The 72089-nt window shown below is 34.0% G+C and overlaps 2 protein-coding genes across 3 annotated transcripts in view; one reads left to right on the top strand and one right to left on the bottom strand.

Moving 5' to 3' along the window:
* Positions 1-6995, bottom strand: part of LOC123527829 (uncharacterized) — an 11596-nt gene extending 4601 nt beyond the window's left edge. The window contains exons 1-4 of the mRNA XM_045307518.2: positions 6882-6995; positions 5111-5767; positions 4264-4422; positions 2104-2518 (exon numbers count right to left, since the gene is read on the bottom strand). Of these exons, the coding sequence (XP_045163453.2) occupies positions 2104-2518; positions 4264-4422; positions 5111-5674 (1138 nt within the window). The 5' untranslated portion in view covers positions 5675-5767; positions 6882-6995. The remainder of the gene's footprint in view (positions 1-2103; positions 2519-4263; positions 4423-5110; positions 5768-6881) is intronic.
* Positions 6996-13484: 6489 nt separating this feature from the next.
* On the top strand, positions 13485-70277 carry LOC123527830 (tyrosine-protein phosphatase non-receptor type 11-like). 2 transcript variants are annotated; one of them, XM_045307520.2, is made up of 15 exons: positions 13485-13598; positions 37034-37156; positions 37881-38075; positions 44524-44686; positions 45635-45751; positions 46162-46290; positions 49818-49914; positions 51748-51827; positions 52530-52676; positions 53665-53823; positions 55190-55344; positions 56612-56679; positions 58967-59118; positions 60355-60509; positions 61590-70277. In XM_045307520.2, the coding sequence occupies exons 1-15, from the start codon at positions 13585-13587 to the stop codon at positions 61717-61719; spliced, it is 1884 nt and encodes a 627-aa protein (XP_045163455.1). In that variant the 5' UTR covers positions 13485-13584; the 3' UTR covers positions 61720-70277. The 2 variants fall into 2 exon arrangements, with proteins under 2 accessions (XP_045163455.1, XP_045163454.2); XM_045307519.2 differs by lacking the exon at positions 13485-13598 and adding an exon at positions 25481-26154.
* The last annotated feature ends 1812 nt before the right edge of the window (positions 70278-72089 follow it).

The following is a 72089-nucleotide window of genomic DNA, read 5'->3' as shown; positions in this document are numbered from 1 at the left end:
TTTAAATAATTTATGTTAATCTGTAGTGTAATCTATACATTATGATCAACAGATAAGTTAATGGACACACTATGTGTGAATGACTGAAGTATAGTGGTATGATTCGATGTATTTGATGTCAATATTTGATTATAGGGTATCCATTTGATATCATTCTTATATTTCACGATTCGTATTATGTAGTCTTTATTGTTAGCTGTGATTTACAGATTGCAACACGCATAGATATATTGTACTTTACAGACATTCAGAGATGCTTATTACAAAATCATCATTTGATATATGATATAGTATTGAAATCATAGAAACCCCAAAACAATAGTTTTGTCTCTACTAGAGCGATTTATGTTAAAAGCATGCCGCTGGAATGTTTAGAAATTGCAATTTCCACCATTATTGTGTATTAGGGGGTAATATAGATAATTCATAGAACTACTTAAACAACCCTTCTTATTCAGTTAATTAACTATATATTCTTTGTAGAAAAAACCAACAAAAATTTTTACTGCTTTTTCATATCGTATTGTCCTTAGAGGGCCAGTTTGACATTCAGGTCTAAGTTGTTTAAGATTTATATTTAACATCGGTTAGGCCAGAAAAAATCTGTGTTAACGGTTACCAAGCCGGCCTTAAAGTTTTGCCTGACCCAATGTTGATGTCTACCTAAATTCAAAAGGTCATATTGGAACGAAAATATTAAGTAAGAAACTGTTCGAGGATGTATTAAAAGAACGAACTTCCTGTTATAGCTGATAAAGAGATACTAACAACATGATAATGAAATCTATTAATAAAACAAATAAACTGAAGAAAAAAACTGTTTATTTTATCAAGCTCCCTGACAATATATAGATTTGCATTTCTAATTGTATATTTGACTGCTGTATCATGTCAAAGAAGTTTTTAAAACATTTGTTAAATCATTCTGAAAGGCTATTCATACGTGTTGCAATAATATATTGTACAAATAAATACTGGCAAAAGTTACATAATGACCGTTACCCCCAATTTTATGCAAAATTCAATCATAGTGATCAGATATTTAAAGAGTTCATTTGCCAAATATTAAAAGAGCATTCTAAGGGTAGAATTTGCTAGTAGTGGTCCGAAAATAAACATCCAGCTTTAATACAGTAATAACTATTTAATATGTACATTTAATATCTACATCCTTCACTTTGGAATTATTTCACTTAGTTGAAAACACTTTCCTATGAAACCAACTGTGTACTTTCGATTCAAATATATACACGAGATGTGAGATATGTATCTACTCTGTGTGAGCGAGATATGACAAGTAAGTATAATCTAATTTAAAGTGACTATTATAATTGTTAAATACTCCTTTCTATCTTTTTAACTGAACTTGAATATTAAATGGTCGATTATTATGATATTTTTCTTCGTGAAACAAAGTTAAAAAGCAAACAGAAATGAAAATAAATGCCTACCTATCTATCTTACTTATTGAAGAAGTTATATTAAACACATGAATTTTCGGCAGGCCTTAAAGCGAACGCTGGAATGACTCAATTATATTAAAATGTTGTACGTTAAGATTTTACTTAAGGATGTAAAATTGGAAATTTTCATGTGATGTAAATTTCGCGATTTTAGTCACGAAGTAATGAATTCGCGAGCAGACGACTGTAGAAACGGACATTGATTTCAGTATATTTCCGGTGACCCAAATTTCGTGATCTTGTAAAATCAAAATAAATTATCGGCAATAGTTCTTTTTTTGTAATTACTGTCAATATTTCTTTACAGCATTCAATAAATTAATCCGTTCCCTGCATTACATAAATTACATTCGATTTGTTTGTTACAAAAGCCCTAGACTAAGCCATACAACAGTATACAAATTCTTCTGTAACGTCGGGAAACATTTTAGATTGAAAAAGTATATTATTTCGGATAGACATACTTCCGGAAATGCGGGAAAGGCCGATTACGAAAAATGACGAAAGTTGAAGGTGAATATTAAAGATTTAAAGAATTTGCGTATTCAATGAATTTGCGAAAATGAGCGAAAATTAAAGCATCACGAATATTTTCCGCTTTACAGTCAGCTAACATAAATAACATTTAAGCAATATCTACCTCTCATTAATTCGTCGTGTCTTTCTTCTGTATTCTTTTTACCAATCAATTCGATCGATTCGCAAGTTTTGGCTTTAATCTTTTCTAATCCGTCCTCTACTCCTGATTCAATTTTTCTCGAAGCGGTTGTTTTCTGTTGTTCAGTTTCTGTTCTGATTATATCTACAGATTGTTGAGTTTTTCTTTCAATCTCATTAAGAGCATCCGACAGTGACTGTTTTAAATCAGAAACTGACATGTCTTCTTGACTTTTTATCGCATGTACTGAATCTGTAATTAATTTCAATTTTTCTTCTTCTGCTATTTTCTTGAGCTTATCCATTTCGTTTTTTATTTTGTCTTGTATGGCTTTTGCAACCTCTTCTAAAACACGTCGGACATCGTCTGATCTTATTACCAAAGTATTGTTCTGCAGCTTTAAGGAAAAACCAAAGTCATCATATAGAACATTCGGTGAAAGACAATATAATAATCAAAAGCATAACAGTCTCAAAGTTGAGCCCAACATTACATTAACTTACCATATCAAAATTATTTTTCATCAGTTATGGAGTTGTTTCAAACGCTGATCATGTGCCATTTCTGTAGTAATGTACTTGCTATTTAGCGCCCGCAAATAAAAATCGGGTATACTATGCATTTTTTTTAATTTAGGCAAATTTGTTTTCGTTATGAACAAAAATAATATATCTCTAAAATTGTCAGTAGATGTTAAACAGGCGCAAATCTGTGCGTAACGTACTAGTATATGATTAAAAGTACACTGAGCCCCTAAAGTATATTCGTATGTGTAATATACTGTGGAGCAGTAGTGTGTAATAGGAAATGTCGACTTAACTTGAAACAGAGTTGGTAAGTCGACATTTCAACTTACTAACTACCGTAGTATACGTAGATGTACAGGTCTTGGCCAAAATCAGGTTACTTAGGTAGCTACAGGGCCATATAAATGAGCAGTGTTCACTATTTTTACCATGTTTAAGTCTTAAACGTTTTTAACCCATTTTAAGACCCTGCTGAAAGGAGATGTAGACACCAGTTATCTGTCTTGGCTACCCCTTGAGACGTTTTTGACCTGGATTGACCGGAGCGTATATTCCTGTGCTATACATAAAAATATGGTTTAAATCCTGGCTATATTTTGAAATCTCGAGTAGCTCTAGTTTTGTATACATCTGGGGTGACACCGTGTGTGGTAGAATACTTTCAATTCCCTACGTGCTGCGTACCGTACATAGATGTGTAGGTAGATGTATCCACTTAACATGTTATCAAAGTCAATGAAATCTCTTTCTAGCTCTGATGTTTAGAGATAGCCTATTAGCATTTCTGACCTCAAATTTTGCGGATAAGGCAGTGAGATGCTACGTCGAAATATCGAGTTACTATGTCGAAATTTCGAGTCACCTAGCTCAAAGTTTCGAGTTACACAAGTCAAAATGTAGAGTTACTCAGTCAAAATGTCGAGTCAGCTTCTCGAATTTTCGAGTTAATAAATAACACACACCGGACACTTAGAAGGACTGACCTACAGATCGTAAGTCACAAAGAAAAAAGAAACTTTTAAGATATCTTTATTTCTTAAGAAAAGTCTGAAACTAAGTTACTAACAGATTATATGTCACGGAAACACAGGAGAATCAGTTATTTTTACTACAATGTAATTTGATTTCATTCAAAATTGAAAAGCGTTTGTCAAGCATTACCGAATGTAAGCTGGCTTACAGAGCCTAAATAATATATACAGTAAGTACCAGTTCCTCCGTGGTGTATTGGTGAAGCTGTTAGGAAGGTTTTTATTGCCGAGGCAAACCCGGGTGTTATTTCATGACTCAGGCAATCATGTCTTATGTCTTGATTTAGCACTTTTAAGATAGTTTAGAAAAACACAAAATCTTGTTCTAATGTTCATAATATGGCCAAACTTCATTTTTAAAGACAGAACATTTTTAGCCAAAATCTTGAGTCCAAACTGTTGTTATCAGTCACATGATATTGATCGGATTATAAAATAAGTGTCATGTTTTAAAGGATCCAGTTGAATAAATGTGAATGAATAAATTACATCTATCAAACAGTGTAAAAAGTAAACATGAACATTAGATACAGACAGATATGAAATTTGAGAAATTCGTAAAATACGAAAAAAACTGAACTAACCTGTGTTAACTTCTGTATAGCAGATTGTGCATATCTGTCAGAACCTAAATGTCCCGGATCAGAGAGAAGATCCTTAAGATATCTAAAGTACAGCTGTAGATCTGCATCATCTACTTCTAACTTTGGAGAATGCCGGACGGTCTTGCCAATCTGTCTTCCCTTAAAAGCGAAAGCAAAGTTACGGTAGTGTTCAAAACCAGGAAAAGATTTACTTACGAAATGAGAAGAAAAATATCATGATCCATTAAAGACTTTCAAAGGAAAACGATTAATTTGTTAAGTAACTTTTATATTGATATAAAAAAATGACAAGGATAGTTGTTTATTTATTTTTTTTATTGTTAAATTCTTAACAATTCTTATACTAGATCATAGATTATTACTACGTATTTCCTTAATAACTCATATTTATTGTCCGAAACATTAAAGCTATAAGAAACCTGAATCATTTAAGAGTGTTGAACACTTCTATAAAGATATGCAACAATAGCAAATTCCCATCTACTCTATGAAGGAGATGTTATGGAGTTATCAGCACGGTGTATTAAATAATAAATGCTGTCATGACTAGGTAAAGGCTAATTTACAAACATGTACATGTATATGATACTGCAAATGATTTTTGTTAATATCAACAACCAGTCAATTGTATCTAATAACACTTCTCCTTATCAATAAAATATCATATATTGGGTTATTTATTCTGATAAATCGGCATACGAGGTCATTTTCAAAAATACTTTGTATGTTTGCTCTGACCGACCCAACGAAATAATTTTGAAATATTGTATAAACTAAAGCCATATGTTATAAGGAGTGAATTTGTAATGAATTAATGTTTACTTACATGTTCAAAAATGTTGTTCTTGTCATCTAAGTTAGCCTGTGTCTTCTTCTGAAAGCCTTTGTGGTTGGCTATAACACTGATGATTCCATTAAAGTCAGTGTCAGCGGCACTTGCAACATCCTTGTAGCCGTCAGGAGGCATGAAACATTTGGCTACTTCCCAGGGATTGCTGTTCCATTGTGTAGCGTCGGTATTACGATAAGACGGACCATTGTAACGATGGGCGTTCTGAATTTCTGTTTTAAAGTTATTACAAACTATATTTGGACAGCCAACAGGGTTGTACCTTGTGGCAGCATTTCTATGGAAACTACATTTCCCACGCCCTGCATTGCAGATTCTATTTGTAGGACAGACAATAATATTTTCTGTATAGCAACTAGAACACGTGGTGCCCACTGGTAGTCCGTTATTGCTGCAAATGTCAGTCAAACATTTTTGCTGAAACTGTTCTATTTCATCATGAACAAACGGCTGAATTCCCTCTTTGGTAAACAAAACAGCTAAACTAGCTTTAACCCAGTTATGGTATTTAGATTCTGTCAGTTTACGAGAATACGCCATCGATGCTATTTTAATGTTCGTTCATACCACGGACACATAATGCTAGTTCAAACAAAAGCAGAGGTAATTCAGCAACTCACAAAGTTTCTTTTCCTGAAAAAAGGAAAAACAAAGAATAAAAAAATGTCAGCTGTACCGGTATTATTGATTGCATTGTAAATTATAAAAATAATTCAGAATTAAAAACTAACCTCTTATTTATAAATGATACCAAACTTTAGATAAACTTTATACAACTTGTATATACATTGTATACATTGTATATCTATCTCTCGCTTATCATTTTAACATGTTTTGTCTGAACTTGTTCACGTGAAATATCACCCAAACGGGCCGTATCATATATCCAAAGAGATAACAGCTTGATTTGTCGTCTCTTTGTAGCCAAACGAAGATCAAATATATTTAAGTATATTAATCAATATAAGTAAGACCATAATGAACGCTGATTGGAACAAAAATTATTACTCAAAAGTGTACTGAGTTCAATATATTTTATATGGTGGGTTAGCAGTTTATTGAGTAGTTAAGGGTGATGAAAGAGAACTGAAACACTCGTTATGAAAAACAACTTGGCGATTCGGAATACACCATATTTAATTATTTATGTTTTACATAAACATTTTTCTTATCGCGAATATCTCAAAATTTATATACTTGTAATGTGATGGGTATATTATGTACTTCATATCCATGTATTATTTAAGCGTTTGCATCTCAGAATTTAGCTGTTTCTTTCAAGAAATGAGGTCAATTTACGAATATCGTATACTCACTTGAGAGGCAAACCACCACGGGTGTTAAATGTCCACAAATAGTTAAAGTTTACAAAAATAACTATTTTCTAATTTGTTGTCATCTCGAGTAACGCGAATTTTAGACTGATCCGGAATACACTGAACTGTAGTTTGTGGTTTACGATATAGTTTCTAGTGTAATTTGTCTTCTCGCGATCCCATAGAGAAACTGAATAGATTAAAACCAATAGTTTAAGCCTAACGTACGATTAATAACACTTGCAGCAAAACTTCGATGTAACAAAACATGTTCAAACTGGACCTGAATACGTGCATTGTTTGTTTGTTTGATCACATTGTCGCGTTAAGCTTTAAACGTAAAAAAAAAGTATCCAGCGTTTAAGTTATATATATATATCATCACTACCTAGGTATATATTTTATTTCAATCACATGTAAAATTTACGTACCTATTAAAAGATCTGTCTATCCGTGTTAGCATTTTTGATTTACATAACTAAGACCATAGCTCAATCATGTTCGTAGTTCATTCGAGATATCCGCATTCATGAACATGATCGATAACAGACAAACGTTTATGGCTGATTGAATTGCCATGAAGCGTATTGAACAGTCAATGAGACTGAACAGCGGATGTTGAAACAAAAGAAAGTTCATTATCTCATGAGAGAATAATTTCAACCAAACTTTACAATTTGGAAAATATAATAACATTTGGAATCAACAAAATTTAGAGACTCTTTAAATAAATCTGATTTTTCTGAAAATAAGCATGTCCATGATATATGACAAACGTGCATAAAATTCAATAATTATGTCAAGGGTAAACAACCAATTTGTGATAAACGCATATTTGATCTCAGGAGTTCCCTGTATATGAGATGGGCGAAAATTTTCCCAATAATAAAATCTCTTCAACCTTTGTATATCGAAGGACAATCATCTAAAAAAACAAAAATGTGATGCTGAAAAAGAGTTATCTGCCCTTGAAACTTCATTTTTTGGGGAAATGTCGTTTTCAAGGGCAGATAACTCTTTTTCAATACCGATGACCTATGATTTTCATTGCATATTTTTGTTTCTTAGATGATTGTCCTTCAATATCCAAAGTTTGAAGAAATCCTGTCACTGGGAAAATTTCCGCCCAAAATTCTAGCATACGTCCTTAATTTAAAAAAAAAAAATAGACATCATTTGGCCATCAGCTTGTCTTTCGAATAATAAAAGTTACAATTTAAATTTGTGATGTTGCTATTTGTAAGTGAAACGTTAAATAACATATTTATTAAACACATCGCTGGTCCATTTAGAATGTGCTCTGTGAAGTTGTTTACCTATTCAAGAGCTGCATTGTTTATCAGATAACCACTTACCAATTTACGTGTGTCAAAATTAATACGCGCATCACTAAATATGATATCTGATTTAAATGTAGATGAACAAAAAAAAAAGATTTAATCCTAACCTTCTTTAATTAAATTCATCTTATTATATTAATATGCAAACCTGATATTCAAATAAATGGCAAAAACATAAAAAAAATATAAGGCAAGAACGATATCCCAAAGCAGCACTAAACAAAATAGTGCAAACAACAGTTTTACCATTTCCCTAACGTAAGCATATAAGTATATATTAAATGAACTAATTTAATCAATGTGGGCTTAGCTTTAAACGTGATCAAATTTCTATAGAATTCTGCAGAACACTCATCTTTCTAAGAATATGAGGATGTATACATTTTGATGTACCTGTGCATGCATTCCAGTCCTCATATTAATGTTAATGTATATAGTTAGTTGTCCTTTGGTTTAGAGAATAAAAACAAACGAGAAGAAGAAATGTGTTCAAGAAGCTATTTCATGGTGTATACCCATATCGGATCCCTCTCTGTGGAAAATGAGAAAACGGATCCCTCTCTGTTCGCGCACAGGACACTCTCTGTGCTTAAAAATGAACTCCAACGTCAGTCAGCTCGGAATATCAAATTTTTCGTCCTAAACACATTTTTGTGCATAAAAACATATGGCCCACGGAATGACATAGCTGTATACCATTGCTTTTTTATCGTTACATTTGTTTTATCAGTTCGCACAAGTCCAAACGAAGATGTAATGTAGACGGAGGGTACTGGCTTGGATGAACATCGTTCGATGTTTATGAAACTTAAATACGATTTTCTTAAATATAGCAAATATCTGGTACCTTAGATGTGAAGTCGTTGATCCCATCTTACTTGTAAACACACTTTATGTGGATATTTTCATCATTTTTCTTTAAAAACGCCCTACTTTCGATTTCGTTGATGCACGGGATCCCTCTCAGTCGCTGCAATGTTGCCTCACAGGATCCCTCTTGATTCTCTGCACCCGGCACGGGAACCATCTTCAACAAAATTTTCTATTGGCACCGGCACCCTCAACTTCAATATTAGAATTTTGAGATGGTATTCTTATTGAAAACAACATCTGTTTCTAAGGGTATAGATCATGGTGTTTTAACTTCCCTTAATATGCTTTTAAATTGAAAATAAATCAGCAATTTCACATAACATTCATATTTAATTTTTATTATCAAATTCACTGATACCTACGGAAGAGCATTAGTGCCAGGTGTATGTTATTTATTAACTCGAACTTTCTACATACTAACTCGAAAATTATCTCGAAATATTCCACTTTGAAGAGTCAAAAGTCGTCCATTACATTTTTGGCCTTTGACTGACGGACGGACGTTTTGCTGATAAAAGAGCTAGATAGTAACTTGAAATTTCGAGTTAATAAATAAAAACGCACTTGCCACTAATACTCTTCCGTAGATATCTTAGTGATACACAAATATTTTTTAAACGCGAATTTGTATAATTTGATTTTATACAAAGAGGGGCCATTCATGCATAGCTAGTCTGAAGAGGTTCAGTGACACATCTGTACTTATCATAACAAACCCCCGTCCGCCCGGGCACACAAGTCTGTACCGAAAACATCGGGCGATATATGACCAATTTGTGTCGATTCGCCGTAAAATCCAACTCATTCACTCACATACATTGACGCCTGACTTTCATATCGGATGCGTGGCATTAACTTTTTTTTATTTAGTTCAGTATTGTCAATCTTATTCAGACTATTGAGAAAAAAATATAGTGCAGTTACATTACATTGTATGCGTATGTAGTAAAAAGGTTATCATCTTTGCATCGGTAAATATGCCCCCGTCGTTCTTTAGCGGAAGAATATTGCGCTCCTATAGTCGTACTATCTATTTCCGCTGCAGAACTTTTGCATAGCTAATAACCTATAATTATTGTTTTGCTTTTAAATATGAACACCATTTCATAACTCTAACATTGAAGGTAAATTGAGAGGGCACCTGTGCCGATAGAAAAATAATTGTGTCCGAGAGGGTTCCCGTGCCGTGTGTAGAGAGTCAAGAAGAATCCTGTGAGGCAAAACTGAGCCGACTGAGAGGGATCCCGTGCATTAACGAAATCGAAAGTAGAGCGTTTTTAAGGAAATATGATGAAAATATCCACATATTGTGTATTTACAAATAAGATAGGATCAACGGATTCACATCTAAGGTACTAGATATTTGCTATATTCAACGAAGTCGTATATAAGTTTCATAAACATCGCACGATGTTCATCCAAGCCAGTACCTCCGTGGGCCACATGTTTTTATGCACAAAAATGTGTTTAGGACGAAAAATTTGATTTTCCGAGCTGACTAACGTTGGAGTTCATTGTTTAGCACAGAGAGTGTCCTGTGCGCGAACAGAGAGGGATCCGTTTTCTCATTTTGCACAGAGAGGGATCCGATATGGGTATACACCGTGCCTCCGGCTATATTCCATCTTCGTTTGGACTTGTGTCAACTGATAAAACAAATGTAACAATAAAAAAGCAATGGTATATAGATACGCCATTCTGTGGGCCATATGTTTTTATGCACAAAAATGTGTTTAGGACGAAAATTTGATTTTCCGAGCTGACTGACGTTGGAGTTCATTGTTTAGCACAGAGAGTGTCCTGTGCGCGCACAGAGAGTGTCCTGTGCGCGCACAGAGAGGGATCCGTTTTCTCATTTTCTACAGAGAGGGATCCGATATGGGTATACACCGTGTATTTCAAAGGAAGAAATTCTCATTTTATTTGTACGTAAAACAGCACTTTGAAAGTTATTTAATCGGTACAGACTGAGAGAGGAGTCTGTTAAGTTTTCTCGCAATGAATAGATTTTTTTATATATATATATATAAAGCGTAAAAAAGCAATTAAGAAGATAGATATTTGAAACTTTTTAAACATTTCAAAGTATAAAATAGGTAACCACTTCAACGGCTATTAATACAATATTAAGCACACTGTTGTTTCCGTAGTGTAGTGGTTACCACATCCGCTTACCACACTGAAGGTCTTGTCCTCAATTTATTACAATGAATTTTACTTTCATATATTTAAATGTGGTCAGACAATAGGTAGCATGCTATTTGTGGTATGAGGTAAGCAAAATCTTAAAGCTGTTGAACAACATTAATTGACATTAACACTTTATGAAAAAAAATTACTAGGTAATTCCGTGAGTATACTTTGAATATCTGATTGTGAAAAAAATGATAAATAAAACATCAAATCCTAGTACAGTTCGAACGAACCTAAGTAAAAGCATACAAAAGGCAAAGTCACATCTGCGATATTTTGAACATGCTTAAGTTCCAAAAGGCTTTAATTTTTATGTTAGAAAAAAAACATGAAATAGCTGTCCAGTTATTTTTTTGGTTGGGTTTAACGTCGCACCGACACAATTATAGGTCATATGGCGACTTTCCAGCTTTGATGGTGGAGGAAGACCCCAGGTGCCCCTCCGTGCATTATTTCATCACGAGCGGGTACCGCGGTAGAACCATCGACCTTCTGCAAGCCAGCTGGATGGCTTCCTCACATGAAGAATTCAACGCCCCGAGTGAGGCTCGAACCCTCATCGAAACCCACATCGATGAGGGGCAAGTGATTTGAAGTCAGCGACCTTAACCACTCGGCCAGGGAGGCCCCTGCTGTCCAAATAGGTGTTATGTATAGTTATATCAATTGGGTGTTATGTATGGTTATATCGCTAGGAAAGCAATACATGTACTTTCATTGCTACACATGAACTTAAACTCTAAAGAGTCGTAAAGGGAGGAAAACAAAAGTAATAGTTTCAGGAAAACTTTCTACATGTGAATCAATAGTTAATTCTTTGACGAATACTGGGAAAAACAATTATAGAAATGGGTTTTAACAAGAAATTAATATATTTTATGTTCATAACAAAAACGTGACAGGCAAATTATAAACAAAGGCATTGTGTACCTTTAAAAGAATGAATGCGGCCGAGAAAAAATAAATTAATAATGCTGCTTAGAATACTATACTGTATCATCTGTTGGTAAATTCTCAAAAAAAAGCGGACAGGAAATATCTAAGTAAACAACATAGTTACGACTGCGAATCAATTCTGCATGTACAATGTTTTATTGAGAATGTGATGGGAACCATGACCTATCCAGTCCTCCTATATCTCAGTCCATACTGTACTGGCTTACTCCGCTTGTTGCCGCCTAAACGTTTTAATCGATGAGCTGTCTGCTGGGTAGGAAGATTTATTTTTAAAAGCAGCTTGATATACACACCCTAAACCGAACAATCCATAAAATGATACTGTAATACTTCTATTGGAAATGTATTTCTTTCTTTGTATCTTAATTTATTTAAAGTTGCTACCGGTTGTCCATTTGGAAAAGGATAACTCCTTCAAAAAAGAAAAAATTTGGGAGAATACTGCTGATGTTCAAATACCAGGCGAGTTTCATGGTCTTTTAAAGAGTAGCGTGTAAAGTATATACGTTTGACCTTAGTATAAAATTGCATGTCAAAGACTATTGGTATTTGATATGGCGAGTTCGGCCTCCAACGGGGTTTGGACTAACACTTAACAATAGCATATGCTTTAAAAGAATTGTAATATTATGAAAAGAGAATCGGGCGGGTACGTTTTGAGGATTGAGTGGTTGGGCGGGTACGAGAGAGTTTGGAGGTTGCAAGAGTTGGACGGGAATGTGGGTATAACGCAACAGACATACCAAACATCAAACATAACAGATAATGTGGAATGCCTGAAATGCATCTTTGAAATACAGCATTTAAATATTGCCGTTTTTACGTAGCTCCTTACTCTGTGAAATATGGAGTTTCTGTTTAAACAAATTTGTTGACAATTTCGAAACTATCAACAGTGTATTTTACGTCATACAAAAGCTGCTTTTTCTAACTGCGAAAATGTTATACTGCATTTCTAATGACTTATATGAAAACAATATGGCGTAATTGAACAATATGAATATCTCGGAAAATAAATCGAAACCAAATATTTAAATACTTGGGTTGCTGTTCCATGTAAAACCCTGCCAGTGTGAAAACCTTTCAGTGGTTCTATGAAATAAAGCAGGGAACAAATAGGACAGACCTAGAACGAGATTATTCTGAAGACGCGCCTTTTTACATGATATATATCGAGGGCTTGGTGCAAAACTATTGTAAGTGTATATAAATAAAGAACAAGATACAATAGTTTTGCGCCAAGCCCTCGATATGTGGAGCTTTGAACTAGTAAGGATATATGATTACCGCTCAATTGTCCCAAATGGTTGAAATTTAACAAAAATTAAATGCCCTTCAGTACATAATATAACTATGATGGTCGAAAGCATTCTTCAAAAATAATAATAACAGGAAACATTACATCCACATGATAAGTGTTCAATTGTTATTTACACCGTAACATTTTAACTGCCTTGATAAATGTACTTTCTTTTTACTATTGTTTAAGTAAAAAGTTATTCAGTGAAAACCCATTGTTTGGGTTACAAAGTGCCAATCATGATTTCGTGAGACCATACTTATTTTAATTCAGGCGGCAGTATAGACATTTGTGCTACAGTCTCATGAGACAATACCCTTTTAATTCCTGGTACGGTTCAAACGGATCTTAGACAAGTAATTTGATTACCACATTGTATATTTATCACGGCTGCACCGTCGTAAAAATTTGGAAGGAGGAAGAGACAAAACATAAATCATTTCTTATGTTTCTTTACATTTCTAGCATAAAATGACTTCAAGAAGGTAATTCTGTAACTTTGAAACAATACTACCACTAAACTTAAAGGGGCTGAATTCGATTAATTTACCATATTTCTTTTGTTTCCGGCAAAATACAGACACCCGTGTTTGAATTATTTTCAGTTAGCTTCCCAAGTTACGTTTAATGAGATACTCTCCATTACAGTATTTTTGTTCATTCCATACACAGAGGGGAAGATTCCCGGATATTGCCGTCTTTATCAGGAACTCCTCATGAAGGGTTTGACAAGGGATATAAATTAATGTTTTGACTTGATACGAAATTAACACTCACCCAGTGCAAAGTGAAGATTTGAAGCTGGTTGAGTCAGTTTTCCAAGATAGTCATCCAGCCAGCGAATGGCTTTGGATTCCCCCAATGTCAATATTATTGGTTTTTACAAGACTGCTTTATTAATATGGGCAACATCACCTAAATCGACCAATTAAAATTACCGCTATATACTCAATCAATTTACATATATGGATCATTTACTCTGTCACTAACAATGGCTGCGCCTATAGAAATACAGCACTAGAAAGTAGAGGTTTATTGAAGGCTGTTAAAGAGCTTTGAACAGCCGGTCGCAGTGACAAAAGGAAATATTATCAGGAAATAAAATCTTACGAAAAGACCTAAAGGCCAATGAGGACTTTTAATGAAAAATGGGCTGTAAACAGACCGTGGCTGCTTAGAACACCAACCCCAACATGGTTTGTAGTTTTTGTACAAGTAATACTTTCGTGACGGGTTGCGAGTCCTGTAACTCGACAATGTAACAAAATACTAGAATTCAGATGTCCATAACATGCAGCCGCTGTCAAAATGCCCATAAACAACCCAGATCCTTTAGTGCTGCAAAAAATCATTCAAACTTTAAATTAAGTGCGTCCGTGTTTGAGAGGCTGTGTCCTATGTTTAGAACATATCATGCACTGGTTGATTAGGCTTAAAATAAAATTAAGTTTGTTTGACCTTTACCGACCGACTCAAATAATTTTATTGCATTCCAGAGAAAAAAAATATTTTTATTTTCTTATCAAAGGGAAAAACTTATTTTGGTGCTTGCAACTGGCGATTATTTTATTTAACAAATGCGTACATAATTATGGCAAGTGAGAAAGTAACCCGCGGTCGGCTAGTAGAAATCGATAAAGCGGACTGTTTTATCATTTCGTGAATTCCGAAAACGTGTCAACTATGCCGATAACGTTGCCTAAGGCCATAGGATGCAGACGACAATCAAACCGCTTATAACCGGAAGGCAATCTGACGAAAGGACATAATTTTACAAGTCTAGTATCTAATTTACCCGCTAAACGTAAAGAAACCAAAACGTCATGCCGGTACTTTTCCATTCCATGAGCACGTGCGAGCTATCGTAATATCTAATTTCCATCACTCGACGTTACTTTTGTTTACACATACACAAAAAAAAACGCGCGTAGTGCATTCATTTTTTGTTATTATCGCATCAATATTTTTTTAGCACCGCTTAAGAAGTAATATAGTTTCAATTCTATAACGATTTTAATAAGATATCGACAGGAATGTAGGCAAAATTCTATAAAAACGGTCAAATTTAAATTTAGTTCTTTGTAAAATTTCAAACAGTGCGATCTTAAAATTACTTATTTCTTTCTAAGAGTAAATAAATGATAAATTCTATGGGCATAAAGTTCAGACTTTTGACCAGAAGGTACAAAAAAAAAAAAAAAAAAAAAAAAAAACAGAATAAAAAAATCTTAAATAATGAAAAAGCGTCAGCAATTAAAATACATGCCGTAAAACGACTTTTGGCAAACAGATTTATGTTAGTGCGGCAAAATAGCTCACAGAGGTAGAATTCCACAATTATCGTTTGACACATTTACTGTCAGTTTATACAGGCTATTGAATTCGCTTTAAGAAATTAAAGAAGAAACTTTTTTATTGATTAATTCAAAGAACCGAGGCGGTACGATCGAACAATGATGTGTTATATGGCGCGAAAACATGACGTAATTCCATGACAATCTCGGGCAACTGTAACGCTTTGATCTCCGCTTCAGATGCCGTGATACCTACACACTTCTTTTAGCTCTTTGAGGGGGGTGTTAATTGATGATGAAAACAAGGACAAGGACTAAGTTTATCAACAGATTAATTACCGGTAATCGTTTACGCTTTTTATTACACTTTCAACATTGGGTGGATTATGATTATTGTGTCCATATTTTTGGGACACTTTACAAAATAATCATTTTTCGGGAAATAAGTCTTGAGAAAGTGAAAATAACTAGTCCTAACATTTTTGGAAAATACGGCTAGGGCTAGACTGTGATTATTTTTACTATCGATGCAGTTATTATGGAGAGCAACTAGGTGGTGGTGATTACTGAAATACCCTGAAAGAAAAATGTCTGCTGTGAAAACGAAATTTAAGAAGAACAAATATGATTGATTACAAAGGAAACGTAATGTACATGAGATTATTATTTGTCTACTATGTGTTATATTTGAAATTTGCTTGTACATAATACTGCTTTCATAACAGTGACAGTATTACGCGTCAATTGACAGGCGAGTGGTGGGAAATTTGATTATCTGTGAAAATATATTATGAACTGACTTAATTGTTGATTTCAAAATGTCTTTAATCAGAGATCGTTTTGAAATGCATTTGTTCGAAGTGAGAAAATCTCAGTTTCCGAATTTCAAGAATTTGACACGAACGTAAATGTTTTGAAATATGACAAGCTAGATAGTTTTAATATTTTAATTTTGTAATGCCAGAACAAAGGGGTATAAAAATCTTATACTTCTTTTGCCAGGACAGTGGCATAATAAATGTCCGATGTCGGGGAAACCCAATCTTGTTTCTGTTCTTAGTAACATGACCAATACGTGCAAGTAGCTTAAAGCTAAAAAATCATCACTTTTGCTTGCATACTGCCATAACCGTTGTAAAAACCTTCTAAAACTCATAAAAAGCTATTGAATTAAGCATCAAACACTTGTTGAGAATAAGCTGTAATTCAGTAGTGTGTTTAGATGCCAAATATTTTCCCAACTATATCGTTTTGTACTTTTAAGCGCAGATGTAGTGAAAACATTTTTGATATATACATAAAGAAAAAGTATAGACATGAAAGATACTCAAAGACTTGGTCAACTTTGCCTTATGTGCAAATTAAGTCTGTGCCCATATTGTGTGTGCATGAATAGGGCTAGGGGTTTATTACAAGCATACATTTAACAGAGCATCTTCCAAGATTATCTACAGGCAATAGGTATTAATAAATAGACTTTAATTTTTATTATTACTGAGACAACAAACATTAAAAAAAAACTAAAATATAATAAAATTATTTACCTACCTACCTACTCACTGTAAAAATACTGGGTCGGTAAAGGTCAAACAAACTTAATTTTAATTTAGGCCTTACAACTTTCCTCCTTCAGTGACTGTGTGAGTTTGATGAGTGTTCTGTATTTATATTTAAGAAATTGATGTATTTTGGCAGGAAGCAAATTACAAGACTTATTATTAAGTATGTAGATCTAAACCACTGTTAGTATATTTTTCCGCTAATAATGGCTGGGCCCCTAACTTTTAGGCTGGACCCTAGAATTTGCCTGTAAGGAGCCCAGATGGCTAATCGGGTCTGGGTGTTAAATTATATTCCTGTTGACATCATCGGAAAACTGCATAAAAAAAATTTATGTATTAGATTTGCCTAGCAGACAATAATGATATGTGTTCATGTAACACAGCTTCAAAATTTGGAAAAAAAACTATACTGTTTGCCATTGGCAGGGCGTTCGGTTGACCCGAGGTCCCGGGTTTTGACCCGGGAAAATCGAGCAAAACTCGTATTTGACCCGCACAGAATATGCCCTGTTCGTTGGCTTGACTCGCGGAAATTTACCTTGAAGCATCTCGAGTTCGAAAGTTCTGCCCCTTGTCAAAATTTCAATATTGTTCGCCAGCATAAGCGGAAGTATGGCAGTAGGCGGAGTGTCGTATGTTAATTAGCTACAGACAGATGTCAATCACGCCATGCCCTGACTGACACGTGGTCATCTCGCGGTGTGTATTTAGTACAATAATGCCATGTCATTATCAAAATTGTTTGTTGTGATCAGTGTGTAAAAGTAAATTGATATTTTCAATGCAGCCTTAGATTATCGTGTTTGTACCACTTGTTAATTATTTTGTGTGCTTGATACGATTACATGAGCTGGTCGGCCGTTACGGTCTGTAGCAAAATTATTATCATTGTCGAGGCTTTGTTTGGGCCAAAACAAATTAAATATTTAATTAAAAGCAGAAATCATAAGTGGTATGGTGAAAAAATGAAATTTAAAACGGGTGTTTTATCAACAATTTTAAATTTGTACTTTCGTTTTCAGTATTTGTCACTCGTTTTCGGGACCACCATTTCCGGACATTTTTATCATTTCTTACAAGATTTTTCTAGTACAATCTAAATAAAAAGCCAATAAAAAGTCTGTATTTAAGAAAAATATGATCACTGTTGCAAAAGCAGCTCTTATTTTGAAGAATTTGCCGAGGGTAAAGTCATGCAAAGGCACCAAACCCCACCCACTTTAGGCAATGTGCAAAATAAGACAACTAAAATATGAATTGCTTAAGAAAATCTGTAATGACTAATGTACTTGTTTTAGATAAAGTATGTGGGAGTTTCATTAATAACAGTATATCTTGACCCCTGAAAAGCTGACCTTGACTCTTGAAAATCTGATTTTGACCCTTGAAAATTTAGGCTGAAGAGACAATGACTCTTGAATTTCAGAACCTACCGAACGCCCTGATTGGAATTGGGACCAAATAGGTGTATTTTGACCTATCTCTATCTGGTAAAGAGTTTCTTGTGGACAGAACTTTTTTTCCTTAGGATTAATGTCCCTTTGTTGTTACTACAGACTTACACATGTATGAAAACTTTTTTATTATCAGCCAACAAAAATCCATATGAAAACAACTGTAGCAGTGACAGGGAAAGAATTTTTGTCCATGGGACAATGGCCCATCATACACAGTTTATTATGGGACATTTGCGACTTGTGCGCCAGGAATTCGCACTGTAGTATGTATATATTTCAGATTAAAGAAGCTCTTAATTAAATACAAGTATAGCAACTAAAACTGTAACAGCTTAACAGCTTTAATGTCAATAATATTCAAAGTAGTTTACATTTGATACTGGGTAATTCGGAGTTTGTTTACTCTACTTTCCTGGTAGAACTGCACAGTACTCCTTTATACCACTGATAATAAATGTAAGTCTTCCGAACAATGCTCTAATCATACCCTTGATATCATTCTTAAAAGAATTTTACAGCAATGTACCTGTATGTGATAAAAGTAAAATATGTCAACATTTAATACTTTGGAAGAAGAAGCAGACTAAGTGTACCATTACTTCTATGAACAAATCAATTATTTAAAAGCATATAGAACTTTACATGTAGCAGTAGACATCCACTCAGTTTTAGACTAGGTATTACACTAAGAGCACAAACTGCTTGTTTACTTTTTATAAAAACTTCAACAGAAATAAATATATTTAAAAACGGGGTGTTATTTTCATCGCAAGTCAATTCCTCATTGTTGTTGATATCCTTTTTGTAAAACTTAAAGGTTACTTTTTTTGCCATTTTACTAGCAACAATTTCCTCTTTCTTGGGGACAAATATTGAAAACATATAAAAATCAAAGTCTAGAATAAATACTATGTTAACACATGTTTTTAAACACTGAAAGCACTTTGAATCCCCACACTGGTAACATTCCTTTACATAAGATTTGCACTATTAAATAGTTTCATTCTTTTGCATTCAATACAGTTTAGCCATGTGACACAGGGCTCATCGGCACTTAAAACTTATGTGACATTTTTTATTTTTATGTGACTATGGCTCATGTCTCACGGGTTTCCCAGTCACTGCTGTAGGTTTTTATATATGCAAATTTTAATCTAAGTGTCTTATTATAACATATTGTATACAATTATAGTACAATATTGTTTATACATCATTGACAGATATCAGTTCATTATGTTACACTGCAGTAGAGAAAATTAAGTGCCTTCCAGTAGGGGACTAAATGTATTGCAAAATATTTTCTCAAGTGGTAGAGCCACGAGTATGGCATGCCAATTGTCCAATAATTACATGAACCGTTCATGGCCGAAAATTCAGGATAAACGATCGTTAAACTAGGTTTTTTGAGTACTAACCATTTTCGAGCGAAAACATAATATAACGGGCATAAACTATAGTTTACGCTCGTGAACCCAGGTTTACGTTCGATAAACTAGGTTTCTCGATTGAACTATGAATTTTGATGCGTGAGCGTGAACCTATATTTACAGGCGTAAACCTGGGTTCACGAGCATAAACCATAGTTAACGAACGTGAACCTATAGATGTTAACGACCGTGAACTTGGGTTTATGACCATGAACATGGGTTTACAACCGTGAGTATAATAGGATAACGACCGAAAATCATAGTTTTGTTCGAGAAACCTAATTTATGGAACCTAGGTTCACGTTTGTAAACTGTGGTTAACGCTCATAAACCCAAGTTCACTGTCGTAAGCATAGGTTCTCGCTCATTATTATATGTTCACGTCCGTTAACTATGGTTCATAACAAGCCAATTATCCAATAATTGCATTCTTGGTTGAAAACCTAGGATTATCGAATACTAACCTATATTTTCGAGCGAAAACATAGGATAACGTGCGTAAACCTTACGTTTACGGGCGTGAACCTGGGTTTATGAACGTGAACCTATATTTATGACCGAAAATCACAGTTTTGTTCGAAAAAGCTAGTTTATCAAACGTAAACCTAGGTTCACGTTTGTATACCTAAGTTCACGTTCATAAACATAGGTTCACGGTCATAAACATAGGTTTATGTCCTTAAAACCCATGTTTACGCCCGGAATTCGTAGTTGATTTTATAATCCTAATATATCGACCATAAATCATGGCTTACGTTGATACGAATTTAGGTCGTTATCCTATGTTTATGGTCGTAATACTATGTTTACGCTAGTTTACGAACGTGAACCTATGTTTATGACCGTGAACTTGGGTTTACAAGCGTGAACTTGGGTTTACAAGCAGGAACCTACGTTTACCAGCGTGAACTATGGTTTACGGCGTTATCCTATGTTTTCGCTCGAAAATATAGGTAATAGAAATCGAAAAACCTGGTTTTACGTTAAAAAAAACCTGGTTTATCGATCGTTAATCTAAGTTTTTCGACAGTGAACCTAGGTTTACGTAATTACCGGACATTGGGTGTGCCATACACGAGTGAAAATGTAAGGTGTGGTGTTCATGAATGTAAAATATTTTTATCTTACACATGAAACAAACAAATTTTATTTTTATTTTATGATTTTTCTAAATTTACCCGTTCCAGTGAAAATATATATTTGACATTTTTCGCTCTGAAAGTAACAAATATATTTCACTCTAATATTTTGATAATTCACTGAAAATCATGTACTGTAATATAGAGATGGTACCTAAAAAATTCAAATTCATCTTTATAGGTTTTTTTCAGAGTGAAATGATAGCTAAGTGCACCAATTTTCTAAATATATTTATGGTTTTCCTCTTCTCCATGTCAAAAATAGAAATATTTGATATCTAAAAAATGACTTTCTCAAAATATCTGAAGCAAAATGGACAACTCTTGTACTGACCGTTTTTCAAAGATTTTAGGACTTCCCCAATTATAGTCTATATCAAAAGCTCCCACAGCTAAATTAATTCAATACAGTATAAGGTAAGTTTACTCTACTTTCAACATTTTGAAAGAGCCTATACTAAACTTCCTTTTGTCTTTTAATAAAGTCAAATTCCAAGACTAGCCAAGAGTCTAAATCGGTTGAAAAAATTCTGAGTGAAAGAAAATGACATGCTCTTTATTATAAGCTTACCAAAACCATACCAAAAATGTACCTTAAAGAAGTTAATAAAGATTTTATATTGTAAACAAACCCCTATACCATTTTACTAATAAACTTTGATAATGTGGCAGTCGAGTCCAATAAGTCCAGGGATGTTCAAAGATAATCCGTCATAGATCTATTGTAAAGCAAATATTGGATTTACCTGTATTGGAAAATAAACAGTGTCGATTGGATTTAGGTCAACTGCCACATTATCAAAGTTTATTAGTAGCATCAATATTTTCCACTCATGAATGCACTCAATTCAGGTGATAATTGTTGATATATTTGTAAATGAGAGGCCCCAACAAAAACCTTTTTTCAAGTTGTGTAACCAGTATAAGTTTTAAATTAATGTTGATATCTGAAATTATCCGATTACTTTGTTTTCAACAATAACTAAAACACCTTTTAGTTTGTTTAGGGTAGTTGACCTGTAACGAAAATCATCAAATTAGAGTAATCTCCATATGCTTTTTCAGCATTTATTCGTTTTTCATGGAATGCAAATGATTGTGCTAGTTCCCTCCAGAGAATGTTTTAATTGAGAATTGCTTAAAATACATTACATAGAGTCATTACCTGTCAGCTACCTTAACATGTAGTAATTACAACCACTACCTTAAAACATTGTAATTATATTTGACGACAATAATTTTTGTGTTACCAATTTAACTTGTTTTGTTATTTCTCATTGCTGGATATATACATTTCACATTTTGATATATAAATGTTGTGTAAACCAATGTATCACCATTGAAAACAATAAATAAACAACTCTGGCTAAAAGATCAAAACTTAATAACGTTTCTTAATGTCGTTAATTTTCTTCAAAGGAATGTATGCATTCTTCTATATAATTGTCATGCATTACTAAACTTTCTATCAGGGCCTCACTACAACTTACAAAATAACTGTCAGTGTTAGTCATGAGAAAAGCGTGCGTATTGTATATGGAATACAAAGGGATTTAAACAAATGTAGGTCATATTTTGTCTGCCTGATAAGTTGTTTGAAGAAGGACCTATCTGATTTTTCTTTCACTTTTGATCAATGTTTAATGTTGGCTTCAGTTTATTGATCAATTCAGAGTTGCCCCCCTTTGATTTATTTGGGTAGGTACCATCTCTATGTAATAAAGCTGAATTTTGGTTTGTGTGAATCGGATCTATGAATCAATTACCAGTAGTCAAATAACTGGAAATATAGCCCGTAATATTAGTACTTCATCTGTTTTCCACACATCTTTTGCCATGAATGCATATAGAATGTAGAGAACTGACTAACAGACTTTAAGGCTCTTTTGCTGGATGCTTTTTAGTGGAGTTAGTTCCCTTGGGCTTATATTCTGTGCACATGAATATTTATATGTAATGGGATGATGCGTCTGTTGAGGATCTACTGGTACACACTTATTTGAACATTCCGATTCCCCGCTCACATTTTCATAAAAAAAAAGCGCGACAGAAACAATCACTTTTAAATGAATCAGTTTACTATGTGGAGCAACTTCGAGCCAACATTGCCCATTTGTTTTGGATTTGGTCCGTTTTGATGGTAAAGATTTTTCTAGCAAAATCTCAACTGAATGATGCCAGTTTTCCGTTCAGCTTTGGTTATAAGTTTTGAATATATATACAACTCTTTAACAGGTTAGTTTAGTCTGTACATGAAAATCAAAAGGTAGAAGGGACCAGGATATAATCATGGTAGATATAAAATATTGTGGCGCAGCTGTGAAGTCATTTGATTTTGTGGGCATGAAACTTTGTGTTTTTGGAAGAACAGAAACAATTAATTGGTAGGAACAAGATGATTCAGATTTTGTTTTCAGTACTTATCTTGAAGAACCTTTACCATGACCTTCTCACCTCTTGTTTTTTATACCAAATGCAACTGGGATTTGCTGCCAAATGTTTTACCTCGAGTTAAGATAAAGTGCAAAAAAGCCTATATTATAGTCTGACAGAAATGCATGAAATGTTTATGCAAAATAAAAGAAAAAAACTGTCAAAATACATACAAAGGAAAACATTGAAGTATAAAACTAAGGAAGGAAAAAAATCATAAGATAGTTAATTTCGAAACGATAATAATTACTTTTTTTTCTAGACACTAATAGATAGAGTTACTACTTTTGTGTAATTTAATTAGCCACAATACCTGCAATTTTCTTCTAGGTTTCATTTAATTTGGTGACTGTGAATAGAATCATTTATAGTGGTTACATTTTGTAAATATACTAAGTTTAAAGATTTGCAAGCACGTATAATAATGCAGGTTTTTTTTTATTTTGTGTTTTAGCTCATCTAATATTTTTGAAGAAAAAAAGAGTTATTGTCACCACTTGATCGGCGTCGGCATTGCCTGGTTAAGATTTATGTTTAGGTCAGCTAAAAGGTCAACTTTTCTCCTAAACTATCAAAGCTATTGCTTTTAAACTTGCAGACACTTGTTCACCATCAAAAACTGACTCTGTGCAGCAAGAAATATAACTCCATCCTTCTTTTAGCAAGAATTATGGCCCTTTTTGGACTTAGAAAATCAGATTTCTTGGTTTCGTGTTTAGGTCAGCTTTCTCCAAAACTATCAAAACTAATTGCTTTAAAACTTGCAACACTTGTTCACCAACAAAATTGACTGTGCCGCAGAAACATAACTCCATCCTGCATTTTGCAAGAGTTATGGCCCCTTTTGGACTTTAATAGAAAATATCATATTTCTTGGTTAAGTTTTGTGTTATGGTCAACCTTTTTCCTTAATGATCAAAGTTCTTGCTTTAAAACTTTGAGCAGTCATTTGCCATTAAAAACTGACAGTGCACAGCAAGTACCGTAACTCCACATTGCTTTTTGCAAAAATTATTGCTTCTTTTGGACTTAGAAAATCATGGGTAGGACAATATTTCTATTATACACTCACTGAGACAAAAAATATCAGATGATCGTCTGCATCTGCAAGGTGGTGCTCTTGTTATCTGTCTATGTTACATGTTAGATAGTCACATAGAAGATCAGGATAGCTGAAGTATGTAGCCCTGTTAAATGAAAATTTTTATATATTTAATATACATTTTGTTTGTAATTATACCTTAATATTAGTTCTGTGACCCATGCTAGTAATCTTGAAGCATGAAAAATAACCTGATATTGCACTGCCATGGATGTGCGATACTAAAACGTTTGTTAATGTTGATATTTTGTATATGATTAAATGATCTGTATTAAACAATTGATTACATATCATTTGTTTAGGTATGCTATTTATAAACGGCTCATTAAATGGCAGTGATATGCCTTACGTGTTTACTACCTCTCCTAAACCTGTGTAAGCACTCAGTCTACACCCTCCTGCAGATATATTAAGCTTTAGTCATTCAAATGTCTCTTCAAAGCATGTCATTACTGTTTAATATTTGTATAATATACATTGTGTATTTTAACCTGCTGCCGGCAAGTGGTTCTGCCTTTAATGCGACCAGTGCAGTCCAGTCTTCACTGTTCTAAAGCTGTTCAGTCAGTAGATTTTCAGTGAACACCCCTTCAAATAAGAAATGGTATTACCCAAATAAAATAATTGACCAGTTCATTTTAGAAATTTAGCAAGGTAAAGGTTAAACCAGTGAAGACGGAGCTTTATATTTTTGTATCAAGCTACTTTTAACAAATTAAAACAAAAGAAGTCAAAAAAGTTTAATATTCTATATGATGATGTCACTCAAAAGTCCCTTTTTAAACACAACACTCCAACCCCTCTCCAACTTGGCTGGTTAATGACTTTAGCTCTTTCAATATTTTGACAGCGAGTGCAGTTTATCAAAATTGATCAGTACACTGCTATTATGGTATACAATATTTTACTTCCTGTATCTTATCATTTCACATACATATACTGAAGATTGGCCTTTTAAACAGCGTTAGAATATTTGAATTTTATTTCCCTTATCGGGTATTAGCACGACAGATTTTTAAATCTACACCAGTGCATGGATTCGTTCAGATGGAAGTTTCTTTTGTGAAATAAATTTTATTTTTTATGGAGCTTTGTGTGTGCACATTATATAGGAAATCAAATGAGCTCATTATGTAACTGTAACTAATTACGAAATTACTTTTTGAAATTTTATTGTAAGTTTGGATTTAATTTTTTTGGTGTCATTTTTTTTTTTTTACATTTTTAATGGATTTTACACCACACTAGCATTTCTGTATGGATTTTAAAGTGGAACTTAAATGATAAAATTCACCATTTAGGATATTTTCGGAACAAAGACAGTACTGTTTACTTCAGTGTTTACTGAAGTTTATGCATTTGTAAATGTATTAATTTTATGATTAAAGTTATACATTAAAGTCTTTTAAGTTGAGACTATAAACAATTGTATTCAGGAAGTAACATACCACTTGACAAGTTTCCAATATTTCTTGTTATACATGTCACTCTGATTGAATTTAAATGACATTTGAGGAGTAAGTTCTAAAATCATGAAGAAAACTAAGCCAGTAGCGGCCCCTTCTCAAGATGATGAAAATTATCCATATTCGCCATCTGAGCCGCTGAGATTTATAAAACAACGAAGGTAAACCCAGCACTAGAGGTGTATTTTTATGTCTGATAAGTTACAAAGAAACTTCTTTAGAGCAAACAACATGGATAAACTACTGTAACAGTAGAAATTTCCGCAAGGGTTTAATTTTTGCTATTTTCGCAAGGCCCTAATTATCTCTCGAAAATTTGTCTTCGTGTAAATATTTACCATTAGTTTAATTCAAATTGAAGTAGAATACAATTTTAACATTTTGCGACTGTTAAACCTTGCAAACATACTCAAATTTGCAAAATTTTGACCCTGGGAAAATTGTGCTTTTACAGTAGCCACTGTATTCATTAGACCAAGGTTTTAGCTGAGACTGAAGAACTAGTGAAACTAGTTTTCAAATTGAGAAGAAAATTAGCATTATGTAGGGTTTTGCTCTGAGGATGTGTTGTTAATAGAGGTTATACTTTGTGACTGATATAGTTGTTACTGTAGCATGCTTCAGTTCTTTAGAATTTTCTAAAGATTTTAAAAACTTTCACCCTTTAAAAACAATTATATAGTGCTATATTACAAGATTTTAAGATAACAGTCAAGTACTGGTTTGAGTGTTTAATCAGAATTTAAACATATTTTTGCGTCTTAAAACACTAAGAAAATTTTAGTTTTTAAAAATCTGACGTCTGTGTTTAACGTTATTAAAAATCAATAAAAAATCTGTGATTTCTGTATTCATAGTTTTAAAAAAAAACTCTTAATAGTGTAATGTTTGTTAGAAATCTATGATGTTTGTATTCTTAGCTCTAAAAGATCTGTGTTGTTTGTGGTTATAGTTTTAAAATAATCATTGATGCATTAACAACAAAATTTAATGATGTGTTTCCAACTCTTTGGGACATACAGCAGCTTGTATCTGAATGTTTAAAAACTTTATAAAGCAGTTGTCATCAGAATCAAAAATCATGATTGACATTTCAGGACTAAATCATTTTAGAACAGTAAAAGTAATATTTGATTATTGCATGTTGAAATTCATTTGAGGTTTTCGATAGTTATTGACTCATATATGAAAATATTTGATCAGGTGTGTTCGAATTGCCTTCAGGCAGCCTTGGCTGTCAACTTTGCAAAGGTTTCTAGGTACTTTACTAACAGGTATATAAAGTACTAATTGGAATGAATTTAAAGACAGTTAAAAATTAAACATTTAAAAAGACTTAGTGTTCTTTGATATTATTAGTCCTTTAATACAATTAAGTAATACTAGTAAGCTTGTCTCAACTCTATTTTTTACTTCGAACATTTTGTTATATATTTTGGTGTCTGAATGTTTGTCTTTCAAAGCACTAATTCTTCAAAGCACTTTTAAAGCACTGAATAATTCAGCTGATGAAATATATTTCAGAACACCCATGTTCATTTCTTAAAAACATTACCCCACATTTTGTTTTATAGAAACTTGAATTGAAGCTTTCTGTTTGAAATTGTGTGTCAAAAAGTATTTTGTTTTTAAACTAATGGGAATGTCAGGATGTGTTTTTTTGCAGTAATGCTTTAGGCTGTTCAGTTTTTAACAGTTTTACAGAAGTTTTTTTGAACATTTTTAGTCTGTGCTCAGTCTTCATTGTTGATTTTAAAATACACAGGAAGTCCAGAAAAGCTTAACAGTCTTTTAGCCATGAGCCCACTGGCAGCAAGTAACTTTACCTTTGTGATGAGTCTTGGTCTGAACTCTTTGCTATTTAGTCAGACTAGTAAATTTTCACTGAACACCCCTTAGAATAATAAGTGTGGTGCTACCCAAATTGAATGATGGACAAGTCCATTTTAGAAATTTAGCAGGGTAAAGGTTAGTCATGGTTAATCATTCTTTTGGCCAAATTTGCTATTTTGGGGGGTTATTTCATCTTTTGAAAATTAAATGAATGGAAAGCTTATTTGCTGTTTGGAATTTATTTTGCAGATTAAGGCAAACATGAAATTAACATAATTCTGATTCTGCCTTTGCGACAAGTGTAGATCTTGATCAGCCTGCACATCCATTTAGTCTGATCAAGATCTGCACTGTTCGTCATTCAGTCAGAATCTTTTTGGTAAGCACCCCTTCTTACAGTTAATGACACTGTTTAAATTGAAGATGGACAAGTTCATTATAGAAAATAAGCAAACAGTTATGATATTTAACAACATCAGAGGTCAACGTTTATAATATGCCTTTCATGACAATATTTTTTTAAGTGTTTCGGCTTAATTTTTTGTCATACATGCTAACAAGGTCACTGGAGGAAGAAAGAAAATCTTCATACACTTTCAGTCTAGGGATTACTTTCCTCCCTAGAAAGGGGACAATGAGCTGTTTTCTATAAACTTCCCTTGGGTGTGTTACATAACTATGATACTCAAAGTAAATGATTATTTCAGTTTTAAAAAAATCAGTTCAATGCAATATAGTAAACTGTTTGAATTCATAATATTATGAGTGTTTACTTTTGTTCCAACTTCCTGTTTGCTAAAAGCATATGATAAGAATTGATCTATTTTGCCAAAAAGTATATAAGGACATTAATAGAAAACTCCCAACATTTTCTTTACTTAGTCTAATTCAATTCTTTTTTTAACCAAGAAGAATATGCAGGGTCTGAATTTATTACCAAATTTGGGGCACAAATTATTTACAAAGAAAATTAGTTTCAATCAAGAGTTTATGATTTTAAAATTTTATATTCAGGCTGACCCCTTTTTTATGCTTATAAATTGTTCTTTTTTTTTCTCCAAGGAAATTATTAGTAAAGCTTGTATTGCCGAGAAGATTTCACAAAAGACATAAAAAATGGTACTAGCAGCTTCCTCACTAAATGGCGCTCAGCATTTAGAGGGTAGTGCTAGGACTGGTCAGCCTGGTGACAGTATAATGTGACTGGGTGGGATGTCATGCCAAGTGTGTACAGCATGATATTTCAGTGAGGCAGCACTATAAAGTTGGGCATTATGCTCACTGCTACAAGTAGACACCGTTGTTTATATGACTGAAAAATTGTTGAAAAAGAGGTTAAACCTGAACACACACACACAAGAAGGAATCATGCAAGTACTTTGGGGGGTGGGGGGGGGAAACTGTTACATCTTTGATTACAGGTGTTGTAGCTATATTATATTATTATCCTGCTAAATTTCTAAAGTGGACTGGTCTGTCACTCAGTTTGGACAGTACCCTTATTATTTGATGGGGTTTTCACTGAAAATTTACAGACTGAACAGCAATCAGCGCAGACGAAGACCAGTCTGTATGGATCATTGTGCAGGCTGATCTTGGTTTGCATTGGTCGCAAAGGCGTAATCACTTGCTGCCAGCAGGCTACTAAGATATATGAGCCGTGCCATGGGAAAACCAACATAGTGGCATTGCGACCAGCATGGATCCAGACCAGCCTGCGCATCCGCGCAGTCTGGTCAGGATCCATGCTGTTCCCTAACGGTTTTTCTAACTGCAGTAGACTTTAAAAGCGAACAGCATGGATCCTGACCAAACTGCGCGGATGCGCAGGCTGGTCTGGATCCTTGTTGGTCGCAAACCCACTATGTTGGTTTTCTCATGGCACAGCTCATATTAAGTTTGCATTATTCTTTTGTACTTTCTGCACTCAGTTTTTTTCACAGGGGAATTCTAAAGGAAATATAATACCTTGAACTTAATTGCAGTTTGAAGTATTTGACAATAGTTTTTTTTTTTTCAATTAAAAGTTTCACATAGTAAGTGGAAGTAAAAGTCTGGTCTGATTCTTGAATGAATCCATTCTGTTATTGAAAGTACTGATTCATAACTTTTGCGGTAACTATTATCCTCCCTCAGAAATTAAATATCTATAATATTATAAGACCACACTGGACCAGTAGCACACGTTGTCTGTCTTTAAGTGTCTTACAGTTGAGTTGGCGTTACACTTGCACAAGAACTGTCATAGTCATGTGGAAACAGATACACAAGATTTAAGTGAAAGAACACAGATGTCACTGTATCAGAGAAAAATACACAACAGTTTGACACTTTGAAAATTTACTAGCATGTTATTTGTGTTTTTTTTATATCCAAGTTTAGCTCAACAGAGCACAAAGTGTTCAAGGTGAGCTATTGTGATCACCCTATGTCTATTGTTCGTCATTGTGAGTTGTGCATTGTCAGCAGTTTGACTGTTAATATACTCCAGACATAACAGTTTAATCCCAATCTCACAGAAACTTGGTCAGAATATTACCTTAAGTAAAATTTCGGACAATTTTGTTACTGGGTTGTCTGGGATCATAAACTAGGTCACTAGGCCAATTTATAAGGAAACAGTCTCCTGAGACCACATTTTTTATCTCCTATTTATAAAACTTTGTTAGAATGTTTGTTGCTATAAAGTCTGTGATAAGTTCAAAAACTTATCTGCCTGAGGTCAAAAACTAGGTCAGCTTGGATCAAATCAAAGAAAAATGTTGTTAACACTCAGAAGGATACATTTTGAACCTGATTATCCATTTTCATCTTGTTCATCTTTGTTTATGAAATCTAAGTCAAGTTCAAAATTGGGGTACCTGAATTCTAGGTCAAATCATTTAAAGGCTTGGTTAATGATCTACCTGACTAACATAAAAAATGGTCAAAATATCTGTCCCTATGAAATCTAGGCCAAAATAGATACAGGTTGATATAAGGGAAAGAACTTTAAAGTCAGATCAGAGCTTCAGGGCCTTCAGGGAGATTGTCTGTGGATGTTAAAACTAACCTAACAGCTTATTTTGTCTATCCTGAGTAACTGGTTTCTGACTTATCAAATCTGTTCTTGAGTCAAACACAGACGGATGAATTTGATTGGTCGATCAGTTATAACTTGTGAATAAGAAAGTCAAAAACTTTTCAACAAATCTTTAAATATTAAGTTGATTAAGCTGAAAAAGAAATTTTAAAACTACAGCACTCGTAGGTACCAGTCTCAGATCTTCTATGTTGTGCAAGTAGTTGACACCTGTGTACTTAATACATTTGCTAAAAGTTGAAAATAGTGGCCGCTACGTTCTGCAATGTTTTTTTTTTATGCCCCCGGCATCTACTGATGCGGGAGGCATATAGTGATCATCCTGTCTGTGCGTCCGTCCTTGCGTTTGTTCGAGCTCACATTTGCATACTTACTTTTATGTGGCTATTTTTCTCTTACGTGGCTAAAAGAACAATAGAGGGAACAAAAGAGTAGCCACATAAGTATCCATATGTAGGAACGTCTGTCCATTCATCCGTCCATATGAGGTTAACCAAATGGGACCGTTTCGTCTAGCATCACCCCTTGCTAGAATGACTTGATACTAATGCAGATGTAAAACCTGTGAACATTCCTCATCTTCCAACATCACCTGACCTCAGTTTGACCTTGACCTTGACCTCATTTTGGACTTAGGTTGCTTTATATGGGCCATCTCTTTGTTAACCAAATGAAACCATTTCGTCTAGCAACAATACCCCTTGCTAGAATGACTTGATACTAATGCAGATGTAACCTTCATCTTCAAACATCACCTGACTTCAGTTTGACCTTGACCTTATTTTGGACTTAGGTTGCTTTATATGGGCCATCTCTTGGTTAACCAAATGGGACCGTTTCATCTAGCATTAATACCGCTTACAAGAATGAATTGATACTAATACAGATGTAACCTGTGACCATTCCTCATCTTCAAACATCACCTGACCACAATTTGACCTTGACCTTGTTTTGGACTTAGGTTGCTTCGTATCGACAAGGATGCCACCAGGGGCATCAAGCGTTTATTGAACGCAGCTCACCGTTTGTTAATGCAGAGTACTTCCTGGTCTGTGTGTGTTTTTTTTTTCAACAGCAAAGTAAATAAGGAATACATATTCTCTGTACAGATAATCTTTTTGACTTTTACTTTGTGATTTGCTGATATCATTTCTTGTTTATCGCTTTAACTTCCTTTACCATGATGATCCTGTGAAAAATTTAAACAAAGTTCCCATCAGACATATTGTCAGAGGGAATGTCCACCATTACTTAATTTTTTGTAGTGGTACATTATTTGCCGACTGGTCCTGACGTCAGTGAAAACACAACACTTACAGAATAAATAGTCATTTAACAACCAAGAAGTTTTTTGAGTCAGTATTATATTGCAGTTTTAAAAAATCTTCAATCATATGGTAAAATCTTTCTTGATGAGAAGATGCAGTTTTGACATTCTGCACCATAGATAGTAAAACCTTTTAGTTTAGTTTAAATATATATTGTATTTCAGAATTTATTAGCTCTCCTGAGCATAAAGTCCTCATGGTTAGTTTTTAGGTTCATTCGATGTCCGTCTGTCCATTGTCTACAATTTCTTGAAAGAATATCTCCTAAACCACGAAGCCCGTCAACCAAGCTTCACAGGAATATTCCTTTGGTGGTTCTCTTTCAGATTCTTTTAGTCATTCATGCAAAATTCTGGTTGCTATGGCTACCCAATCAGAAAGAAAACTTTAAAATTATCTTCTTCTCAGAAACCACTGGCCCAATTTTGAAATGATTTAAACAGAAATGTTCATTTGATGGCTCTTTACCAAACTTTACAAAATGATTATGTTTCTTTAAAAAGACTTGACTGCCATGTATGAAATAATATGGCTATAATTATGGAAAACTAAGAATATCCTCTCTTGAACTGCTGGGCCAATTTTAATGTAACTTGACAGCAGTGTTCCTTGGGTGACTGCCTACAAAATGCCGTCACATTATTTTAAGTTTAAAAGCATGGCCTCCAGGGGTGAGGATATTTCCCCTGTTTAGCTGAAAAATGGAAAAGTTTGAAAATCTTTTCCTCTCAAACCTTTGGTCTGATTGTAAAATAATTTCACAGCATTGTTCCTTTGGTCTGCCTCTAACCAAATTCCTTCGAATCATTCATCGGGGCTTTTTTTTTTCTCTATATTGCTACCGGTATATGGAAAACTTGAAAAAGTCTCATCTGAAATCTTTAGTCTGATCTCAAAATTAATTTACAGCAGTGTTACTTGGGTGACCTTACACCGAATTCCTTCAAAAATTGTGTTTAGTTAAAAAACGTTGCTGTGTTGGAATGAGACTAGTTTTCTCCCTCCATTTTACCTTAGCTCCTCCTCTCTCTCTCCCCCCCCCCCCCAGACATTATCACCCCCACCTCCACTCACCAAATTTTTCTATATATTGTGTCTCGGTAACCTCTGTCATCATTATCAACCCAGATACAACATGCATACAATATATTTTTCCCCTCATTTTTATTAATATGTTGAAATTTTAGATTTATTGATCTTCTGGTCCTATTTGGACATAATATTAAAGCTATTTTTCTTGTGTGACTCTCTACCAAACCAATGTTCAAGCAAGCTGTGAATGATCTTAGTGCAGTTGATTATAGCCCTGTTGTCTAAAGTATTGATTTTATTTTTCATTTTTTCTGGATTTGGTCATCATAATACATTTATTAGTAAGGGGCATTAATTTTGTGTTACAAAGGGTTTACTGAAACCTTTTAAAATTCCAAAAATTTTATTCCATATTTATTATCTCTTTAGGGAAATTATATCAAAGAATCAATATTACCTAATAGTTGAATAAAACAGGAAGTTTTAATAATCTGACCTGTATCCAATTTTATTGATTGATCATTTATTAAATCTTTAAAGAGAAATGTATACTGCTATTTTATATATTGAACACAATTTTATCAATGAAATTATCAATTTATATTTCATGTTAGATGAAAGATATGGTTTTAGACATGGGATGATTGTACGCTCTTACTTGGACAATGTGTAGGCATTATTTTTTAATATTTTTCTAAATTAAGGGGTAAATTGGACTGAAACTGAAATGTACTATTATAAACTTTAGGGTAAGAGTGCCATGTATGGGTCTTTACACCTGGCTCTCAAAACAACCAAGGAAGTCCCCCATATTGGTTACATACAGCGACTATAAATGAAATTAGATACATACACATTTGTAAGCACTCCAGTCTGTGAAATAAATAGAAAAGCACTCCAAAGCATTAGTCATCCAATAGAAATTTGATAAGATAATATCATATAACTTATAAAACATACAAATCAATAAACCTGATTTGTGATTTGAGATGTTTTAAACTTCAAGGGATCACCATCAGAGTTTCTTTTATTATAAGTTAATGTCTTTTTCAGGTTCTCAGTGAAGAATATTTAATTCTCATGTATATTGATTTGAATTTAATCAATAATAACTTGGAACTGATAATTACATTTTCATATTTCTGAAGCAAAGGAATCATAATTATCATTTTGTTTATATAATGGCCATATTTTCTTATACTTGGCTATGTCATTATACTGCATAAAAAGAACAATCACTTATTTCTGCTACTTTTAGTAAATGCTTGCCATGACTCCTGTTGGCATCTACATGTATCATGGTTCAGGTTGTATTATTATGAAATGTGCATGATGTGAGATTGCAGTGAAACTTGATATGTAGATAACTTACGTGGAGAGAAAATTAGGCAGCGGAGTTCAAGGTCATCAACACTGTTACTTAAAATAGACTAACTATAAACAGTTAATGGCCAATACCTTTAGTTCAGATAGACAAACCTCATGAATAGCAAGCTTCTGTAGAGGCCTATCTTGGGAATATGCTTAAGACCGCTGAGATCAATGTCGATGCCGCTGTTGGTATGGTCTGGTAGTAAACAGATTGAAGCCAATAACAAGCTAAATTATAATAAAATTATGGAGACATAACAGTGCTTAAGTTTGTATTTTGGGGCCACGCGGCTCAAGCTCCCTTAAAATATGAAACATTTCCAGCACATCTTTTTCAAGACTGTTCATTGATTCACAAATGAACAGGTGAGCGACACAGGCTCTCTGGACCTCTTGTTTAAGGGTGTATTTGGAAAAGTTGACAAAAATAAAAAACTTGGAATTTTTCTAAGTGCAGAAAACCTAATATGTTTTGGAAGATGTTTATTTCCAGAATGACATATCATGTGTCGGTGCGACGTTAAATCCAAAAAAAAAAAAAAAAAAAAAAATTATTTCCAGAAAACACAACCACTCTTTAAATTGTAGTAGAGGTTGTAGTTTCATATTTATTAGAAATACAGTCAAAACTGTCTTTAAAGACCACCCTTGGGAGAGTCAGAATGTGGTCTTTAATGGGAAGTGGTCTTAGTTCATAGGCTAAAATACACTGTAAATGTTTAAATCAAAAACAAAATATGTGGTCTTTAAAGCGAGGTGGTCTCTGTTCAGAGGTGGTCTTTAACACAGGTTTGACTGTATTTACTCCTGCTTGAAATTGTCCCTACTTTAATAAAATTGCTGGCTACTTGTAAAGCTACATGTTTAGAACTTCTAATTACAAAATTAATGTACATGTCAAGCTGTATCATATGACTTAAAACAAATGCTCTGCATTGTGACGTCAAAACTGACGCTTCATTTAAATAAAGAAGGAAATAATACTCGTACGTGTGAAATCGCACCCTCGCTTTTATCGCAGTTTTCTTTTTAAGTTTATGAGCAATACCAAGAAATCACAACTCGATTTTAATGTTTAATGAAACGTGTATTAGATTATTACTTGTGATATACTTTCATTGTTTTCGAAAATAATGTCAAGTGCTTTCCTTGTTTAGACAGTATCTTAGTTTCCACTCAAGTACGATAGTACAGTAATTGTATATGTAAAGACATCTTTAGATATCTAGTTTTCGGTGAAAGAAATTACTGGAAACCAAACCTAAAGTCATCTGTAATATGTTCAGTTTGTCTGTTGCTAAGAGTTTGTGACATAAAGATTTCTACTACAGTTACAAAAGGATTTCAGTGAAACTTCATTATAATATGCAATCACAATGCAGTGTAAATGTACATGGCATAATAATGTTTTGTTCATGGTTGGTCCAAGGATTCTAAAGTTATGTGCTATTATTTCCTCAGACAAAATCATGGTGTGAGGGTATGAAATACTTTAAGCAATACCTTTTGTTGTCAATCTTTTAATCTGCTGGCGGCAAGTGATTTTGCCTTTGCGACCAGTGCATACCGAGATCAGCCGGCACATCCTTGCAGTCTGATCATGGTCTGCACTGTTCACTATTCAGTCAGTAAATTTTCAGTGAACACCCCTTCCAATAATAAGTGGTACTGCCCAGATTGAATGGCTGAACAGTCCATTTTAGAAATTTAGCAGAGTAGAGTTTAAGAGAAGTGTTGCACTTGATCATTACTTGTTAAAACAGATTGATGCAAGGAAACTGTCTACTTGTTGTTGGTTTTTATGTTAACTTTTAAGTGATAGTTCACAGCTTTGATAAAATCAGTTCACAAGACTTTGGGTTCAGCAGGTACAGACTGTATCTTGACATAGTTGAGCTCTCTTCTGTCACATGAAATTTACTAAATGACCATTCTTACACACTGCTCGAGTTGGAGAAACAGGGAGATATAGATTTTAACAAGAAAACACCAAAGAGGAAATTTTCATCTATAGAAGTTGCATTAAAGAACTAAGTTTTACTTAAAAGAAACCTTCTAAAAATTCTTTCAGGAACCTCTGGATAGATGTTCACCAAAGTTTATCTATTGCGTTCTTTTTTCAAGCTTTTTCCAATGGTTCCAAATGAGAGCACTTAGGGGGCCACTGGAGCTAAAAATAGAAATAAAAACTTTTAAATTCATTTCTGTCATGAACTACTTGATATATGTTCATCAAATCTGGTCATTACCAAGGTCAATGTTAGGTGAGTTACTTGGGGCCTTCATGGCCCTTATGATTAGTTCAAAATGAGTCATTAGGGCACATTGTCAAGTAGCTGGTGGCGAAGACTGTGATTTTCATTGAATTTCAATGTCTCTTGTTGAATTTTGCAGATGGTTCCATCCGAACATATCAGGACAAGATGCAGAGAGGCTGTTACAGACACGGGGTGTTGATGGAAGTTTTCTTGCTAGACCAAGTACAAGCAATAAAGGGGACTTCACTCTGTCAGTCAGGTACAATATCTAATAAAAGCAATATAGGGGATCCACTCTATATGTATCTCTGAGGTAGTCATTTATAAGTAATACAAGTAATAAATTCAACTTCACTCTGTCATTGTCAATGAAGTAGTCAGATCTGAAGTGCAAGAAATAAACACCACTCTGTCAGTGAGGTAGTCAAATCTAGATGAAGACTACAGGAAGTTTTATTTGATTTTAATGTCGAATACAACAAATAGGACTTCAGTCTGTCAATGAGGATATCATACATATGTATAGTACATGCACTTAAAGGGACGCCACATCAGTCAGGCTATGGTATGACTCAGTATAGGCAAGAAAGGGGACATAACTCTGCCAGTCTCCGTTACTCTTGCAGTCGAGTAGACTTCAATATTGACAGTTTTCAGTAAATGATGTCAAGCCATTCAGTACAAAAGACAAAATGATAATACTATATTATAAACAGATATATTTAATATAGTAACTGGTGTTTTATTAGAAGTATATCTGTTAAATTCTTTTGTTAGTCTTAGCATTTATAAAGCTGTGGTGGTACTATTTTCGATCATTCACTGCTACTTTTTGCAAAAATTGCCTCAGAGAAATATAACAATAGAATAATTAAGGCTTTTCTTTTGATGAATGGTTCATCATTGGAATAATTTGTAAAATTTTAACAACGGATCAAAGGATTTTACATCATTTAACTTTTAAAATTTTATTCAATTTTCAGACGAAATGGAGAGGTTACACACATCAAGATACAGAATACAGGAGATTTTTATGATCTTTATGGAGGTGAAAAGTTTGCTACTCTTGCAGAACTGGTGCAGTTTTATATGGAAAATATGGGACAATTAAAAGAAAGAAATGGGGATATAATAGAGTTAAAGTATCCAGTAAATTCAGAGGACCCTACAACAGAAAGGTCAGTATAGGTTTGTTGTTAAAGGCACTGACCTTCAGAATTTTGCTGAAAATGATCTTTCTAAAAAAATTGGAAGTTTAGTTGTATTATTTTTATAACATATTAAGAACATGATTTTTTTCTAAACTATCTTAAAGTACCAACTAAAGAAAAAAAATCATGCCCTAGCATGAATCGAAACTGTGTTCTAGACCAATACCCCTTGGAGGAATTCATTTCTGATGATCATTAATATAAAGATTGATAATTAAGGTACAGTAGTGTACCTTGAGTAACCTGTTTTAAATGTTTTCAGTTTTGAATGTAAAAAATTCAGTGACTTGTGTTTCCATAATATACGGTCTGTCAGTATTAAAGTTTCAAAGCTTTCATAAGAAATACAGCATTAATTTCCTGATGCCTGAATTTTTTTATATTTTTTTTTTGTGGTAATACGATCTTGAGGCCAGTATATTTTTAAAAAATACAACAGTCCATCTACTTATGAAATGTGCAGTTTATTGCATGTTTCTAGTGTCGGTCTAAAGTTTCCTTCCTTAGGAAAACCTGAGCCTGTATTCATCAACCATCCAATGTTTTAAGTTTGAAATTTAGATAGAGACGTCAAAATGCTGTGTTTTCTTTTTGCTTTGTCATTGTTATATTTTCTAAAATTGCATTGAAATGTTTGCAAGAAAGTGCAGTTGAGACTTACAGACATCTTAGAAAGAGTTTGCATACTTTAGTGAGTTATCAACAGCAGTGAATCTTGAAATTGTAGACATTATAAACAAGTGAAATTTCATGTTGGGACAGAGAAATATGTTCCTTATGGCCAAGTTTTTTCTGTATGCCAGTTCATTGTATCTGTGTGTTTTCTCATTTAAGGTATATAATATAGGGGAAATACTGAGCAAGGAGAATTTAGTTCCTTCTAATCAAAATTTCTTTATATCTGAGTTCACTACAAGTGAGTTTCACTGTATTTAATGAAATTAGAAAATTAGACCAGTACTTGTTCTTTTAGAAATACATAATGTGCACAGCAGCTAGGACTTTAATCTTTAGCCTGCTGGCGGAGAGTTATTCTGCCTTTGCGACCAGTGTTAGACCAAGATCAGCCTGCACATCCGTGCAGGCTAATCATAGTCTGCACTGTTCACTATTCAGTCAGTAAATTTTCAGTGAACACCCCTTCAAATAATAAATGGTATTGCCCAAATTGAGTGATGGACCAGCCCATTTTAAAAATTTAGCAGGCTAAAGGTTAAAACCATAAATTTTAACTGGAATTTATCCAGCAGTGGTGCATTCAAAAATATTAATGATAGAATTTGATAAAATCTTCATTAAAATATACTATCGTTATTTTATGATTTGGGTGGTTTTCAAAATAATGAAGCTTTTTCTTCTCTCTCACCTTACTTTAATTCAGTTCAGTTTTAGAATGTGTTTTGGAGCAAATTATATCCAAATCAATTTAATCAATAAATGTGTGCAATTTTATCTTGATGGCTCAAGCAGTTTTAAAGTTATATTAAATTATATAGCTAATTTTGTCCCCTGTGCACCCAAAAAAGTGTGACATTTTACATGAAGTATAGTTTTCAACTGTGGTTTACTTTTTAAAATCATGTTTTATTGTTACAGCTTTGACTTTTTTATGTAACTTAAACTCTGCACATTTAAATAAAATACTTCTTTTTCATTACATACATCTTATTGTTACCAATATTTCACATCTTGTGATGGAACCCCCTTCACAAAAAATAGTGAAAAAAATACTAAATTAAAATGTTGAACACTACAATTTCATAACCCTATTACTTTTTTAAAGTCTTAATGTTTTTCTAAGATGTTTATCCTTTCAGCTGTGAAGACACAGTATGATTTTTTTCTTTAATAAATCGACTTTCTCAGAAACTTGATGAATTTCTATACACCTAAAAATGTCCCCTGTGCACCTTTTCAGTTGTTAAGTGTCAGATTTCTTTTATTCTTTAAATAAAATGGGATTTTACTTTATTTTCCTTGAAGGGGAGTTACAACAGATACAAAAGCAGCATTCAACTTCACATATTACAGACTGTTAAATATTCACAAAGCCAAAAGTGATGTCCCCTGTGCACCCTTTTTTTACATATATCAATTATCATAGCATTCCAGTAATTTGTGGTGGCAGTTCTATATTCTTAGCAGTGTGAATGCAAAATTTAGGCATTACTTGATAATTTAGCATTATATTAGAAACCCTGGACAATTTAAAATTCATTGTTTGCATTTTTTCTGAAGTTGTCAATTTTCAAGTTTGAAAGTGGAAACGTCAATTTTATTGCTTCTTAAGCTCTTAAGTTTACCTACATATGTAAATGTTCACTAGTAAATATTGTGTAGTTAAAAGAATTTTACTTACCATGAACATATTCTATAAATAAATATTTTGACACAATTTGTCCCCTGTGCACCCTTTTTAGTAAAATTATAAAGTATGTATGAATTTTACTATTCCGTTTTATCATGCATGGCATTTAGTCATTTTTCTTCTCTGAATAAGCAGTTCATGTAAACTAAATGATTTCAATGTGTTAGTTATGTTTAAAGTCACTTATTTTTTATTTAAAGCATTACATTCTGTTGAATTTTCATGTTTTTGTAGTGAAAATTTCAATTTTGAAGTTATTTTGTGGAATAAACTAATTTTTTAATAGTATTTGTCTAAAGTTGATTACCATTAGTCTTTTTATGAATAGAAAACTAATAATGGATGAATATTACACTGATCTTCAGTATCTGTCCCCTGTGCATCTGTAGAATAACTCAATTTTGAGTTGACAATTCTAGAAATTAGAATTACTGGACATTCTTGAAATTTGGCATGTGGTTTATAAACATGCAAAGTGTGAGAAAAAAATAGGTTTTATAATTATATGTTAGTTATATTGCATTCAGCAACAACTTTTCTAGGTAAAGTTTTATTTTCATGTCAGATTTGTGCAGAAAGGGTGATTTTAAAAACCAATGTCCACAAACATATGATTAAATAAGTTTCAAACAATACACATACACCCATTACTTATCATTTATGTTGAAAAAAATACTGTTATACATATTTCCTTGTCATAAAACCATGCAACATTTATCACCCATCTTACTGGAAATTCACTGAACTTTCGAATTAAAGGCTGAAATATTTTCTGATTGGCATTTCTCAACACTTTCCTAAAGTTATTTCTTTCAAATTTGAAGTATTTGCTATCATAAAAAATAGGTGACCACCAAAAGAAATGAGTTTGAATTTTTAACCCCTATGTCACACTTTTGCTTCATTATTTTGAAAACCAAATTTACTTTTTAGCTCGACTATTCGAAGAATAGTCTAGCTATTCTACTCACCCTGGCGTCGGCGTTGGTGTCGGCATCGGCGTCACACCTTGGTTAAGTTTTTGCATGCAAGTACATACAGCCATCAATTAAAGGCATATAGCTTTGAAACTTATTTTATCTTTTTCTAGGTCAATTACCAACCTCTCTGGGTCAAGTCCCATAAATCTGACATGTATTTTGAGCAAATTATGCCCCCTTTTGGACTTAGAAAATTCTGGTTAAAGTTTTACATGCAAGTTACTATCCCCAAAACTAATGCAGATATTGAATTGAAACTTCACATGTGTCTTCAGGGTTATAAATCTAGTTGATAGCACCAAGTCCTATAACTCTGACCTTCATTTTGGTCAAATTATGCCCCCTTTTGGACTTAGAAAATTCTGGTTAAAGTTTTGCGTGCAAGTACATACAGCTATTACTAAAAGGCATATAGATTTGAAACTTATTTTTTCTTTTTCTTTATCAGTTACCTACCTCACTGGGTCAAGTCCCATAACTTTGACATGTATTTTGGCCAAATTATGCCCCCTTTTGGACTTAGAAAATTCTGGTTAAAGTTTTGCGTGCAAGTACATACAGCTATTACTAAAAGGCATATAGATTTGAAACTTATTTTTTCTTTTTCTAGATCAATTACCTACCTCACTGGGTCAAGTCCCATAACTCTGACATGTATTTTGGGCAAATTATGCCCCCTTTTGGACTTAGAAAATCCTGGTTAAAGTTTTACATGCAAGTTACTATCTCCAAAACTACTACAGATATTGAATTGAAACTTCACATGTGTCTTCGGGGTTATAAAACTAGTTGATAGAATCAAGTCCCATAACTCTGACATGTATTTTGGGCAAATTATGCCCCCTTTTGGACTTAGAAAATCCTGGTTAAAGTTTTGCGTGCAAGTACATACAGCTATTACCAAAAGGCATATAGCTTTGAAACTTATTTATTCTTTTTCTAGGTCAATTACCAACCTCACTGGGTCAATTTCCATAACTCTTAACATGTATTTTGAGCAAATTATGCCCCATTTTGGACTTACAAAATTCTGGTTAAAGGTTAAAGTTTTACATGCAAGTTACTATCCCCAAAACTAATGCAGATATCGAATTGAAACTTAACATGTTTCTTCGGGGTTATAAAACTAGTTGATAGTATCAAGTTCCATAACTCTGATATGCATTTTGGTTAAATTATGTCCCCTTTCGAACTTAAAACTCTTTTGATATTTAACATTTTGGGTAATAATTTCCTGCTTCTGTGACAATATTTCGAATAGTCGAGCTTGGCTGTCTTACGGACAGCTCTTGTTAATACTTGAAAGCTTATTAGCATATATATTAAAGTTTACATCATTAAATGACAGTTTAAAATCTGTATTTTTTCAAAAACTAAAACACAGCTTTTCTTTAGTCATTATATATTTCAAATATTCTAACATGTTAAATGATAGCAATTCAGTCCTTGGAGGGAGGGGGGATGGGATATATTTTTATTTTTTATATGAAAATGATAATTACGAATGTAAATATTGCATTTTTGTTAAAAGATATTCTATGCCCATCTTTCTCTAAAGTATTTTAGCATTAAACATTGATTTAACTCTAGAAAAATCCTTATCAGTTGTATTTAACTTCGTTAAATATATCATCTTTATGTGTATATAGAGGTACCATAAAAATGTTATCTAGTAATAGCCATTTCTGAAAAAGCGTGAATTTGTGCTAATCTGCAGTCTGCTAGCAGCAAGTGATTCTGCCTTCTTGACCAGTACAGACAAAGGTCAGCCTGCACATCTGCTGGCTCACTGCCTGGCTGATCTTGGTCTGCATTATTTGCTATTCAGTTTGTAAATTTTTAGTGAACATACCTTTAAACAATAAGTGGTATTGCCCAAATTGAATGATGGACCAGTCCATTTTAGAACTGTAGGTAAACATTTAAAAAGTGTATATGAAAAACATATACAGATAAAGCTGCAATAATTTTTTGATAAAACAGTACACCTAAGATTACACTAACAAAAGTAGAGAACTTTCATTTTTGGTTATCCAAAAAAGTTTTGAGAAAACACATGAATATCTTTGGAAAGTTGTCCATCTTTAGTATCCCTACCCCAAACCTTTGAGGCTTTTTTTATACAGCCAAAACATAATGTATATACCTTGTTGTTTAGGATTTATTTAGTGCTTATCTTAAAACTTGAGATAAATGCATTTCTCATCAGGTAAAAAATGTATTTCTGTAATTGAAAAGGTTTTGATATTCAAGCTATCGGTATTAATGCTATAAAAAGATCAGGCTTTTATTATCTCTATATAGAAGATGTTGATGGTATATCTTCCTTGTTTACATTGACTTTACAAAAAAGTTTAACACCTAGGTCAAAATACTTCTTCATACAGAAGAATGGTTTGTACTTAATGTGAGAAGACTTAATCATTTTTTTCTAACAGCAACCGATAAACCCGTAACCTTTCAAACCAGGAAGATGTCTTCATAAAAATGATAACTATAACCTACATTTATTTGTAAGCATACAATTTTTGGACATACATGTTCATTTTGTTTTTTCTTCTTAAGGTGTATAAACAGATAAATTGTGTTAACGTTTAAGTAATAGCACAAGAAATTTTAGCAGAGGAAAGGCTTCTAGGAAAGGTACTAGGGAAATATGCACCCACTTTGCTGTCCGCACACTTAAACTCATAAACAGATAAAAACAGCTATTCCTTCCTGAACAAAACAATTAATTATATTAAGGTTTATTTCTGTGAAAAAAGGTATAACCATTTCATTAACCTTATTCTCAGCCTCTGTTGAGTACTTACTGATAGTTTTTTCTGCAAATGTCAGGCAAATATTGTCAAAGGAGATTCAATATTGCACATGTCTTTCGCTTTATATTGAATTATTCTGCCATATTTCCAAATAATCATTCTGTTACTAGAAAGTGTTAAATGTCCATTTTAGCCACAACTTTCTCTGTCTCTCGTTCACTCTTATGTTCATAGCTTAGGGAAAGACTTGTTTAGATTTGTAGAATGAAGACTGAAATTTAATTCTCGCTTTGTATGTTTTACAGATGGTTCCATGGTCATATATCAGGGAAAGAAGCCGAGAAACAGTTGATGGAAAGAGGAAAATACGGAAGCTACCTTGTACGAGAGTCTCAGAGTAAACCTGGTGATTTTGTACTCTCAGTCAAATGTGAAGACAGAGTTACGCATGTCAAAATTAGAAGAAATGTATGTGAAATGTTTTTTAGCCTATATGAAAACTATTTCTTGAAATAAAGGGCACAGTGATTGAAGGTTTTAAAACTGAGTCTAAGAACCAGTCACAAAATTTCATCATCTGATTGGTTGATCCCGAGATCAGCCTTGAAGCTGACCAATGGCATCACTGCATTCTGAGACTGGTCTCTACACACTGCTTCATAATCTCAAGTCAGTAGAAATAAAGTGCCTTAGAGTGGTGTTGATATATAGAACATCGATATTTCAGCAAATTTATACAACACTTAATAATGAAAAACTTGATTTTTATCCCCCCCTGCATGAGTGGTGGGGGCATATAGATTTGCTCTTGTCTGTCCGTCTGTCTGTGTGTCCGTTCGAAGTTCGTGACGTGCCTAGCTCAAAAAGTATTTGATACAAATTGATGAAACCTTGCATGAGTCTTTATCATGATATGAACTTGTGCACCTCCTATTTTTGTCTGGCTCTGCCCCCTAATCTTAGAGTTATGGCCTGTGAAATAGTCAAAAATGCACATTTTCACCTAATTATGTGCCTCACTCAGAAAGTATTAAATGTAAATTCATGAAACCTTGCTCAAGTCTTTATCATAATGTGGCCTTGCAAACTTGGCATTCTTCTTGTGAATTTTTACATTTATTACAGAGTTATGGCCCTTGAAATAGCCAAAATAGTGGATTTTTTGTTTGTGATGCTCATAGCTCAAAAAGCATATGGTATAGAATAATGAATCCTTTTCATAATTTTTTTTGAAGCTATACCCCATTAAGACTGCAAACATTTGAATTATTTCCCCTTATTTGTGACACATGTCCCAGGGGGGTGGGGGAGGGGGGGCACACACTGAGTCCTACAGACACATTCTAGTTTGAAAGTATATTTGAAATATATATGTAATTTGTGTGTACTCATATGTTGGTTTTTCCTTAATTTCAGAGTGGAAAGTTTGATGTAGGAGGGGGTGAGCAGTTGGAAACTTTAGCTGACCTTGTTGAACATTACAAGAAAAATCCAATGGTTGAAACTTCCGGGACAGTAGTGCATTTACGACATGTAAGATTATGCTAAGTCATAGGATTTGCCGGTTCATTACCTGAAGGATAATATATTTCTGTTATTGCAGATAGTTGTCACAGTTATGATTAGTAGAATTAGGGGAAGAGAAGGCAAAAATATGTCTATCTTTAAAAAAGTCTGTTAGTTTTAGAGATGAACTAACAGTGGCGATAGTTGCCTTAAAGTATTGAAAGCTTAGATAGCAACAGACCAGAAAATCTCCTTAAGGTTGGAAAGAAGACAGTACAGGTCATTGTTACTGTATATAGAAAAGTGATTTCAGGTCAGTGTCAGCATAAAACTGGTTGTAGTCTATTGCTAACTTTACATGACTAGTAAATCTTTTGAAAGTGATACTAAATTCAATCTCAGGTGAATGTAAATGAATGTACATTGTGTTATTTCAGCCATTTAATGCTACAAGAATTGCTGCCTCTGGCATTGACAGCCGTGTGAAACAGCTTCAAAGAGACACCACACATAAACCTGAGGAAAATAAAGCTCAGACTAGAGGGGGTTTCTGGGATGAATTTGAGGTAAGATCTGATTTCAAGTGTAAAATATGTGATGGACATGAGGTAAGATATGTTTTCAAGTGTAAAATACGTGATGGACATGAGGTAAGATATGTTTTCAAAAGTAAAATATATGATAGACATGAGTTAAAATCTGTTTTTAGTGTAAAATACATGATGGACATGAGGTAATGTCTGTTTTCAAGTGTAAAATATATGGTGGACATGAGGTAAGGTATGTTATCAAATGTAAAATATAGCATGGACATGAGGTTTGATATGTTTTCAAATGTAAAATATATGATGGACATGAGGTAAGATATGTTTTCGAGTGTAAATTATATGATGGACATGAGGTAAGATATGTTTCCAAGTGTAAAATATATGAGTGGCATGAGATAAGGTCTGTTCAAATATGAGATAAATGATGTCATGAAGTAATGTCAGTTTTCAGGTACAGAATGAATGATTGACTTGAGGTAAAATCAGTTTCCAAGTGTAGAATGAATGAGCAAAAATGCATTTTGAAGTCTAGAATAAATGATGAGCTTGAGGTAAAATCTTTTCATGTATGAAATAATGATGGACTTGAGGTAAAATCAGTTTTCAAACATAGAATTAGGGCATCTGGTTAAATTAGTGTAAAAGTGCAGGGTAAATGATCATTGAGATTAAACCAATTTTCAGGTACAAAATATTAAATGGTTTAGCTTGTCTAATTTTTAAAAAAAGTTTACGAGGTATTGTTGTCACTTGATCATCGGCATCTGTGTTGGTTAAATTTTTTGTTTAGATCCACCTTTTCTCAACAGCTATAAGAGCTACAGGTTTGAAACTTTGCACACTTGTTTATCATCGTTAATTGACTATGTAGGCCACGAACCATAATTCTAACCTGCATTTTGTTAGAATTATGGCCCTTTTTAGCTCATCTGATTTTTTGAAAAAAAAATGATGAGTTATTGTCATCACTTGAGCGGCTGTCGGCGTCGGCGTCTGCGTCGGCGTTGCCTGGTTAAGTTTTATGTTTAGGTCAGCTTTTCTCCTAAACTATCAAAGCTATTGCTTTGAAACTTGGAATACTTGTTAACCATCATAAGCTGACCCTGTATAGCAAGAAACGTAACTCCATCTTGCTTTTTGCAAGATTTATGGCCCCTTTTGTACTTAGAAAATATCAGATTTCTTGGTTAAGTTTTATGTTTAGGTCAACTTTTTCTCTTAAACTATCATAGCTATTGCTTTGAAACTTGCAACAGTTTTTAGACTTAGAAAATCATGGGTTACTAAGGACAATATTTCTATTATAAAAAAAATCAGATGAGCATCAGCACCCGCAAGGCAGTGCTCTTGTCGTACTTAGAACTATAACTCTTTTCTTACTTATTGTCCAGCACTTACAGATGAGCGATCATACCCGTAGTCAGTGCTCTTGTGTGCCAGGATTTCAACATTGCATAGTAGTACATAATAATATAGTTCAAATGTTTAATTTAAGTAATTATGTGAATTATAGTAAGGGGTGTTTTATGTAATTTATTCAGATATTGATATGTGGATTAATTGTAAGTTAGAATAATAATTGTTGTAACAGAATGAATGCTAGTCTTGTATGTCTGTAAAATTATCACTATCACTTTAACAGTAAACAAACCAAATTGTCAAATTGAATTTGTTGTGGAGAAGTTTGCAAGGTGATCACATAATCTATAGATTTTCGTTATCAAATATCTGTCAAGGTGCAATGAATTATGTTTTTATTACTAGCTGAAATTGATTACATGGACTGATGGATGAATTAAAATTATAATTTCAATAGTCTAAGAAAAATGTTGATTTAAAGCCACTGTTTCAAAGGCTTATAGAAGTAGGAAACCCTAGTCACAAGACTACCAATTAACATAATTAGGACTATCCAGAGGTTACAGGGCACAGTCATAAATCAAGTGTCTAAGTCGAATGTCAAACTGCTGTAGTCTATTGACAGTTCAGTCGGATAATGTCTTTCCAGTTCATGATGGCATGGCTTTGAACTAAACTTTATATGAGAAAAAAATAAGGCACTTTACAACATGCCGAAAGCTCCTTTATATTCAAAATTACAAGACACGTTAAGGTGATCTACATCTAAGAGTTATATGTTTAACAACATTGTCTTTCCCTTTAAAGGAATATCTTTACTTCAAAGTTGATGCAAATTAAGTGTTATAAAAGTCAGTTACTGTTGCAGAATTTGAAGAATTTCCAGTATTGTGAGAGCCCTTTTGACTGCCAGTTTGTAAATATCTGTTATTTATGTATACTGCAGGTTAAATTTTGCAGTGTACTTTAGTAGTTACCATTTGTGTTTTTGTAAACAGCCTTTGAATTAAGAAAATTAAAAAAAAAAATTAATAATGTGATCAGTCAGTTTTAAATTGATACTAAAGGATTGAAATGTATTTATAATTAGCTCAACGGAGAGCTATCCTAATCACCCTTGTGTTGGCATCTGTATCTAGATTTTTGTTCATTTTTTTCTCTGTCTCTGTTATAACTATAATATTGATTTTCCAGACTTAAAACAGTTGTTTCACATCATCACTCAAATCCTGTTACACAAGGTCCTTAACTCTGGTGCCAATGTTTCATGAATTTAATGTTATAACTGAATGAATTTGGTTCAAACTTGGGTTCAGGTTAGATACACTTTCACGCTGTGTGCGATACTACTTATTGAATTTGATTCAGACTGAAAATAGTTGTTCAGCATCATCACCTACATCTTAAGACATAAGTTACATTGAACTGAGGCGCCAGTATTTCATAATTTATGCCCCTTTTATTCTTAGAATTTCAGGTTAATGTTTTGATGCTCTTCCACTGTATGTCTATTGTTACTTAGTGGATTTGATTCAGACTTATAACAGCAGCTCCACATCATCACCCACGTGTCATATATTAAAAGGCCTTTTCACTACATAGCATCGATATAGAAGTGTGTGCTGTTTCCTCTTACAGCCCTTTTTTTGAAGCCTAATCACTTTTTTGCCTCACTTTCATTTATTAGTTTCTGGAAAGGTACACAATTGAGCCGTGCCATGAGAAAACCAACATAGTGGGTTTTCGACCAGCATGGATCCAGACCAGCCTGTGCATCCATGCAGTCTGGCCAGGATCCATGCTGTTCGCTTTCAAAGCCTGTTGGAATTGGAGAAACTGTTAGTGAACACTGTGCGGATGTGCAGGCTGGTCTGGATCCATGCTGGTCGCAAACCCACTATGTTGGTTTTCTCATGGCATGGCTCAGTCATGATTTTGTGTCATTTATGAGCTTTTGTTGTTCTCAAAATCAGTTAGTATGATTAACAAGTCCTTTCTTTCTGTTATGCTGATATTAGATTTAATACATCGATTTAGAACAAGATAATTACATGCTTTTTGTATGTGTAAAACCTTTAAAGAAGAAAAAATACTGAAATTGATTTTGTATGGTCGTTTGTGTTACCATGACAACAGTTAACATTATTTACTGAATTAACTAACTAATTATTTTAAATGATCTACAGGTGTTACAGCAACAAGAGGTACGGCATTTATACAGCAGAAAGGAGGGAATGAGACCAGAAAATAAAGCTAAAAATAGATACAAAAATATCTTGCCATGTAAGTATATTCACCTAATACTGTAACAAGGGTTTTCAAAAATGTCTCCTTGATTTTGCATGAACTTGATAAGTTATACAGCGTTTTTAGGTTGCAGCTAGGGACCTGAAGTTTATTAGTTACTATTTATAGTGTGATGTATGAAAATACATAAAATTAGGAAATTGTAAAATTTGTAGCTTGATTTGGGATGCTGTATATGGCTACCTGTTAGATCTCACAATGTGCAAGCGCTGAGTGTTAACTGAGTAACTATTACATAGTAATATTGCATAAACCATGTGATCCCAATGACCAGAAATAACATTAGAGTCATGCTTGCCTTTGGAAAATGAGAAAAAAATCTTTCATTTGATGTAGTTGTGGTTTTTAGCTCTGCAGAGCACAAAGTACCCGTCAGAATACAACAGGCTGCCAGGGCTAAAAATAGAAACATCTTCAAACATAACATCAGATTCTCCTTGTAAGAAGTTGGTCTGATTTTGGAGTAATATTTCACATGAAATTTCCTTTTGTGATCGTCTGTCAAGATTGTACATATTCTGCTTTTAAAAAATGATGACCTCTAGAACTGAAAAATAGAAAAGTCTTCAAAAACGATTCCTGAACTTGAAATAATTGCTGGCTGATTTCGCTATATGGCTTTATGGAAAACTTTGAATCTGCAGTTTTTTTTCATAGTAATTTGTCAGAAATTTTCTTGTGCTATTTTTGAACTATGAAACTTGTGATCATTATAGCCCTCTTTGTTAGTATAGGTAGATGGCCCGTTGTCCTGTGTCCATTTGTCCTGTGTTAACTTTATTACTGAAACATCTCCTCTGAAACTTCTGGTAAGAATTACACCAAGCATGTTTTGTAGCACCCAGCTACAGACCTCTCTCAGGTTTGTTCAAATGCTACACTTGGCCGATTTGAGGAGCAGCCAGTGCTAAAATAGAAAACAAAAAAAAAACAACAACGTTAAAATATTTTCTTGAACCAATTGATGAATCTTCACCAAACTTGGTCTGTAGTATCCTTGTATGGATCTCTCACAAGTCTGACCACAGTTTTATGCTCAACATCGTTTAGGGTCCAATATGGCTAAAAATATAAGAAAACCTTTAAATAACAACCAACTGATGGATCTTAACCAAACTTGGTCAGTAGCATTCTTTGATAGACCTTTCTCAGTGTGTTTCTTGTGGTTCTGCTTTACTGCACATAGGGACCATTGCAGTTTCAATAGATATGAGCCGTGCCATGGGAAAACCAACATAGTGGCTTTGCGACCAGCATGGATCCAGACCAGCCTGCGCATCCGTTGGTCACATTGACAATAAAGCTTTGATGTCGATGTCATTTATAGTATAGGAGACGTTAGTCAAATTGACTTGTTTATAATAGAGAAAGTGTTCGCTAACAGTTTCTCTAATAGCGATTGGCTTTGAAAGCGAACAGCATGGATCCTGACCAGACTGCGCGGATGCGCAGGCTGGTCTGGATCCATGCTGGTCGCAAAGCCACTATGTTGGTTTCTCATGGTGCGGCTCAATATTATAATCTTTGAACAACTTCTCATGAACTGTTTGATGGTTGTTTAAACTTGGTTAAAACATCCTGTCAAAGTTGTGCAAATAGTTGTATTTCCTTTCCTCTTTCATGCCAAGGTCATATTATATCATATTTCCGGATGAATGAATCTCGAATGAAACAATTTTTTGCATTAAATGATACAGTATGATATATATGTAAGGTCAAAGGTTGTGGTAAGGTGTGTGTCTTTATGGTCATTACACAAATTTTGTTTTGATTTACATCCCTGTGTAAGTTAATGTTTTATTTTTATAGTTGACCATACACGTGTAACCCTGAGAGACGGGGATCCAAATGTTGTAGGATCAGACTACATCAATGCTAACTGTATTACAGTAAGTTATTTGTTACTATGTAAACTTTAAAACATATTGTACTCGGACACAGAGAAAAGCAATAGTGTTGTTTTACATGGTAAAAATAGAAACAAATCCTTGTATTACATTTTGTATTTCTAATTCAGTAACCCAGGTAAGCTGATATAGTGGAAAGTCAGCTGACAGGCAATATTTTCATATGTATCTGGTTATCTTTTTGAAAAACGTACATTTAGCTTTATCACAGTCATGTTTGATGTCGCAGAGTGAAAAAAATTTGATAATACACTAGTGTAATAAAGCTTTGACGTCAACGTCATTTATAGTATAGGAGACGTTGGTCACATTGACAATAAAGCTTTGATGTCGATGTCATTTATAGTATAGGAGACGTTAGTCAAATTGACTTGTTTATAATAGAGAAAGTAAATTTTTTTTATGTTTCGGCAGGAAAAGCTAACATGTAATTAAAAGAATATTACATTTTGTGACTTTCCAAATTTAATTTATTAAACTTGTTGAATAAAATTGATAAAATGCCTCACAAGTAGCCAGCCAGCCCGCCAGCCAGACTGCTTAAGACAAATTGAAATTAGAACAAAACATGAATTTGGAAAGTTAGCTGACTGTCTGCTGAAAGCAAATGGCTGCTTAATGCACATAGTCACTATATCAGATTCAACTATACTTGTATAATGTGTAAGTGTAATCTATTTTCAGGCCGAGGATGATAATATAGAGCCAAAGAAAAGTTACGTAGCCACACAAGGGTGTCTGCAGAGCACTGTTGTAGATATGTGGAGAATGATTTGGCAAGAAGGATGCCGAGTTATCGTCATGACAACAAAAGAAGTTGAGCGTGGCAAGGTGAGTATTTTTTTATTTCTGTAAGTCTTTTAAAGATCAGAGAAGAGAAATGGGAGACTGTCACTAGCTTTTGTGCACTGGGCTTCCTTGATTTTGATAGTCCAGACATTAGAATGTTATGCCTTTGTTACTGTTTGTTTTAGCTACAGAAGTGTTATAAACATATGTAAGGAAAATGTTTGTGCTGCTTATCTTTCCAAGCTAATATGAAATATAATGCTCTATGAGGCACCCATGGTATTCAGCTACGAGGAAATATGGTGAATGTGATAATCCTCCATGATGTAGTAGGCACTGTAAAATAGAATTTGATTTTATGAATGAATTGAATGTAGGACAATTTTCCCCCTCCCACATACCTCTCTCCCTCTCCACTCCTCCCCTCCCTCCAACCTCTTCTCCCCACTCCTACCTCTCCTCCCACCTACCTCTCCTCCCCTCCCTTCCCTCTCCTTCCACCTTCCTCTCTTCCCCTCCCTCCTACCTCTTCTCCACCCTCCCTCCTACCTCTCTTCTCCCTTCCTCTCCTCCCCCTCTCTCCTACCTCTCTTCCCCATCCCTCCTACCTCTCTTCCCCCTCCCTCCTGCCTCTCCTCCCCCTCCCTCCTACTTCTCCTCCTTCCTACTTGCCCTCCCCCTACCACTCTTCCCAGATTTTTTTTCAGTTTTCCAGGGGAGATTTTGCCTGTATTCCCATGAAATGTGGTTTGAGTCAATAGCTGTTTCACTGGGATAGGAAATGTGGGATTCCAGCTTCTGAAGATTGAATGAATAGGGAAATTTATTTGTTTGGTTGGACCTAATTTTTTGGATTGACCCAACCATGAAAGTAGTTCCACAGGCATATTGATAATTTTTCAATAGCAGACCTCCTCACAAGACACCGGAGCTTGTTTTTCTCATCAGAGAGATTCAGATATGATATAAACTTGTATTTAAATAATTAAAGCAAGTGTAGTATAATGGTGTTGATTTGTTGTATTTACAGATTAAAGCTGTACGGTATTGGCCAGATCCAGCTGATGGTGGTGAAAAGGTGTATGAGGTTTATAAAGGAAAAATTACTGTAAAATTTGTCAAAGAAACGAAAGACAAAGATTATACTACGAGAGAGTTAGAAGTTGTGAAAGAACATGATGATGGAAGGGTAAGCATGAAGAATTGTACTAATACTGTTTTGTGGCTTTTGGCAGCATCTTCTCTGTAATAGATCTGATCTGTTAGCACTTTAGGTAAAGTATAAGACTGTGGATGGAAAGGTCTTGAGCTTGATCTATAGGCTAGGAGACTTACTACATTTAACAAATGTATTTTAACCTTTAGCATGCTAGATAAATTGTCGTCTGCTGGAAATGTCGTCTGCTAAAATTGTAAAGTTCATTCAATTTGCTCCAAAATTGGAAGAAATATTGTCAGAGTAGCAAACAGCTTGGAACCTGATCAGACGCCGATTTAATCGGCGTCTGATCTGGTTTCAAGCTGTTTGCAAAGGCTGTTAAATTCGCCTGCAGCAGGCTAAGGGTTAAATGACAACGTGTTGTCAGTCTTTGCTCTTTTATTTGTGTGGTGAAGTTACAGGTTACTTATGAGAGTGTGGTCGAGATGTTAAAATCCTGTACTTATATCACTGTTAAATCCATCTTCTCTGTAGGTTTTGATCTAGGCATAAGTTGTTATAATTATGAGGAAATGATGGAGTTCTTCACACATCCCTGTGCCAGAAGTAATGGTCTGACAGGCACTTCGTGTCTCCTTCCTCCATCAAAAAATTCTAGTAACAAAACATATTAAAAAAATCAGTTATTTGCAGGGAACAAGGCTACTGTGTTTGTTGATTGAGAACTTGAATAACTGAAGTACAGATTAACACAAATGGCACAAAACCATTAATAAATCAATCAGTTATGCCAGTTATTTCTACCATTTCGTGACTGTCGTATCCAATATTGTTTCTGTGTTGTATTTCATGTTGAGCCTGCACATAAGTTTATCAGTTTCTGTGTTGTATTTCAGGTTGAGCCTGCACGTAAAGTTTAATTGTTTCTCTGTTGTATTTCAAGTTGAGCCTGCACATAAAGTTTATCAGTTTCTGCCTGCACGTAAAGTTTATCAGTTTCTGTGTTCAGTTTCTGTGTTGTATTTCAGGTTGAGATCACATGTAAAGTTTATCAGTTTCTGTGTTGTATTTCAGGTTGAGCCTGCATGTAAAGTTTATCAGTTTCTGTGTTGTATTTCAGTTTGAGCCTGCACGTAAAGTTTATTAGTTTTTGTGTTGTATTTCAGTTTGAGCCTGCATGTAAAGTTTATCAGTTTCTGTGTTGTATTTCAGGTTGAGCCCGCATGTAAATGTTATCAGTTTCTGTGTTGTATTTCAGGTTGAGCCTGCACATAAAGTTTATCAGTTTCTGTGTTGTATTTCAGGTTGAGTCTGCATGTAAAGGTTATCAGTTTCTGTGTTGTATTTCAGGTTGAGCCTGCATGTAAAGTTTATCAGTTTCTGTGTTGTATTTCAGGTTGAGCCTGCACGTAAAGTTTATCAGTATCATTTTATGACATGGCCAGATTATGGGGTGCCAAGTGAGGCAGGCAGCGTGCTCGATTTTCTCAATGTTGTCAATACTAAACAGGAGAGTATATCAGGGGCAGGTCCCGTGGTAGTTCACTGTAGGTAAGTACAGTTTGAGGGGGAGCAAGGTAGTTCCCAATAAGTGAGTACAGCATATCAGTAAAGTGGGTCCCAAGGTAGTTCACTGTAGGTGTGTGCAGAGGCAGGTCCTCTTGTAATTCAGGTTTGATGAACAGTTATATAAAAACTTTCTTCAGTTTTTAGCTCGACTTTTCAAAGAATAGTCTGAGCAGTTCTACTCACCATGGCATCGGCATCACACATTGATTAAAGTTTTGCTTGGAAGTAAATACAGCTATCTTTTAAAGGCTTATAGCTTTGAAACTTACTTTTTCTTTTTCCAGGTCAACTACCAACCTCATTGGGTCAAGTCCCATAACTCTGACATGTATTTTGGCCAAATTATGTTCCCTTTTGGACTTAGAAAATCCTGGTTAAAGTTTTGCATGCATGTTACTATCTCCAAAATTATTGCAGATATTTAATTGAAACTACACACGTGTTTACAGGTTTATAAAACTAGGTGGTAACATTAAGTCCCATAACTCTGACATGCATTTAGGCAAAATTATGCCCCTTTTGGACATACAAAATTCTGGTTAAAGTTTTGCTATTATACAAAGTTACTGTCTCAAAAACTAATACAAATATTAAATTGAAACTTCACATATTTCTTCAAGTTTATAAAACTATACATAAAACTCTGACATGTATTTTGCAAAATTATGTCCCTATTTGAACTTAAAAAATTCTGGTTAAGGTTTTGCATGCCATATAAGTTACTATCTTAAAAACTAATGCAGATACTGGGTTGAAACTCTACAGATATTTTAACATATAAAGGATAATATTCCTGCTTTGGGGATAACAATTCAAATAGTTGAGCATTGACTGTCTTACAGACAGTTCTCGTTACTCTTACATTGACATTTATCAGCTTTTGAATACAATATCCAGAAAACCAGGATTCAGTGTTTTTGGAAGACATGACTGTATGCTGTTTTCAGATGCATTAATTTTCACTTGACTGAAAGCAAGTCTTTCTTTAAAAAGAAAATTTTAAAACTTTCTTAATCAGATTGACTTACATTTAGCTGTTCAAATATGTACTGAACCAATTCTCAGTGTTAGAACAATGATGAAAGTTGGAAAAGTGAGCTGCTGCCACTTAAGCTGCCAAGTTAGCATATGCCTGAATCCTTGTGTTGAACAGTAATTACATTGTCAGAATGGGAAAAAATCTAGAAAGCTTGCTATGCAAAGAAGGATGAGTATGTTTGTGAATTAAGCTATATTTCTGTATTTACAGTGCTGGTATTGGAAGAACAGGGACATTTATTGTGATAGATATGATACTGAACCAGGTTAAGACATATGGTATGTATATCTGAACTTTTTCTGTATAAATTATGATATTTTGGAAAGAAATTCTATTATTCAGTCTCTGCAGTAAAGTACTTTTTACACTTTCATATTTATGAAGTGTCAATACAAGTAAACAAAAATGTTATGATAAATGTACATAAAATTACTTAAGGTTTTGCCGATTCTAAGAACATTTTACATTTGACTTCCATTATGATTCTTATTGAAACCCTCCCCTCCAAAGTTGTAAGTGGAGGGGTGGTATACTGGTTTCAGGTCTGTCTGTCTGTCCATAGACATAATCTTGTGTGCACCATCTCTCCTCATCCGCTTGACACAATTTAATGAAACTTCACACAAGTGATCAGTAACAACAGTAGTTGTGCATGGGGCATATTAGGTTCTTTCAGAAAAAAAATTGCAGAGTTACAGGACTTTGTTTTTTGTTACTATACTATATACATAGACACAATCTTGTGCACACCATCTCTCCTCATCCTCTTGACACAATTTAATGAAACTTCACACAAGTGATCAGGGATCATCCTACAAGGTGATTTGAGCGATATCGTCGCTTTAAAGTCGGCCACTTTACTTAATTATCGCCTCCAGGCGAAGTCCGAATCGCTGAGTTTTTCAGCGAGTGATTATCTGTTTATTTAAAGTTGTAAAACTTTATGCATAATCTAGATTAAATTATCGATAAATCCATAGTCAACCCCGCCTACTCGCCTGTCAAACTTCAGCCAGTCGTAGCGTTAATATCCCACAGTGTCAATCAATAATATTGTAAGCCACCGCCATTTTGAAAATTTTCAATCGGCGTGTAAAAAGCCGATACACTTAACGAGAGCACGATCTTATGCAACAACTGTATATTATTCTTTCATTTTATTAAAGATTACTTCAAAATTTATTTCAGTTACCACGTTTACGATCAATTTCTGTAAATGAATTGCTCGGGTACTGCATATAAAAAATGATTTCGTGGACGTCAGAACTGCCGTACAAAATATTGTAAAAAGATCGCCATTACCTGCGAGATTGGTGTTATTTTCGAAAAAATAAATAAATGAATGAATTAAATGTATAAATCTGAACAAGTTGATGCAAAAATCAGGCATTATAGAAGCACGAGAATCGAAATATGAATGAAAAATTTCATGGCGTTTTGATCGTGCACCTGCTAAATTATGAGTTTCGGACATGTAAATTTCGGATAAAAATTTAAAGGCGACTTTTTCATAGCTAAATTTATACTTTATTTAGAAATTCATGAAAATGATAATGCAAAAATCAATTTCCTTAAATAATTACTGTTTATAAGTTACAGCTACACCCATAGAAAGTGGATATATATAGGCAAGAAACTGAAAGCTATGCCGATTCTTCTCCTTAAATTCCTCAACTTCTCCCTAAATTCTGTGGAGGGAGAAGTCACTTCTCCCTAAATTTTTGACCTAGGATGATCCCTGATGATCAGTAACAACAGTAGTTGTGCATGGGGCATGTTAGGTTCTTTCAGAAAAAAAATTGCAGAGTTACAGGACTTTGTTTTTTGTTACTATGCTATATACATAGACAAAATCTTGTGCACACCATCTCCCCTCATCCCCTTGACACAATTTAATGAAACTTCACACAAGTGACCAGTAACAACAGTAGTTGTGCATGGGGCATGTTAGGTTCTTTCAACAACAAAAATTGCAGAGTTATGGGACTTTGTTTCTTGTTAACATACTATGTACAGTCTGCATATGCAATCTTGTGCCTGCCTAATCTTCTTGAAAATGAAAACTCAGAAAATGTAATTTTCATTATATTTAAGAAATAGTTTATTGCAAAAGAGTGTTTAAACACTATTTATGCATGATGGACGGTTATACGTCGGGTGTAATTATTTCACGAGGACGCAGCACAACTGAAATTATTTGTACGAATTATTACTGCCTGAGTGTGTAAATAGTGTTAAAAAACAGTTTTGCTATTAATTATTTCTAATTAATATGCCCTTAATCTATAACAGTAGATAGAAATTGGAAGCGCTAACCTTTGTCGCAACAAAAACTTTGACTTCACTGCACGTTAACGTGACGTCTTTTTTTTGTAAGAGTGTTTTAACAGAGAAAAGCATATTAGAATAGCTGTTTCAAAACATCAAACCAGTAAAGATTATCTGGTAGAATCAAGGCTGTAGCATTAAAATTTTAATGTTCAGAAATTTGAGGCTGTATTGTACATAAAAGTAAAATGTAGCATCATAACTATTTACAAGAAATATAAATTTTGCTTTACTAAGGTATGGATTGCGAAATAGACATACAAAAGACGATACAGATGGTGAGATCACAGCGTTCAGGCATGGTACAGACAGAGGCACAATACAAATTTGTCTATTTTGCTGTACAACAATATATAGAAACTGAGAAACGGAGAATTGAAGCTGAACAGGTATGTTGTGTTTATAGACAAAATGATATTTGGTTTTCAAAAAGATTTCAAGATAATACCTTTGGCATATAGTAAAACACTTGTTGCTCAAAGTCACATGGGAATGAGCAAAATGGTTCAGCTATCCAGAGTTTTGAATGATCCAAAAATAGAAAATAGGAAAAAATAATGGCTGGGACCACACAAATTTCTCATGTGAGGCTGAAGGCTTGTGCTATCAATGGTTGAGTGAGCAGTGTTTCATTGTATTAAAGAAGTTTTGCAAAGGTAGTGGATAATGTCGGCCAAAATACAGACTAAGAAAAAGGCAAACTGAAACTAAAATGTTGATGTTTACTTAAAAAACTCCTATTGTTTATTTCGTGGGCATTAAACTTATAAGTTTTGTTAACTTTTTTTTTTGTCAGAAAGAATGACATAACTGTCCTAATATGAACTAAAATCATCTCCATAACAATATTATTGTCATGCAGTTGTGTGACAATCAGTTAGTTTTGTCTGTATTCTGTAGAACTTGGATACAAGAAGCTCTTTCAAATTGTCTATTAAACCCAAGAACAATTATGCTCTAATCATCTGTGTTGGTTTCATATTTTGTGTTTCGCTTTTATCATTTGAAAAATACCTCAAAACAGGAAAAGATAATACATCATTTAAAATAATTTTGATGGCATGAGATTTTGCCATTTCCTTAAGTTTGTGTGAACATGAATTTGTGGAATCAAAGTTCTGAAGATAAAGTACATAGAAAATTTGTTAATTACCTGTGATTTGTTTTAGTGGATTGATGCATCAGTGAAATTCACAAAGATTAGTCATCCTCAGAAGTTAAAGAATTTACAATCACTGTTTAAATCCCTTGCTGTAGAAGGTTTCCAATTGATATAGGACATTAAGATGAATTTTGGAGCCTCCGTGGCCAAGTGGTTATGGTCGCTGACTTCAAATCACTTGCCCCTCATCGATGTGGGTTCGAGCCACACTCAGAGCTTTGAATTCTTCATGTGAGGAAGCCATCAAGCTGGCTTACAGAAAGTCGGTTGTTCTACACAGGTTCCCACTCGTAATATAATGCACGGAGGGGCACCTGTGGTCTTCCTCCATCATAAAGCTGGAAAGTTGCCATATAACCTATAATTCCTATAATTGTGATTGTGCAATGTTAAACCCAACAAAATAAATATTTAAATAAATAAAATAATATGAAATTTACTGTTACTTTTATTCATTTTTCAGCAAAGTCAGGTAGCAGGAAGGGAGTACACAAACATACGTTACGCAGCCAGTATTGATGGTAGAAATTCCTTAACACGTGGATTTCCACCACCGGTTCATCAGCCACAGATAGCTGAACCTCCTCACACAAAGAGAGTTGCTAAAGATCTGCCTAAGTAAATGGTTTTGCAAATTATTGATTTATAAGAAGAGTGTCAGTCACGTAATAAAAAATTTAGACAAGAAGGGGGCAGTCTTAGAAAAGGTTGAAAGTATCTGAACATGTTGTTTTTATCTGGTTGAGTATACTAGTACTTAATTCGTCTTTATGTACAATACTTTGCTATCTTCAAAAACTCCAGTTTCAGAATAGTTAGTGTTGATGCCGTATTTGTCACTAAGTAGAAACACCAAAGATATAGAGTCTAGCAGAGAGGGTGGGTGGGGGGTCAGTTGCAACCATTCAAATTTCTATTTGTACTTTAGTTAGAAAATTAAATGCTGTGCCTATGGTATGAAATCATCTGTTTTACTCATAGCATTTCTTTGTGTTTGGGTAAATAAATGAAGATTAATTTCGAACAAATTATCAGTTGTATTATTCAGTCTTAATTTAAATGGAATTTATGTTATGAATTAAAGAATTTCAGAATCAAACTTAAGTAAATGCCAGTCATGCCACTATAGTCGTGTCAGAGAACATAGTTATTAAAGACGACAAGTTTTGAAAAGTTTTAAGACCAAAATTAAGAAAAAAGTATCACCTTTCTCCAGACAAATATGAAGGAATTTAGTTTTATGATAGATAGCTTTTTTGTAAAAGATTTTTTTTCAAGTTTAGAAATATACAATATAATAGCAATACAAATTTTTGCTATGATGGATTTGGACAATTAAGGAATGGTGAAGTAGCGCATCTCTGATATTGACAGTTCAAAAATGGCAAACTAGGCCATAGCTGGTTTAGACAATTCAAGAATTATGTTCAAGGCCATTGCAGGAAATGGTGAACTAGGTTATGGCTTATTTTCAAACTTAGGGCTCAGTAAACTAGATCATGGCTGATTTAGAGAATTAAGGATTGGTGAATAAGACCATGGCTGGTTTAGAATAGAGAACTAGATCACGGCTGATTTCGACAATTCAGGAATGGTGAAGTAGGTGTATCATTAACTATTTTCTAAGTGTTCAGTGTATAGATCCAATTATAGCTTAGAACTCAATATAACTTATTTCTTATACATTGTTAATTTCAGACTACCACAAGATGAAAGACAAATATATCAAAATATAGGAACTGTGAAAGAGCCTGGACATGGCAACCACACTGGACACACAAACCACACTGCACATGGTGGCCACCATTCTGGAAAACATAAAAAATGATAGAACTTGTCTTATGTACACCTCCGTAATCAGCCAGCCATAAAATGGTGATCTACAACTTCGTCCAGATTTTGTTCAAGATAATCTCTTTTCCCTTTGCTAGAAGTGTTCATGAACTTCGTAAAATATTCCAGAGTCAATGTGTATATCAAGATAGTTGCAAACTTATAAATTTTCCAATCAGGATGGAAAATCGAGTCAATGAGTTTATGAATAAGTGTAATTTTTGTAGTGCTTATATGTTGAGATGTACAATCATCTGCTTTTCGTGTAAAGTTTTTGTTACTAGACTTAAAAAAGGAGCATTACAATAACTATAAAAGTGCTAAAGTTTAGAAACTGTGCTTAAAATATTGTTTTCAGCAGTCTGTGTTTATTGTTATTTTTGATATATTGTTAGTTTAGAGATTGTATTGTTAAAGAGTTTAGAGATTATATGATGTCTGGTGCTGAGGTGTATGTGTCAAACACAGAATAAACATGCCATATTTACTTTGAAACAGTCAGCTGTCTCTTGTCTTCAGCGGATTTCAGTTCCAGTAGAGAAAGGGGAATATAGAACAAAGCCCTGCATGCCCCAGACAAAATCTCAACCTGCTCACTTTGACCAAGGCAGACCTCCCCCCCCCCCACACTTGTGATTTAGTTGAATAAAAATCCTTATATAAAGAAAACAGTCAAAGGAAATTGAAAAAAAAAAGTAAAAACGTTCTCAGTATGGTAAGTGTAATTTTTGAATTGGAATGAAGTGGAAATTTGTATATAATTTCAAAAAATCTATAGGGGGTGGAGGGAGGGGTGACTTGTCTGCCTTGGTAAAATTGAGCAGTGGGGTATTTTGTTGGCATCCCTAGGAAAGGGATGTTTGATTGCTTTGTAATTTATGTGACCCTTTGAAAAAAATTATGAAAATGTCACTGTAAATGCATTTAAGACTGTAAGATCTATACTCTCCCAATGAAGCTCTTCAGTTACACAGTAAGATTCAAAGTAAAATAACTTTATGTTTACAAGTTAATTTTTAGTTACCACAGGCAATCTGTTTAGAGAACTCTTTTAGAAGAATGTTTGTCATTATAATTCTGTTTTTGAAAGTAGTGCAAAAATACAGGTTCCTGTAGGATACAGGAGATATACCTATTTCAGTTGCATCCCCCATCTTTAAAGGGCAAGATGTAAAGCACCTCTACAGGACCTAGGTTTAAATCTCCATCTTGAATGACTGTAATTTTAGTTGGAGCAGTTGGGGACCAAACTCGCAATCCTTGGTTTGGCAGTTTTTTTTATCTTACCACAAAGCCACAGAGGCTTCCCGGGCATTTCTCTGTTAATCCAAAACGTCAACACTTCAAATGTGTTTTACTCAGAATTGAATTTAGCCATTAAACTCAATTTTGTATAAAACTAAGAAAATAACAGTGAAAAATAAATCACCTTTTAAAGGTTTAATTGGTTACCTGAGCTCCCTTGGTTCTAATGAAATTATGGCCCGGTGATGGTTGTTGTATGTTGGGATTTTGCCTTGAAATGTTTAAGTCACTTTTTAAGACTGTATTTTAAGAGCATTAGGAAAAATGAGTTTAGTGTAATAGCAAGTTAACAAACACTGTGCTGTACTGTAAACGTTCTGATTTTTCACATGTCTCAATTGTTGTGTTGGCCTTGGTCACATGTAGAAATTTCTTTTCTACTCTAGAAATACCTGTGATGCAAGTTCACCTGTAACTTCAGGCTTGGGAAGTTTTTGGGTCTCCCACATTTCATTACCTCATGTAGACTATCAAAATGAGTGTGCTGTATTCTGTTTGGCTGTGTTCTATTGTTCCAAACAATCTTATAGATTTGATTTTGAGTCCTTTGAAATGATATATGACATCAAATCATTTCTGAAGTTTGTCAAAATAGAATATATTAAAATCTTGCCCATACATGAAAGTGTATGTAAACCAGAGCAATGTATTAACTTTAAAAATTAATGAAAAGTGTATGGTATGGTATGAAGAAGTTAACACAGGGATAAAGCATAATCGATTAAGTTAATGGAATTGTAGTAAGGCATTATTTAGCTTGACTGGTCAGAGACTAATAAGCACTTTTTGCAATCACCCATTTATCAGGCATCTTCATTGGTTTCCCAACTTTTTGTATGTAAGCTGATATTTCAGACACTGCTAAGTCTTGTGGTACTGGATTGAAACTTTACATACTTGCTCATTTTAATGATCTTACATGTACTGCACAGGTTCCGTAATTCTATTTTGCTGTTTTTACAAAGTTACGTTTCTTCTTTGAATCTGAGATTTGTTATGAAGTTGTATTAAGCCTTTAAATAGTGGAGCGTTGCTGTTCTTCAATAGCTCTTGTTTTGTTTATAATGTACCAAGGTTAACTGCATTGCCATGGCAACAGTTTATTGTTATTTGTGTCATATTTTTTATATGTTATAAATTGATAAAGTAATGTAAATTATGGTTCTTAAATTATTTTGCTCTATGTTATATAGTATGTGTGTGTGGTTTTTTTGTGCAGACAGTAATGTAGTCGGAGAGTGAAGCATTTAATCACTAGTTAGATACAGTAAAATATCTACTTACCGTTTAAAATGGCAGATTTTGTAAATACTTAGCTGCTACAATTTTTTTAAGTAGATTATGCCTTTCTGTTTGTTACGAAAGGCAAAATATCCATACTGAAGAACAAGACAGACTTTATATATAAATCTCTATGGATCTTAGCTTTGTTAGGACACATTGAAATACAGTCGACTCCCATTTGCTCGTACTTTGATTGCCAAAATACCGCCCCCCCCTTCACTTGAACTCATCATCTTGTCCTGATTTTGTTTATTGTTCGATTCTGGATGTTTAGAAACTGCCTTACCCATGCATGATCGTAAGAGGTGACTAATATGGTCTTAACACTTGGTTTTGCTGTAACTCTGTGATTCCAGCAGGTTTGCAAATTTTGATTCCATACATCATGTTTTTATTTCGATGTAAATGAGATGTGAAACCAAAATTTGTAGTCCTGTTTGGCGCCATATAACTTATATTGTGTTGGTGCGCTGTAAAACACAAATAAATAAATAAATAAATAGAAACTCTCGAACTCCCTGTCTCTTCCATTGAGCTTAATTATAATGTAAATCACACCTGATGGGTCAAATTCGCATCTCTATTATTGTGTTACAGCTTTCATCGGTGCACATAGTTTCAGTACGTTGTGAAATTAAGACATGTATAGGCCAAACAAATTTAATTAGATGATTTTCGTTCACTTTAAAAATTAATGTTTTATTTAAAGAATAGTATGTGTCAAACAAAATCTGAGCAGGGAATGTCTGTATTTTACTTTAAATAGGGCTGATTGCTTACAAATATCACATTTCCATAGTGTATAGTTCTAAATGCTATAGATGACGTTATCATTTGTATTTGTTGCATTCTAGTGTATTTGTTATTTCTGTGTATCGAAAATGTTTACTAGATCGAAATCTTACAGTTTATTATAATACATTTCCAGCTTCAATTTGAGTCAACTATGTCATACAATCCCTGTATGTACTTATCGAGAGCTCCGTGTTTAAACAAAGATGGCCACCAAACTGATGGCTTGAACTACCGATCTCTCTCGATTTCATGGACCCTTCGAGTTTGAGCCAATGAGAGTCGACTGTATTGTATGATGATATAGTGGTAAAACAACCTTTACAAACTTAACATTTTGAGTATGTAAAGAAAATGAAATATTTTTTTGTAAAATTCCATGAGTGTGAACTTGTATAAAATTGAATTTGTTAAAAATTGCCATCTGATTGTCCATAGAGGACAGTTATTTACTTTGAAAAACTGAAATCTTTTGCTTTTATTCGCTTAAAATTTAATTGTTTCAGTCAACCGTAATGCCTATTTTGTGGGAGATGAAATGATGAGATTCAAAATTTTGAAATAAATTTCAATTTGTTAGTTTGTTGGGACTTACTATTATTAATTTACAAAGCCACAAAGTTGCCAAAATTACTCTTCCATAAATAATCATGATTTTAGAATATCAAGTGTTAATATAAAGTTAACACTGAACATTTCTGCCTGTTCACTAAATGTAGTCTTTTTTGTGCCATTTTAGCAGCAATGTTGAAATTTCCAGTAGTCTGTCTCACAATGTTAGGCTATAAAATATCATTTTTAGCTCATCTGATTTTTTGAAAAATAAAAGATGAGTTATTGTCATCACTTGATCGGCGTCGGCGTCGGCGTTGGCGTTGCCTTGTTAAGATTTATGTTTAGGTCAGCTTATCTCTTAAACTATCAAAGCTATTGCTTTGAAACTTGCAACACTTGTTCATCATCATAAGCTGACCCTGTACATCAAGAAACATAACTCCATCCTGCTTTTTTCAAGAATTATTGACCCTTTTGGACCCAGGTGCCCGCTCGTGATGAAATAATGCACGGAGGGGCACCTGGGGTCTTGCTCCACCATTAAAGCAGGAAAGTCGCCATATGACCTATCCTGTGTCGGTGCGACGTTAAATCCAACCAAAAAAAAGAATTAGAAAATCAGTTTTCTTGGTTGAGTAATATGTTTAAGTCAGCTTTTCTCATATGCTATCAAAGCTATTGCTTTAAAACTTGCAACACTTGTTCACCATCATAAGCTGACCATGTACAGCAAGAAACATAACTCTGTCCTGCTTTTTGCAAGACTTATGGCCCCTTTTGGACTTAGAAAATATCAGATTTATTGGTTAGGTTTTATGTTTAGGTCAGCTTTTCTCCTAAACTTTTCAAGCTATTGATTTGAAACTTGCAACAGTTGTTCACCATCATTAGCTGACTATGTACATCAAGAAACATAACTCCATCCTGCTTTTTGCAAGAATTATGGCCCTTTTTGGACTTAGAAAATCATGGGTAGGACAATTTTTTTATTATACAAAAAATCAGATGAGCGTCAGCACCGGCAAGGCGGTGCTCTTGTTAATATTCTGTCTAGAGTTTGAAACACTGTTTTCAAGTTTCCAGGAGATTTTATTTGTGAGAAAACAGTTTTTTATGGTCATTCTTTGAGCACCACTGATAATGGATATATACTGATTCCTATTTTAGTTTAATTGTAAAACCATACATTGTCAAAAAGAAAGTGGAACACACGACCAAAAATGGAGGGTTTATATTAGTAATTGAATTTTATCTTATCCTTTTTAATCGGATTAATCAGTCAGTAGCTGTTAAGAATTAACAGATCAACATCTTTAAGACAATTATTGAGCTAACAATACTACCACAAGGCAGATTTTATTTTTCATATACAATAATTGACAGGTGAGAGTAGGGGCATTTAGAGGATGAGTGTAGATATGCCAGTACTATGGAAAAAATCCTAGTTCTAAGCATTTAATTCTATAGGCAATGGAACTTCTTACAAACTTCCACAGGTAATCACCTAATATATGCTATGTAGATTGATAGCAATTTTAAAACAGGGTTATGGCCATTTTCATGCATTTTATGGGGCTCTATTACCCAAGTCTCCATTTATTTAAGTTAAAAATCATATTTTGTTAGAAGTATTTGTTGATATATAATAGATTTTGCCATTGTCATGAAAGTTGAAAGACTAGTCTAAGAAATGATTTATAATCAATATGGAAAGTTTAATAGGATTAACCTTTACCCTGCTTAATTTCTATAATGGACTGGTCCATCGTTCAATTTTGGCAGTATCACTTAGTATTCAAAGGGGTGTTCACTGAAAATTTATCATTTGAATAGCGAACAGTGCAGACCATGATTAGCCTGCACAGACATGCAGACTGATCATTGTCTGCACTGGTTGCAAAGGCAGAATCACTTGCTGCTAGCAAGCTAAAGGTTAGAGAAGACTTCCTATACAGGATTATGATTAAAATTCATGTCTACAACTTATTTCATTTGCTGTTATGTTTGTACAGTATTTACTTTTGACTTTGTTTTTGTGATGTATCAATATTACTGTGAAACTTCCACAGAATTGTGCCAGAAAATCATCATCATTGTCATCATCATCACTTTCTGTCATAAAATGTACTTTTTCAGTTCAGTAGTCAATCTACTTTCATCTAGATAATCCTCATTTTTATCATCATCATCATCATCATCATTGTTATCATTATCGTCAATGTTATTATTATCACATGTAGTTTGGTTTGAATTTGACTGTTTGTCATCTTTGGAGTTTATTTAGCAGATTATATTTTGTTATAGGGACTCAAAAATAATCTTGTTTGCATAAGAATTAGACATTGCCATATGTTAAGAATAGGGGAAGATTTAAATGTTTGATTTTTTTTAATTATTAATGAAATTATAAACAGATATGTTCTATAAGTAATAAACATGAATACATGTATGCTGTAAAAACTGAAAACTATTGTTATATCTGTTACTAATTGTTAATATGTTGATTGTTGCAAATGCATTTTGAAGCAAATTTATTCATTATATACTAGAGTATTCGAATATCCAGGCGATACTTCCCCATGCATGTTGCAGATCTAGCGTGTATTATTACCTGGCTTGTTATGTAACTCGTTGGTTCATAATTTGTGCTTTATTATTGGTCTATATTGAAAAAAATTTACAAACATTTATTTCAGATGTCATGTAATAAAAACACTCATTGAATGTCTTGCTGGTCGATAAATGAGCTGCGCCATGGGAAAACCAACATAGTGGCTTTGCCACCAGCATTGATCCAGACCAGTCTGCGCATCCAGGCAGTCTGGTCAGGATCCATGCTGTTCGCTAACAGTTTCTCTAATTCCAATAGACATTTGAAAGTGAACAACATGGATCCTGACCAGACTGTGCGGATGCACAGGCTGGTCTGGATCCATGTTGGTCGCAAAGCCACTATGTTGGTTTTCTCATGGCGCAGCTCAAATATTGACAGACAAGCCATTCAGTAAGTGTTCATTATTAACAGTCCAAATGCATTTTCTATTATGGAACACTCTACAATGATTTTACAGTATAAACTCTGTTAACCACACACCTCAAAAGAACAACCACCACTCTACAAAGACATAATTGAGCCGCACCATGAGAATACCAACATAGTGGGTTTGCGACCAGCATGGATCCGGACCAGCCTGCGCATTCGCGCAGTCTGGTCAGGATCCATGCTGTTCACTAATGGTTTCTCCAATAACAATAGTCTTTGAATGCGAACAGCATGGATCCTGACCACACTGTGCGGATGTGCAGGCTGGTCTGGATCCATGCTGTTCACAAACCCACTATGTTGGTTTTCTCATGGCACGGCTCATATACTTTCATTCCCATTAGATAAGTTTAAATATCAGAGCATTTATCTCTCTCATTATGCTTAATTAACTGTACATGTTCATATAAGGGATGTTACATGTGCATAATACTGGGCATTTTCTAACTCACTTTTGAGCTGACATAAGAACTATCTTGGTACCAACAGCAGCTGTTCCTTAACTTTTAGCCTGCTGGCGGCAAGTGATTCTGCCTTTGTGACCAGTGAAGACCATGATCAGCCTGCACATCCTTCTGCACTGTTCGCAATTCAGTCAGTATCTTTTTGGTAAGCACCCCTTTAAATCATAAGTGCATAATAAAAATTTAGCAGGCTAAAGGTTAACTCTGTTTATGAACTTTTGTAAAATTTCAGCTGTGAGTAGAGCAATTGTAATGCAAGAAAGGATAAATTGTTATATAAGGTATACATCGTGGGTTATTATACAGTCAGACCTGTAATAGGTAGCCAGCAAAGGAAGCAACATAATCTGGCTGCTTAAGACAGGTTGAAATAAGAACAAAACATCAATTTGGAAAGTTAGCTTACTTGCTGCTTAAGGCAACTGGCTGTTTAATACAGGTGGCCACTAATGCAGTTCAACTGTACTTCATTTTGGGTATGAAAGATACAGAACTTTGACTCATGCTGTAAGTGAGATCACAGTTGTACCGCTTTAATTAGAATTTTTATTTGAAAATGAAACACAATGCTATACAAAGCATTGGATATACAAACACAATAGTTAGTTTTAGTTTGTACAGCTGTAATTGAACAGATATGATTGATAATGTTTCTGTGATGTCCTTTATTGAACTTTAAATATTTGTTAAGAAAAATTTTAAAGTGTATATTTATTAAACTACATGCACTGGAAGGCTAAAACTTGCCAGGTTTCTCACATATATTTACTTGTCAGAAAAATTACAAATTATTTCCGTCATGATAAAGGATTACTATAGTTAGCCTGATTTCTTAAAGCTTTTACAAACTCTTTGAAATCATTTTACAGGTACGAAAGGAAGTTATAACCAAATGAATGAAAAAAATCAGAGAATAATGATTTTTTTTATTGAATGCACAATTTTCACAAACTTGTGTTTTACTGTGAAGAAACTAATATCGTTTTAGCCTTGCACATGAAAATTATTCCTCATCTATTTCATAGCCAGTCAGTTTCCTTTTTGAGCTGGATACAGTATATATTACTTTGTAAGTATTTTATTTGTTGAATAAAATGTCATGAGCTAATATTTCGAAAGTTGTTATTTTTTGCAAGTCTGTAAGAAAAGCATTTATATTAGAATACCAAGGAAGGGCATATGGATCAGATCCCAGGATGAGGTGAATGTTCTTCATGTTGACAGTGAAGTGTATCTTCCAACTCGGCTTTGCAATGAAGCTGGCTTTGTTCCCGCCGTTGATATACCATTTGATATGTTTGTCAAACTTAATAGCTAACCTGAGCACAGAGTCCTCAAAGTCACACTGTGGCCATCTTGCCGTATGGTGTGATTTCAGCTGTTTTGATGTTAGCCTGCAGGTAAAAATTTTCCCCTGATCGTAATGAAATTTGGTAAGAATTACTATCGAAATGAAATCTCGATTCTAGGACATCTATGGTGTAAAACTGGTCAAATAAAAGAATAACATTAAAAATCTAGAGGCCACATTTTCTATACAATCTTCATAAACTTCAGAATGATTTTTTAGCTCACCTGTCACGAAGTGACAAAGTGAGCTTTTGTGATCGCGCAGCGTCGTCGTCCGTGCGTCCGTAAACTTTTCGTTGTGACATCTCTAGAGGTCACAGTTTTCATGGGATCTTTATGAAAATGGGTCAGAATGTTCATCTTGGTAAATTCTAGGTCAAGTTCGAAACTGGGTCACGTGCCGTCGAAAACTAGGTCAGTAGGTCTAAAAATAGAAAAACCTTGTGACCTCTCTAGAGGCCATAATTTTCGATGGATCTTTATGAAAATTGGTCAGAATGTTCAACTTGATGATATCTAGGTCAACTTCGAAACTGGGTCATGTGCCTTCAAAAACTAGGTCAGTAGGTCTAAAAATAGAAAAACCTTGTGACCTCTCTAGAGGCCATATATTTCACAAGATCTTCATGAAAATTGGTCAGAACGTTCACCTTGATGATATCTAGGTCAAGTTCGAAACTGGGTCACGTGCCTTCAAAAACTAGGTCAGTAGGTCAAATAATAGAAAAACCTTATGACCTCTCTAAAGGCCATATTTTTCATGGGATCTGTATGATTGTTGGTCCGAGTGTTCATCCTGATAATATCTAGGTCAAGTTCGAAACTGGGTCACGTGCCTTCAAAAACTAGGTCAGTAGGTCAAATAATAGAAAAACCTTATGACCTCTCTAAAGGCCATATTTTTCATGGGATCTGTATGAAAGTTGGTCTGAATGTTCATCTTGATGATATCTAGGTCAAGTTCGAAAGTGGGTCACGTGCCTTCAAAAACTAGGTCAGTAGGTCAAATAACAGAAAAACCTTGTGACCTCTCTAAAGGCCATATTTTTCATGGGATCTGTATGAAAATTGGTAGGAATGTTCATCTTGATGATATCTAGGTCAAGTTCGAAACTGGGTCAACTGCGGTCAAAAACTAGGTCAGTAGGTCTAAAAATAGAAAAACCTTGTGACCTCTCTAGAGGCCATACTTGTGAATGGATCTTCATGAAAATTGGTCAGAATGTTCACCTTGATGATATCTAGGTCAAGTTTGAAACTGGGTCACGTGCCTTAAAAAAACTAGGTCAGTAGGTCAAATAATAAAAAAAAACCTTGTGACCTCTCTAGAGGCCATACTTTTTATGGGATCTGTATGAAAGTTGGTCTGAATGTTCATCTTGATGATATCTAGGTCAAGTTTGAAACTTTGTCAACTGCGGTAAAAAACTAGGTCAGTAGGTCTAAAATTATTAAAATCTTTTGACCTCTCTAGAGGCCATATTTTTCAATGGATCTTCATGAAAATTAGTGAGAATGTTCGCCTTGATGATATCTAGGTCAGTTTCGAAACCGGGTCACGTGCTAGGCCAG

This window comes from Mercenaria mercenaria, chromosome 14 (genome assembly GCF_021730395.1).
Source record: "Mercenaria mercenaria strain notata chromosome 14, MADL_Memer_1, whole genome shotgun sequence".
Taxonomy (NCBI): Eukaryota; Metazoa; Mollusca; class Bivalvia; order Venerida; family Veneridae; genus Mercenaria; species Mercenaria mercenaria.
The sequence above is the reverse complement of the archived record's forward strand: the minus strand, read 5'-3'. Positions and strand labels throughout refer to the sequence as shown.

Excerpts from the sequence above, each read along its gene's own strand:
- LOC123527830 (XM_045307519.2), top strand. The coding sequence starts at position 26,060 with ATGAAGAAAACTAAGCCAGTAGCGGCCCCTTCTCAAGATGATGAAAAT. Across the intron at positions 44,687-45,634 it reads ATGTCAAAATTAGAAGAAAT|AGTGGAAAGTTTGATGTAGG; the intron begins GTATGTGAAATG and ends CCTTAATTTCAG. Across the intron at positions 52,677-53,664 it reads AAGAAGTTGAGCGTGGCAAG|ATTAAAGCTGTACGGTATTG; the intron begins GTGAGTATTTTT and ends TTGTATTTACAG.